This window comes from Phoenix dactylifera, chromosome 14 (assembly GCF_009389715.1).
Source record: "Phoenix dactylifera cultivar Barhee BC4 chromosome 14, palm_55x_up_171113_PBpolish2nd_filt_p, whole genome shotgun sequence".
Taxonomy (NCBI): domain Eukaryota; kingdom Viridiplantae; phylum Streptophyta; class Magnoliopsida; order Arecales; family Arecaceae; genus Phoenix; species Phoenix dactylifera.
Genome location: NC_052405.1, coordinates 4,230,853 through 4,302,941, shown reverse-complemented (window position 1 = coordinate 4,302,941; position 72,089 = coordinate 4,230,853). Strand labels below are relative to the sequence as shown.

At 38.5% G+C, this 72,089-nt stretch overlaps 3 protein-coding genes across 4 annotated transcripts; 2 read left to right on the top strand and 1 right to left on the bottom strand.

Moving 5' to 3' along the window:
* Positions 1–20,572: 20,572 nt before the first annotated feature.
* On the bottom strand, positions 20,573–40,028 carry LOC103721217 (probable DNA primase large subunit). The gene is made up of 20 exons (XM_039133374.1): positions 39,852–40,028; positions 39,612–39,673; positions 39,405–39,508; positions 39,233–39,314; positions 39,089–39,148; positions 38,905–38,959; positions 38,012–38,031; positions 37,829–37,912; positions 37,684–37,748; positions 34,229–34,277; positions 34,049–34,096; positions 33,863–33,952; positions 33,705–33,764; positions 24,973–25,032; positions 23,891–23,965; positions 23,725–23,810; positions 22,151–22,244; positions 21,939–22,046; positions 21,712–21,777; positions 20,573–20,920 (listed from the first exon to the last, which is right to left on the bottom strand). Exons 1-19 carry the CDS (start codon positions 39,979–39,981, stop codon positions 21,760–21,762), a joined length of 1,350 nt encoding a protein of 449 aa, XP_038989302.1. The 5' UTR covers positions 39,982–40,028; the 3' UTR covers positions 20,573–20,920; positions 21,712–21,759.
* A 1,008-nt stretch (positions 40,029–41,036) lies between these two features.
* Positions 41,037–55,709, top strand: LOC103721214 (SUMO-activating enzyme subunit 1B-1-like). 2 transcript variants are annotated; one of them, XM_008811330.4, is made up of 10 exons: positions 41,037–41,251; positions 41,365–41,416; positions 42,297–42,492; positions 43,507–43,586; positions 43,806–43,922; positions 45,211–45,261; positions 49,006–49,072; positions 50,945–51,048; positions 51,146–51,253; positions 55,329–55,709. In XM_008811330.4, the coding sequence occupies exons 1-10, from the start codon at positions 41,169–41,171 to the stop codon at positions 55,440–55,442; spliced, it is 972 nt and encodes a 323-aa protein (XP_008809552.1). In that variant the 5' UTR covers positions 41,037–41,168; the 3' UTR covers positions 55,443–55,709. The 2 variants fall into 2 exon arrangements, with proteins under 2 accessions (XP_008809552.1, XP_026665874.1); XM_026810073.2 differs by lacking the exon at positions 55,329–55,709 and adding an exon at positions 54,203–55,290 and having other exon boundaries at positions 41,056–41,251.
* Positions 55,710–63,423: 7,714 nt separating this feature from the next.
* Positions 63,424–64,821, top strand: LOC103721213 (translation initiation factor IF-2-like). Its single transcript, XM_017846206.3, has 2 exons — positions 63,424–63,535; positions 63,752–64,821. Exons 1-2 carry the CDS (start codon positions 63,525–63,527, stop codon positions 64,686–64,688), a joined length of 948 nt encoding a protein of 315 aa, XP_017701695.2. The 5' UTR covers positions 63,424–63,524; the 3' UTR covers positions 64,689–64,821.
* Positions 64,822–72,089: the final 7,268 nt, after the last annotated feature.

Below are 72,089 nucleotides of genomic sequence, written 5' to 3'. Positions count from 1 at the left end.
TCCAAGTGTCAGGTCAGTATAAAAAATGATGATAAAAAGAAGAAGAAATAAACAAGATGGGGACGATAAAATGAAGGAGGAGCAGTGCAACCGTCCTTACCCTCGGGGCGAACCAAGCTCAAGCCGACGTTCACCAGGGCCTCCTCGCTCAGGAGGTCGTTCAGAAGAATGTCTCCCCCGAGGCCATGAAGAGCGTTGAGGATCCGCTGCTCGTCCGCCGAAAGTTTGGGGAGCTTATTGATGGCCTTGAGCTGGGGCTGTGCCCACCTCGGGTCAACCCCCCCCCCCCCGAGCGCTTGGAGGAAAGAAAGAAAAATTTCTCCTTCCACTTATGGATGAAGGAAGGAGCACCTCGGAAGAAAGGCCTACTGCCCCGAAGGGCAAGGTAGAGTCATTCCCCATCCGCCAGGTTGGACTTCAGCATGAAGTACTGGCGGAAGACATTCACCGAGGTCGGTATCCCATGCGCAAGGCAAAGGGACAAGAACCCTATGATGGTCCTTCACGAGTTCGGAGCGAGCTGCGCTGGGACGAGCTGGTACACCACCAGGAGCTCGTTCACGAACTCGTGCAAGGGAAACCACAGGCTGGCCCAGAGTGTACCAGGAGCTGGTACATCCCGATCCAACCTGGAGGAGGTCTCGTCACCCGATCTTCTGACACCGCGGGCTTAAGGTGAAACCCGCGTTGAGGGAAAAACCGGGCACGAATCAGTTTCAACTCCTCCCGGTCAAGCTGGACCCAACTTCGTCCGAGCCGTAACCCATCCCCAAAGAAAAAATGAAAAGAAAAAGGAGAAAAATAGAAAAGCAAAAGCCCTCCGAGTGAACGAGGGTAGAAGACCTACTGCAGATTCCACTAGGGATGCCGACGGCCGAAAGAAAAAGACGGTCACCGGGAGTCGCCTTGGAACACCGCCGGGAGAGCTAAACAGCAGCTGGAAGAAGAAGGGGAGAAGAAATAGAAGAAGAAAAGAACAATAGTTGTGGCGGCCAAATAGAAACTTTTAGGGCCAGGTCCGAGTTTTATGTAGACCCCCCGACGGCCCAGATCGGCAGAGCCAAATCCCGTCTTCCGTCCAGATCGCACCACGTGTCAGCTCCGAAAATTGAAGCGGCGTATCAACCTGGATCGACGCTTTAAAAGCAGAATCAAGACGGCGTTCCATCGGATCCTGGAGCCTCATCATGAGCCGCGGCTCAAAAACACCTCAAAAAATGAAGAGACGTCACCTCGAGCCCTTGAGCCTTCATTAAAGATGCCCCGAAACACGCAGAATGGCGGAACAATTTAAAGCCACCTGGTCCCACCAACATAATGAGGACAGCTATTTCCTTCGCCCGAGCTCGCAAAAGGCTCGAACTCGGAAGTCGGAGGTCGTGTTGGGAGAAAAATGGATTGCCTCGAAGCACATGGATGCGTCGCTGGCACGCAACATCGGGCGTCAAGGCGCCTGACCTCAGGGTGCCCAACCCCAAGGCACCCGACCTCAAGGCGCCCGACCACGGCACCCCCGAACTTCAGCAGGCCGAGCCGAGTTCATGAAGGTCGAGCCGACCTCAGAAGGCCGACCTTGTCGTCCACATGCTGCGGCCACGTCCTGCAGCAGCCTCACCGCACCATGCTTCACTCGCCGACTGCGCCACAACATATCAACCAGGGACCATGCCCTGCTACGACTGTCAACTATTAAATGCGCATGATCTCTACGGACCTCCAGCCTATTCAAAATCTCAGGCCATCCACGGCAACTCATCGACTCACTCAACTACGTCCGGTCACCCACAACAACTCATTGGCTTCAGTCCAATCCTCTACGACAACACATTAATTCACACGATCACACTCAGTCATGATGGTAACTCATTTAATTCGTCCAGTCACATCATAGGTAATCCTGTATTCCTCCTATAAAAGGAGAACTTCTTCCTCTTTAAGGGGTGATTTTGCTTGATTCTGACTCGGAGACCCCCGCATGCAATATCTCTCTTTCTCCACTAAAGCCATTGGAACTTGTCCCAATGGCTATACCTCTTATCTTGCAACTAAAGATTTTACACTCCAAATTCTAAGAGTTGGATTGTTATAATGTAGATGGTTTCCCTTTTTCTCAGAATAAATACATACATACATATATATATATATATATATATATATATATATATATATATATATATATATTTGATAAAAAAAGTATCTATATCGATGATTTATAGAGCTTGACATCTTTCCATGATCTCCAAATTTATCTTTCTCCATAAGTAGAAATAGGCTTTTTGTAGAAACAAGTCGTGCGTGTAAATGCGAACTAATTAAAAATGTGAATGTAAATCTGGTTCTAAGTTTTGAACCATAGAAACCCTTTCTAATCTAAGTTTCCCATCGAAAAATAATTTTCATACAACCAACAATTCAAGTAATTCCATCTTTATTTCACACCGGTATTTCTACTTATTATAATGTTTTTTTTTTAATAATTGTATTGTTAGCCAATGATGTTTCATGGACCATTTTTTTATTAAATCGAACAAAAATTCAACTGTATTAATAATCCACGAATTATATTTGCAACTAAAGATAGCCGCTTCAATTATCTATCCTTCCATTGAAATTTAGAAGGATTTATCACTACTTCGATCTTATGGTGGTCTAGTTCATGCTATATAATCCATATGCTTGAGAACTTCTATATATCGCATGCTGTAATGCATATAAATGGATGAAATTTTTTACTTATGCATCAAAGACAACCAGAAGAACCCACCTTGATAAGTGCAAAGTCTCTAGCAAAATTTTCGAAGGTAGGCATTGTATTGTCTCCATTTTTTTTTCTTATACCAAAACACCATGTAATATGTTCTAATTTTTTTTGTCATGCATATGACGAAGTTAATCATGCACCTAGTTGTCATAGGAATTGCCATATTTAGAATGAGGGAGTTTAATTTGATATTGATTGCCCCTGCATTATCCATTTATCATTTTTAATACTTTCTTCTAGATTTGCTCACCAAACATTCAGAATCGATGATTTGGGTGTCCCTTGAAGGCTAATTTCATATTTCTAGCTAAGCTTTCTCGGTCAATAATATCAACATGGATTATAGTATGATGAGATCACGAGCTCTTGACTCGTCTCGATTCAAATAGAAAGAAAATGTGATGCGCCAACCACGATTAATCAAATCTTATCGAGACCCAAAACTTACGATTAAATTAAGCTTAGCTTGTCAGATCAGAATGTCGTATCCTATCTCATGGAACATATAATTGAGGATGATCCAAATCTTTTTCCATCAAAAATAATCTAGTCAAAGCTGTTTAATCATGACCAAGAAGCTTATGGTACTAATCATAGTTTTTTAATCAAGGAACCCCCTCCATCCATTATAAGGTACCAAACTTTAATCAACTCCAATCACCAAGTGGAACCTCCAATTTCCCAAACCAAAGGAGGGGAGGCAAAAAAATTTCTACCGGTGGAACTAAATATTCCCAGAATCCAACATGTGGTTATTTTAATCAACCCACTTACCAAATTTATTATTGCCGATTTGTCCTCACATGCTCGAAGTTCCACCATGGTCGTCTAAGTGGCAGTATGCCAATAATGGAACAGTCTGAACGGTCGGATCTTGGTGAAAATGACACGTGTCACAATCCGGAAACATAATTAGGGAAGGAATATTCTTCAAATTATGAGCCTTTCAACCGTCCGTATACTAATACCCACTAATTAGGATCCCCACACGTGTTCCCCAAGCCTCCGCCTTCTTTTTAAGGACTCCAGTTCAGGTGCCTCTTAGGTGCATTTTTGTTTAAACTGTCCCTGAGGAAGGGAATGTAAGAAGGTGGGTTTTAGTGCGTGATGGGCCCACATATCTTTTGTCTTATTGCTATAAGTCTATGTGGCTTCTCAAGTGAAACTCATCTATAAGAAAAATAATGGCAGGAGTATACCTTCTTTGGACAAATGGCTACCGTCACGCCAGCACCTTCGCAGAGCACGTGCGGCACCCAGTGTCTATGTGGAGGCCATATGAGGAGGAAATATGGAGCTCCCCTACCAGATATTATTTTCTACCCAAAACGCATCTACAGAATTTGGAGACACCCACATCATATGCACAAGCTCTGTAACGAGTCTTTCCGATGTGGGATTATTGAGCCTCGTACCCTTTCCACCATTGAACAAAAGTAGTCCTCGGCTCTGATACCAAATGTCACGCCCCCGCCTCCGCGGGGCATGCGCGGCACCTAGTGCCCACGTGGGGACCATATGAGGGAAGAACACGGAACTCTCATGCCAGATATTGTCCGGTTCTAGAGCCCGTATGCGCATGTCACGCACCGCTCAGACCCCTCTTCGTTTTTGTTTTCTATCCAAAATACGTCTGCAGGATTTGAAGACACCCATCTTATATGTCCAGGCTATGGAACGAGTATTTTCGATGTGGAACTATTTAGGGTAGGAAAAGCTTTGGCCTTCCCAAACTTGCTCAACTCATATTTCTTTTTTAACCGTCAAAGATAAAATTAAAATTTTAACCCTTAATAGATCAACTACTGTCATTTAGTAGTAATAGTCGGAGCTGCACAATATTACATAACTTAGATCGAAACCTGAATACCTTAATACAAGCCTGCCTTCACAACGATTTATGCATCATTATGCAATAAATCATTTCTAAGCACGCACACCGACTAAATTACCGGAGTCTATAACTTTCTTCACAATGATTTATGCATAATGATTCGCGCATCATTATGCATAAATTATTGCTTGATTCTTGGAAGAGTACTTAGTAAAGCACCAATTCTTGCTCATTTGCCATGGTAAAAATGGTATGATGGTTGATGCTAATTGCAAAATGGCATGACTATGATATCTACCTCTGCGATCCATTTACAATTCGATCTTTATCCTGCTCTTCCTTTTTTTCAATAAAAAGCTACTTTGCATGCAGTGACCAATCTGCATGAAGAAATTAAAAGCCCATCAGATTGTACCAAAGTGTTGTCTTATAAGAGAAAAATAGTCATCTTGTTTGGGGCCGAGATTTTCCATGTCATATTCGGAGATGTGTTAATTAACGTAAAAGATCCTGCAAAGAAGTAGGAGATATCCCTTGTACTTTCAACTTTATTAACAAGTATGGTTAGGAATTTAAATATAGGTGTATCTATCAAATGCGCTCACAAATAATCTTGATGGATGAGATCATAAAGTTCTTTCCACACACTTCTACCTCTTTGAATAGACCATCTATACTTCTCATTAACTGAAGACTTTTCCAACAAAATTGAGCTTGTAAGCCTGAGACCAAATCAAACCACCTATGCTTCTCTCCGCATGCATTAAATATCTCAAATTCTAGTTATCATAATTCATTTGCGGGAGAATTCTAAATACCTCGAATCGGAGCATGCCATTAATTAATCAAACCGAACCTTCTGAATCTTGGCACACTAAATGTTCCGATGGACTTTGGAGCCACATCTTTAATTTGCATGATGTGATGATTTTATGAAGCCTCGAGCCAAAGGGCTCTGGTCGTCGAGCTGTGATCCTCCGCAGTGCATGTTTTGAAATGCAGATGACTAGTTTAGAAGCAATATTCACCACATCCAAAACTCAATTGTAAAATAAAATTTTGTAAAGCCAATAATTTCCAGTTGGAAGGAATTACGTGATACAACCGGAAACAAAGTTGGTGTACGTAGAAGACGAAATTTAGCCTCCAAGACGAATTTTATCTCAATATAAATTTTTTTAGAAAACTTTTATTTGATGTAGATTCTAAAAGGATAATGGACCTTGCTAGCATAAATAGAGGTGCCACATATTTATAAACATTGATTGGAAAATGGTAAAAAAAAAAAAGAAACCCTACTTTCTATTTAATTTTGTTTTAAAAAATTTAACAGCGGAGCTCGACCGGAGACCGGTATAATGTAATTTTGGACTTTGAAACTAATGCTATTCTACATATGACAACCTAGCTAAAATTAAAGTATTAAAAACAAGATAGTGGACTCCTACTAAAACCTTTCTGTTGTCACCATGCATAGAAGTAACTCAGCTGAAGTAACTCAAGTAAACCATGGACACAAGTTGAAAACACTGTATCATGAGCTCCTTTCTCCGGGATGCCAGCTACCATTTCTCACCAACCAAAAGCAAAGAGAGATTTTTTTTTTTTTTTTTGTTGCAAAAATAAAGAAGTGAAAGGCATGGTAACGAAGGACACATGAAAGGCTGTTAAAAGGCAAGTAGGGAACCACCATATAAGATAATAAGACCATCCCTCTCCCCCTCCTCACGAGAAAGTTAAGCTCTGAAAAAGGGAAGGGATCTTGGCAAGAGCACAAGTCACCACTTGTGTCATTCATTCCATGTCTTTGGGGGAAAAGAGAGGTGGGGTAGATGCGGATTTCTAAATTAAAAAGCATGGTTTTGTAATTGGTGGATGAGAGAGCATCGCGGGTAGTAGTTTTGTTGCTTGAAAGGAACCGCCGGTACCCACCACAGATTGTGACATTAGCTTTAGCCAAAGAGGAGCCAAGGAGAGTGCAGCTCTAGTTTTCCAATATTCTTCTTTTTGATTAGAGTGAATCCTATGAAGACCTACTCAATGACCTAAGTAATCATCTTTAGACAAGATATTGCCACATGTTCTCCAGTGTGCAAAGCTAATCTAGGTTGCTTGCTTTTAGTTTGGGAGGACATCATAGAATTCGTTGGAAGTGGCACTTGATTGATTCTTGGTCTTAATTAAGGAAACTTGGACCTTATTCCATGAACTTATCAAGGAGAAACCTAATAAAAAAACCTAGCTAATTATAAGATCTTTGGGTAAAATAGTGCCCAAGAAACGTGCTTTGGAAGCTAAGTATACCTTCATAGGGACCCATACTTAGTCATCCCACCAGCTTGTGACAAGAGTAATCTTGCCTAGTGCTCCCATTTGGCTAGGATTAGTTATTTGTATTGAAGTAAGCCTTCTAGAAGCTTCGCAATTGCGTTTAATTTAGTATACAATCCTACAATGTTAAGTGGAGTTAGACTTATTGTTCCCCTAGGATAAAATAATCAAATAAAATAAATAATGCCGGCACATGAAGCACGAAAAATGGAAGTGGCACGAGTTTAATAATAGCATATTTATTATACAAAACCCTTTTTTATTATTTTTGTATGATGTGTTAAGTCTGATACGCATCGTTGATCCTTTTCTTACCAAGTAAAAGTTGCCTTATTTATTGATGGGACCAATTTTAAATATTTACTATATTTTCATTCCTTTCCCTAATTAATGATCTACAAGATTGATTAACACCACTAAGGTTGATTTCTTTTCCTCTATCAAGTCTTATAACCTTGGAGTTCTCTCTCCATTTTTTGCCCTTATTTCTTCCTTTGTCATCCATGAGAGAGTAATTTTTTGTTTTTATCTCAATTTCCATTGTCATCATCGCCTAATAAATGCCAAAGCGCATGCTTCTTGTTGTACACAAGAAGCAAAGATGGTCCCAGCATGGCCCTCTCAACTTGTTGGCCTTGTCCATTGATTAATGCTTCTTGGTTCCTTCCTAGAATTATCAACGCAGGAGCCCAACCTCAACTACCTCCAAAACATTCATGCCGTACGTAGGACGATATTAGATTGCGCCATATTTCTAATGAATAATGCTTTGGTTGGATCTAGCTTCACGATGAGGAAATTGCATCTTTTAAAGGCTGTAGATAGCTGTATATGCCTCTGTGAGGATCCGTGCGGGCGTGTGTTTATTTCTACATCGGTTGTTCGTTGGATAGATCTTGGGTACTTATACAGAATCAAGAAACCCAAATAATAACTTTCGGCTAACTATTTTAGGTGAGGTCCTAGGTTGTTACAAATGGTATCAGAACGGACCCGACCCATAACCTATATGGACTAGGAGATACTGCAGCACAGATCCATTAGGGCTGACCACGGGTCAATTATGGTGTTTATGATTAGATTTGAACCCTTAGCCTGACGAGGACGTTAGGGCTTGAATGGGGGGAGCATGTGAGGACCCGTGTGGGCGTGTGTTTAGTCCCACATCGGTTATTCGCTGGGTAGATCTTGGGTACTTATATAGGATCAAGGAACCCAAATAATAACTTCCGGCTAGCCATTTTGAATGAGGTCCTGGGTTGTTACAGCCTCCTTAGTCGCCGCTACAACCATTCCGCCACGTACAAGAAGAGCTATCAAGCATGGCATGGCATGTTGCATGCCAAATATGTTGTATCATGAAAATATTTTCGTTGTTTGATAGCTATTCATCTCCGCGATGGAATGATATGGTAATGATCGAGATCTATACTTATCCAATCCTACTTGAGGTGGTCAAATTGGTCCATGATGAGTCTATGATCCTCTCTAATTAGGACTCCTTCTGTTTAGATAATTTAACTCCTGTAAATTAAAATTGAGTATAGGGGAATTTTTGCTTTCTCATATAAATTTTGAGTGCTTGTAAATCGATTCTTTTCTCTGCTATCACGATCTTTAGACACAAGAGTACCAAGAGATAGAGCCAAAAGCATCAACCAAGTCACCGATTTTGATGAGTTATGCAACCTTCTATTTGAGTTGAACGAAACATTATTTCATATCATCATTTGGTGAGATAGAAGCCATTCTTGCCTTTTCCTTTCAATATACTTTAAACACTAAAAGTTTTTCTCCCATCTACTAATGGGGACATCAGAGCCCTTCATCCAGATGATCCTAAGCCCCCGGATTGAGCCAGACTCGTTTATTTGCATATTTATTTTATTATTTTATTTTTGGGCTTATTTGCATTCTAGGGTTTATTTGTGGTTTATTTTATTTCTGGGCTTATTTGCATTTTAGGGCTTATTTGTGTTATTTGTGGGTTCATTAGGATTTATTTCTGTGTAAGGGGGGTTTATGCAAGTTGTGTATTTGGGCCCTATATATAGGGAACTATTTTCATGATTAGGGTTTAATGAATGATTAAGAATTTCTTTTCCCCCCAGATCTTATTCTTCCTCCTCCTCCTCCCCTTCTCTTCTTCCTGTGTCTCTAGAACCTCTTCTTCCTTCTTCCTCTCTTGTTCTTCCTTCTCCTCCTCTTTTTCCGCATTTGTGCGGCATCAACTTGGTATCAGAGCTATCGGTTTTGCTTCTATTGCCAAAGCCGCGATCCATCAACAGTTTTTTTTTTCTTTCCCTCGGTTACCATCAACAACAAGAACAGGCCTCTTTCCCTCTGTCAGTCTGTTCAAAAAAAAAAAAAAAAAAAGGGGGTCACTGCCGAGTCTGTGAAGACCCAGATCGACAGCCACCCGCATCCAAACCTTCCTCTCTCTCGGTCTGTGTTTTCACCAGAGCAAAAAAAAAAAAAAAAAAAAAAAAAAACCTTATGTTTTTCCCTTTCTTCTTTCACGGTTCCCACATAGAAGCCCTGCGCCGGATCCTCCCGCCAGCAGTCGTCGCCACCGCCTCCACCACCTCACCCGCGCCCACCGCCGCCACCAGTCGCCGCCAGCAGAGCCGAGCCACCTTCGGACGTTCTCGCCGCCGCCGCTGCCCAGTGAAGGTCCGAGCCCGCCGTCGGAGGAGCCATATCCCCACGGAAACGTCGCCGCCCGGGTTCCCGTGCCTGTTGACGCCGCCCGTGGCCGCCGTCTGTCGCCAAAAGTCCGCAGCCGCCACCAGCCGGAGCTCGTGACCGGCCGCCGCCCGTGATTGCCGCCCCGCCTCGCGATCGCCGCCGCCGAGATCGGCGTATCCTCCCGAACCCATCGGGAGGTTGAAGAAAGGTTTAACGGGTAAGGCCTAAACCCGTTAAGCCGAATCCGGTAGCCCCAAAAAAAAAAAAAAAAAAAAAAAAAAAAAAAGCACGTGATTTCACGTGACAAACCCGTAACGGGCATAGGGTCGGGTCAAACCCGATAATCCGGATCCTAACGGATCCGAGTTAAAAAAAAAAAAAGAGAAGAAAAAAAAAAGAGAAAAAAAAAGAAAAAAAAAAAAGAAGAAGAGAGAGAGAAGCACCTGTTCATCTTCTCCCTTTCCGCCGCCACGATCCGCCCCTCTTCTCCACCGTCGCTTCTCCGCCACCGCCTACGCCGCCGCCACTTCACCGTCGCCACCTCCGTGCCGCTCAGTCTCCTCATCGTCGAAGCTGCCGCACCTCCCTGCCGGAGTTCGAGCCATCGCCGCCGCTCTCGCGGCCTCCATCACCGCCGCTGCTGCTGCTCTACCGCACCGCCTCCTCTTTCTCCGTCGGCCGCCGGTCCCAATCTCCCCATTATTTTCCCCCCTCCTCTCAGCCGTAACTCACCCGAGACACCCTTCCTTAACTCCACAGGCCACTACCATCGAAAACCCTCCCCTCTGTCACACGACACGCCCAGGACCCCAACCCAATTCACCCGCCCACTCCCATATTTGCACTCACCCGAGCCCCATCAAACCTCAACCCACCTGCAGCCCAGCTAACTCATCAGGCCCAAGCCATGCCCCTGAGGCCCATCATCAGACCCATCGAAGTTCTTTGATTAGGCCCCCAAGTTGCTGATATCAAGTCCACCAAGTTGCTGTGATTCGACTAGATTCGTGCCATCTGACGAGCCGACTCGCCGCACACCGATCGTCGCCCCAGTCCACGAGCACACGATTCTGGTCGACTACTTCACGACAGGTGATAGGTTTCTACTTTTTCTTGGACTTGTTCATTTAATTATGTTCTAGTTCTCTTGCATGATAGCCATATACTTGAAATTTTATATTGTTGTCAAAATTCAGAACATAGAACCCCTACTTTCAAACCCATCCTATTTGCCTTGTTAAAATCTAAATATTAAATTAGCACACCCTAACAACTGGATGCTTCTCAACATTCTTCGATCATATTGATTTAGGATCAGAACAACTGTACTACTTGATTGCAATCTAACTTCTTAAATTGAATAATCTTAATCCTTAATTCTGGATAACCGAAGTAAAAATCAGCAACATTTAAATTTTAAGTTATTATTGTGAAGACTTGCTGATTTCTGAAATCATAATAGATTGCATTAGTAGGTTGTCCTGCATCAAATTTGGTCCTACATTATAGTTATTAAGGTTTCATTAGTGACACTGCATTTCACATCATCACCCAGTATCATCATTGCATGCCAACCTGTAGTGATATGGAGTACTATCTCAGTCAACCTAAAAACCCTGTAGCTACCATGGATTCCGACATTTTGAGGTCTGTCTTAGAACAGATCGTTGCCATACGGGCTGGATACAAAGAATTCAGACAAGAGATCCGTGAGCTCGTGCAACATTCTAGGACCCCTAAATCGCCAACCCCTGTTACAGCCCAACCTAAAATCGGTTTGGTCGCACCACCTGTAGTCCTTCCCTACTCTCCTAGGCACCAAACCCAATACTCTAGGTGTCAACAATTCGGCTATATAGCGCCCCAATGTTCCACTAAGACCTACCCGATTACTGAACCAGAAGTTAGGAACCAAGAGGCCGAATATGTCGAAGAAGTCTATGAGCCAAATATAGAAGACTATGAAGAAGACTTTGAAGACGAACCTACAGAATTAGACTTTGTCCAAAATGATTCCCAAAGGGAGACTAGTGATCTAAGTACAACCAAGCCACTTCACATCACAACTGTGGAAGAGGTAGTGACAGATATTGAGAGCCAATCATCTGAATTGGCACTTGTAGCTAAAGTTACCCATGCGGAGTCCAACCTTGAACATTCCCCGGTAGTAGTTTCCCTTCTAGAGGAGTTTCCTGATGCACTCCCTGATGATCTTCCGGATGCACTTTCTCCAATGCATGATATCCAACGCGCAATCGATCTAGTTCCCGGAGCATCTCTGCCCAACCTTCTACATCATAGGCTCAGACCGAATGCATATGCTAGGACCTGGAATTTAATGTTACCGACAGTTGAGTTTGCATGTAATAGTTCGGTTAACAAGTCCATAGGTATGAGTCCATTCGAAGTAGTGCATGATTACAAACTTAGGCAACCCATAGACCTGTTTTTCATGTCTCATCAGTATAGAGTCTTTGAGTCTGCACAATCAATTGTATCACATCCACATTCATTGCATCGAGAAATCAGCAACTGTAGTCACTTTAATAACTTAAAATATAAATCCTTTGCTGATTTACACAGACGTTATAATGAGTTAAGTGAAAAAGATTACATCATGATAAGAATTAGGTTTGAACGACTTTCTTCGGAAACGTTTAAGAAATTGCAAATTTGTAGTGCAGAACAGTTCAAAATCTTAAAGAAAACCAGTTCGAATGCATATGTTGTGGATCTTCCTGATGACTATGGGATTAGTGCGACATTTAATATTGAAGATTTAGTCCAATACAAAAAGATAATATTCCTGCCTTCTGACCCCTTTATTGATATACCTGCCTATGTTGGATACCCTGCCCTATTACCTGCTGTTGAGCCACCACCTCCCAAATTTCATGCACGCAGAGAACAAATAGAACATATATTGGATGAGCAGGTTATTTCAAGCAGGAACGGTGGTTACCAACGTTACCTTGTTCGGTGGAAAGGTCGACCAAAGTCTGATGTGACGTGGATTTCCAAAGCACAGTTGCAGCGCATTGACCCCGATCTTCTGGAGCAGTACGACAGCCGGCCAGACCTGTACTCGACGGGGTCGAGTTTTTCTCACCCGGGAGGAGTTGATGGGGACATCAGAGCCCTTCATCCAGATGATCCTGAGCCCCCGGATTGAGCCAGACTCGTTTATTTGCATATTTATTTTATTATTTTATTTTTGGGCTTATTTGCATTCTAGGGTTTATTTGTGGTTTATTTTATTTCTGGGCTTATTTGCATTTTAGGGCTTATTTGTGTTATTTGTGGGTTCATTAGGATTTATTTCTGTGTAAGGGGGGTTTATGCAAGTTGTGTATTTGGGCCCTATATATAGGGAACTATTTTCATGATTAGGGTTTAATGAATGATTAAGAATTTCTTTTCCCCCCAGATCTTATTCTTCCTCCTCCTCCTCCCCTTCTCTTCTTCCTGTGTCTCTAGAACCTCTTCTTCCTTCTTCCTCTCTTGTTCTTCCTTCTCCTCCTCTTTTTCCGCATTTGTGCGGCATCATCTACTTATCCTGATAGTAGGTCTAGATTATAAACCAAGATTTAATTGATGAGAGGACCAAAGCTCCGATATCAATTTGATCCGATCCGAGAGGGAAGGAAGTAATTTCTTTAAACTGCTCCACTCGAATGACTAAAAAAAATAATAGAGAATATGATGCAGTCAAGAGACCTTGTACCTATCACACACCTGAACCAAGATAGGAATCTAAGACAACTCAAATACCTAGAAAGAGGTCTTCTAAAAAGTATAAAAAAAATATAAGACCGTCAAAGTTCGGAAGCATATAATGCCTACACTGAGAGTTATGTTGGAACAAGCTTGAAGGCCAATTCTTTAAGAATCATGATAAGAACTTTTGGTGGGATGAAATATGTACTCAAAAGCCACCAAATACGCACTGTGAATTTAGCTTCTAATTTTAAAACTTCTCTTCCAATTCTAATTTCTAGTTCTTTCATAATTTTTGCTTCTAGTTTAATCCTATTTGCTTGGAGTTTGTGCTTTAAGAGTCTGAATTTGATCAACATATTCAGTCTAGTAGAAGGAAGGGAGATACGTTCCGCCCGTTTTCTTCTACTCTAGCATCTACGGTTGGGGGTTGGTAGGGGCCAGGTGCTATGTTCAATTTTGTGTGAGCTAAAGATTCCATAATGTTCCTTATCTACATTAGAATACTAAGAACTTTGAAAACAGAGTTCTAAATCATTTAGTTTCTTTAGAGATCATTTATAAATTTTGAAAGCTTCTTACTTTCATTTTTTAAAATTCAACCTCCTCTTGTATTTCTCTTTTCTCAATCTCATTCAACCTATTATCAAGCTTTGGTTATCCCATAGAGAGTTTTCTAAATAAAGCTCAAAATTTTATATATATATATATATATATATGCTAAAGCTAGGTAAAAGAAATTATCAAGAAGTTTCTTTGTTGTGAAACTTAAGAACAAGATTTGTTATTATTGATAGAGCCATGGGAGCATCATTGTTTCTAAAGAATAAGACGTGTGGGCCAAAAGTCCACGGAATTCCAATCATGGGAGCATCAAGATCTCCATCTATCAAACCAAATCTAAGGACTTTGTCCTCTGACAGACAAGGCTGAGGGGCACTGGAATCCATAGTAGTGCTGCGCTCTCAGAGGGAGGTAAAGAGGAGATCCCCGGTACAACATGGGATTGCTTTAGAGACGAGAAGCTCGTTGGGTTCTTTTCTGACGGAAGGGGACAAGCGAGAAGTTGGCAACCACGAGGAACCTTACATGCAGAAATCTCAGCATGGGGTCCTTCCAGGATTCACCATAGATGTGATCTCTCTCCCTCTAAAAAGTTACACCAGTCAAAGAAAATGACCAATATATCCTTACAAAGTTTAAGTAATATGAAAGTCAAAATGAGGTTCTTGCTGCAGTACTCCAAAGATCTTTTACGTTTTTTTTACCTCAGCTTATCTCTGATTTAGTGTGGACGATTTGGATTTATCCATCGGCAACAAGTTCTAGTAAAACCTACAGACTGAATAGCAATTGTAATATCTTCCATCGAGGTAAAAAGTTATATGGCTTTTACCTGAAATGATCCCATACATGTGAATGGGTCTGATAATAACGAACATGGCTATGAAGTATTTTCTCCAAAAAAAACTTATATAATTGGAAGCTTTGTAATGAATGGTATTGTTTCCACCTACTAAGCCTTGAGCAGGGTTGTTAATCAGCAAACTTGGTGATTGTTTTTTGCTAGCATGCCTACTTGTGTTAACTAATGTCTTCTTCGAGAGGTTTTTTCTTCTTTGCATTAGAATATGTGTGTGATATTCAACTATTCAAGATGATAAAGAAAGCATATATGTATGTGTGTGTGTGTGTGTGTGTGTGTGTGTGTGTGTGTGTAAGCCGGTATATTATTATACAAAAAATGAGACAGAAGTACCTATGTGATGTTGATGCTCCAAATGGCGATTTACCAAAAAAAAAAAAAGGACCACCTTGTTTTCACCCATGAGAAAACAAACTGAATGTCTTAGAGAGAGAGAGATTTGAGATCCTGCACTGTCTTGGAATTTATAAAATAAAACAAAACAAGTTCATATGATATGTTTTATCGAGGTAAACTTTAAAGAGAAAAGGTTTTTTTACTGAAGTAAATCCATTGTGGATTGTGGAAGACCACTTTGATCAAGACGCTGTCACACCTGCAGCTTTGAGCTTTCTTGTGAGAAGGCTAGATTACATCCAACTTTACTCACTTGTAATAAAATTGTCAACTGGTAGAGGAGCAAATTTAGGCAAATTAACAAAAAATATGAGGCAGTTCCAAAGTTGTGACTGTTTATGATAGAGGCAGGGCTTGTTACTACTACTGTCATTGCCATCGGAATTAGCTTTAATGGTAATGGTGATGAAAACGATGGAGTGGATGGACTTGGCCTAGAAGGAGGGGATGATGGAGAACTTGCTGTGCTCCGGCAACCGTCGAGGAGGAGGAAGGTGTGCTTCGCCCAACAGGCGATCGACGATGGCCTGGGCGAAGCAGGCATGCGTGTTAAGGGTGGCAGGGTTTCTCCTGGTCATCGATGCGGCCGTCAAGGAGACGGAGAAAGGGCCGGCCGGCCTGGCCCCACGTCGTCCTCTTCGATGATGAGCTTGGCGTGGTGGCAGTTGCCAGTGCGGAGGGTAGCGATGCGGTCCCCGATGAGCAGGAGGATGGGCTCGTTCTGGGCAATGGTGGGCACCCCGTGGAGCTGGTCATCATCGGCCCGCACGGTGGAGACTTTAAGGGCCCGTTTAGTTCGCGGGAAAAGAAGAGGGAAAAGTATAGTTAATGGGAAAGTAATGAGTTGCCTCTTGTTTGGTTGGAGTTTTCAAAGGAGAGAGACGGAAAAGTTATATTTCCATGGGAATATGATTCCCACATTTCATGAGAAAATCTTTCCCATTAGAAACATGGGAAAGTTACTTTCCCATGAGGCGGGAATCACTTTATTTTTATTTTTTTCCAAAAAGGCCCTTCAACATTAAAGGAGCATTAAAGAGGCATTAAAGACTTAATTTTTATTAAGGACATAATAGGGATTATACATTACTTTCCTAGGAAAGTGGATGGCTAACCAAACATAAGCACTTTGAAAATTTGTCACTTTCCCATCGTCAACCAAACATGCCAAAAGTTCTTTTCTAGGCATCCTCTTTCTAGGAATTTGTTTTCCAAGAATCATATTCCTAGAAGAAAAAATGCTTTCCGCGAACCAAACGAGTTCTAAGGATCCATGAGATGCCAGTGATCAGCCCAAAGACGGAGATAGACACAGAGAGAGAGAGAGTAGAGAAACTTTCTCTGGATGCAGAAAAATCATCGCTAGAAAGAAGAAAATTACGTATAACTTGCAGTACTTTTTTTGGTGCCAAGCCTCCACCGAAAACAACTAGCAAGGATATTTTAGCCCTAAAATAAATTTTTAATTATCATCACCCAAGATCATATTAGAACCAATTAAAAATATTCAAAGCCAAGAGACCAAGTGCAAATCGATCAAAATGGAGGGTATTTTTATAATTTTTTCTAGAATCTAATATTTATTTACTTTACCAACTAGGAGTAGCAATATTATCCGTTACATAGGAAATTTGGCTTGATCCTAATGAGATGGGTTTTACCCGATCTATTTAGACTTGGCATCAGATATAGGTATTGAGATCAAAACCCATAGCAGATTCAGAACAGGTGCGGGTAATGGCAATGCTCGCTCGAACCTAACCTGATTATATATAAGCCATTAACCAATCTATCCTTCCTCAATTTGCTTCAGATTTGGATGATTTGAATCCTTAGTCGGTTGCTAGTCCACTCCCTTCCTAAACCCTAACCACATGCATGCTTACCAACCCCACCATCCTTGTCGCAAACTCTTGCCGAGCCCTGATCTTGTCATTGCGTGCTCTCAAGCCCACCAGGGGAAAACCACCAGTGCCTTTGAGGATGTCGTTATTATCGCCTTCCTTGATGCAGACAGCCATACGTCTCTCACTTAAGCATGGTTTGCCCGAACTCCTTTCTTTCCCCAATTTGATCTATTGATTTAGTTATTAAGTGAAAGACAGTGTTCTTTCAATTTTGAAAGCGTTGGATCCATGATATTTATTTTTGGTTTATAAGTTTCTTTCGTTCATAACTCTTCTATTACGATTTTTGATTTATAAGCTTCGGATCCTTGTTGATCTTTGAGAGCCATGTGAATATTTGATCTTTTTTTTTTTATTTTTGCGATAAACATAGCTGATCTTGGGTGGAAAGAAAAGTGTTACAATCGATCGTGAGAAAAATTAATTATATAAAAGGCTGCAAGATACGCGCTGATCCGTTAGTTTTTTAGTTGCATACTTTGCTCACTTTAAAGAACACTTGATTCTCTAAAAAAATATTTTTATTTGTTATTTTTATTATTATTGAAAATTTAGTTTGTTATGTTATATATCTTCTATTCTAAGTTTTTTTAATATTATATGAGTTACTAAAGTTTAATTTTACTTTTTTTATTTATTTAATTTGTATACCGAAATAATAGTTCGGTTGCATATTTATTTGTCCGTCCCATCCATTTCGTTTAACTCTACCAACCCTGCCCTACCCTAAGGTGGGTACCAGGTGGGTGCATGCATGCAGTTCTTCATGGTACATATAATGGCATACTTGCCCTGTATCCTGTTCAATTGCCAGCCCTGTTGCCTAACCAAGTGAATTGGCATCCTCTAAGACTGCTTCTATTTAAGCTAACCTTAATTTACGTGCGATTCAAGCGAACATTAGTTGAGAGATGAAATTTTCTTTGGAAGAAACATATTAAGCTAGGGCAGCAGCAACAAGAAGAATAAGAAGACGACAAGGGATATCAATGTTAAATGACCGGCTCAAAAGTAGCTTCCTTCCTGCTACGATGGTACAGTAGTAGTTGGCTACCAACAGCCTTATCAATGAAAGATAATCATGGAGCCACACTTGTTTAGCTGCTGTACAACTGCGTGTTGTTCACAATATAAACTGAAATTTTTTCTGACATCACCTATGATGAGACGAGGCCAAGATTGCCGATGTCATTCCTCTTTTTTTTTTATGAAGCAAATTTAAGGGATGACTTAAACATGTGAGAAGCGATGGATCGGCAGCAACCGCAGTCTCTGTCTCCTTTAATCGCTCTGCCTTGATCTAAATTCTCTTTTCAACCTCTCTACTGTCAAAATCCACGAGACGTATTAGAAGCTTTGGCTTCGTTTTGATGTCTCTTGCTCGATGGTAATAATTGTTTTTGTTTTAGATGAGTTTAAGATATGCATTGACATTTAAAAGTAAAGATTTATCATCATCTTCAACTGCCACCATCAGCACTGCGGTTATAGGTAGGACATAGACTGGAGAGAGAGAGAAGATCACTTGATCGACTCATAATTATTTTAATAAGATTTGTTATTCTTCAATTAATTTGAGTTTGGATCTACATGGCTGACATCAAAACAGTGACAAAAGGTAAGGACGACGTTTACCCCCAGAAAGAGAGAGAGAGAGCTCCATAAATTGTCTGGTTGACCTAAATGTCCAACTTCATCTTTTAGATTTTTCAACCAAGTTCAAGCTCAATCTAGGTCCTTTTCTTTTTGATAAAAATCTAAGTCTTTCCCAAACTGGCCCGTCTAAGATTTAGACTAACATAGGGTATCTGACCCATTCGACTGTTGGTCACGTCAAGTTGATATTTATGAAATGGACGTTTTGTTATCGTTAATTTTTGTGAAGTCCATGGGTTTGTATAGATATGATCCGATTTGGTGATTTATGTTGGATTCGTATCCGACAAAAGTGGACTTTGGGTCTCAGTTTTAGAACCATGCCCGACTCCGAATTCTTGGAGGATGGATCAGATTTAGTTCGAAATAACGGGTCTAACCTAGCCTTATCCCTATTAATGGGTCAGGTTTTGCTAACAGGGTGGTCGTTTTTGGTCAGACTTTCTGGTCCATCCAGATATTAGACAGGTCAATACAAGTTGGATATTTCATCTAACTCAGGTGCTTTATTATTTTAGTTTTAATTGTTCATTTCTCTCTCCTTTTTTTCTCTCTTATTATTATTAAAGGAACTTTTTTTTTTCCCTTGGAGATTCCAAGAATCAAATCCAACACCTCCAATTACTAAGGGGGTGGGACCACTGGAGCAAGTCCAAGTTTGCAATTGTTCGGTTCCTTCCAAAAGCACATAGTAGGCAAGGGTCAGGTTGGATTAGGTCAAATTAACCATGCATGGTAGGAAAAAATCCAGTTGGATCATGCAGAATACATACAGGTCTGTCATCTTGAAAGAATCAAGCCATGGACAAGTATGGGTTGAGGAGTCCTGCCCCATGTCCTTGAAGTCAGATATGATCAAACTTGGAACATACTTATTTTGAGCTTGACCAAAACTAAACCCGAACCTAACCTAGCCCATTGCCTCTCCTAATCTTTCTATGTATATAGATACTTGTACCACACAAACAACATAACCACAATTCAACGCCAAAGCTAGGGCTGCAAACCAAATTGTTCGTGATTCAGTATTAACTTGAAAGCTGACTAGATGCAGTTTGTTCTATTAGGGCATGAGCCAATCAAACATCATTTGAAATGAAACTCAACTTATGAACAAATTGAGCCTAAATATCCTGGACTGGGAAACAAACTTGGAAAAGAAAAATAAAACAAGTTCAAACATCAATACTTCGAAGAAATTTCAAAGTAAAATCAATTAACACGGGCCAGCTAATCAGTCTTGGAGAGAATCATGCTAATCAGCCACCAACAGAATCGTGATGTGGTATATACAGTAAACTACCTGATATTTTATTAATCAAAAAAATGCCTAATATTTTTACTAAACTGTCATAGACAATCATGATACCTTTTGTTTTAAAAATAAATATTTAAAATTTGTCATGTGTCACACTTTTGGATGCATAATCCTAAGAGATTTCCCAGTTTGCGTCAAGGTATTTTCAAGGATCAGCACCATTATTCTGTTCACAAACTATCAAGAAGTCCTATATTCAAATATTTTTCTTTCCTATAGATCCATTTACCATAAAATTACATATCGATGTAGCCTGAGTGTCATCATTGAGATAAGTTCATGATAACACAAGAATTGCAAATGAAGATATTAACAAAATTTATGTACTATTGTGGTTGCCGAAGCATCACAACTTTGACATTACTCAAATAATCTTCTGCTTTTAAAGCCCAAGTAAGTAACCAAATAAAAAAACCTGACACGTAACTTACAAATCATAACACATCTTCATCCACAATAGTTTCCATTACTGAACAAGACAAAACTACCAATCAAAATATTACAGAACATTCACTACAGAAAAATTCGTGAGAAGCGGTGATCAGATTAAAAGCTGATAAAATTATCTCGAAGCATAATAAATTTTTAAAAAAATTAAGTCCTAAACAAAGTATGCTGGGCAACCCCAAAAACAAAATAGACAATCAACTTTTAAACATTGTGATGTTTCTTGCAGAAAATAATGTATCTTACATTCTTTCAACAATATGCTAGAGCACAAGGAGCATATCAAATAAGCGACAAGCAGTGGTTAATTGCACGTACGATATCACACTCAGTTTGGTGTCTGTTGTACGATTAGCAGACAGATGGCATTTAAATCAGCATTTGAACCCAACAGAATGATCGGCAGGATGAAGTCCGTAGTTCTTCAAGATGCTGTGTACTGGAAAAACGAGGTGGAAAAAGTATATTGAAGCATCCATCTTCAGTTTAGTACATATACATGATAGATATGGAAGCAATTATACATGATGGGGGCACTGAGAACGGCTTTGTTTTCATTGACCGAGACGAGTGATAGAACTGGGACCAGTCTGAGCAGCCAAGACAGGTTGGTTTCCAAAGCATTTAAAGTAATTTATCAATGCAGCAGAAACTTAAGCAGACATATGCTACAGCCAACCAAGTCTGGTGGGGTAGTGAGAAAACGACAACATTTATTAGTACACAGAATCATGGGTCCCCTCAATGCACATTTATAAAGCTCAATATTATGGTGACCATCATTACACAGTGACCCAGTTCGAACAGAAGTCAGAGCCCACCACCCATGTGATGGAACAAACAGATGGCACCTCGCTGAGAGCAACTCATTAAAGCATTCATCAGCCTTTTGATGCATTTTATGAAGCCAGCTCTTGCAGCTAAGGATTTCACTCTGTTTCATCCACTTGCAGTAATTTTTAAAAATTACAAGGTCAACTGATTGGCCGTAAAATCCACTCAAGTGTCCACAGTTACTTGTGAAGATTTGAGTTCAAGAATGGATTGACTGATTTGGCAAATGGCCTTTGATGGAATGCGTGGCTTGCAAAACATGCGCTTGACATGTGCAGCAATAGGTTAACTAATTTGGCAAAACATTTACGAGGGAAAGCATGGATTGTACAACATGAGCCTGATATATGCATGCAGGAAGACTAGTAGCAAAAGGTTGAGGCCCAGAATTCGAACCTGGAATATTATGACATTTACTCTTCTTTTATACCTGCAAGAGATAAACTAGGTTGTGGGCTGGAACTGCAAAGCAAGGATTCAGAAACAAGAGGGAATAAGTTCAGCAGTTGTCAGCTTGTATTAAATATTTAAACAAACAGTGCCAGTGTGATGGGATGCACCACTGACTGCCTTGTAAACGTAACCACTAGAAGGTTGAGAATGTAAAGTTGCTCAGCACTTACCCTGGATTTCAGAATTTTTTGACTTTGGCTGAAGTACTGGTTTGGATGGTTAATCCCAGTATCACATGAGGCCGCATGAATAGCTTCAAAGGTCAATGTGCAAGCTAGCTGGCAATTTTCCCATTATAATTTGATGTGAGAGAATGGGAATAAAATGAAAACAAATAAAGCAACTTATAAAAAGAACATTACAAATATATGAACATTTCTACCTGGTAATGCCGATTCCTAACTTTATCCATTACATCATCCAATGCATGCCCGCCAACCCCCATTTTACCCAGAGCAGCTCTCAAATTTTCCTCGCTAACAAAAAATAGAACATAATAAGAGACACCAAATAGAAGAAAAAGGAAAGAGAAGCATCTTCAGTCTCTGACACTCGTCAGGCATCCATAAATCCATGGACATCAATGAAGTTGGGTGGAGAACTCCAAGAACTCAAACAAGTGAGTTTTGAATTGGACATTTTAGCTTTTTCAGACTATTCACATTTTCACACTCCAACCATACCATTCTCTCATACATGCAGAATACGTCTATATGCATGCAATCTACTCATTTCTACTCTCCATTTTCTTCTTTTTCTTCTCATTATTATTTCTTTTTAATTGTGATAGCTTTCCTCATTTCTGCCTATCAAGAAGATTTGATTGATAGTATATAACTGTTGTTTTCAGAAAACCAGTTATCCCTTCCATCTATATTCCATTGTAGTTATCCACTCGCCACTATGAAAAGAATAAGATATGCATTTAATTTTTCATTCTAGATCAGGTCTGCTGTAAAAAGCATTAATATGATGAAAAATTATATCAAGGACTTAGTGTGCCTTGAAATTCATTAATCTATCTTTCCAGCAGATTGTGAACTGTGCCATTGGCTGATGTTGAGTCCTTCACAATATATACCCACTTAATTAACCAAATGTCCTGCATTAAATAGTGAAATCTGCAAAGAAAATGGATAGGATGTAGTGACAAACTGTTGTTCAACTAACACTTGAAGCATAGCATATGAAGGATCAACAATATCATGCACAATGTCATTGTTGCTCAGAAACATATAGCACCAGAAATGATTTTCCACTAATGGAAAGCATTACATTTGACAACACAGACAGCAAATTCTCTAAACTATCTATTATAACATCCATCAACTTTAACTGTAATTGAATTTCAACTTAATCAATTTTCTGAAACAAATGGAACAATATCAGTCTAGAAAGTTAGAAAATTGAACACCTAAAAACTAGATTTTCACAACATGTATTGAGTATTCTTACTACCAAAATTCAACATATTAAAAACATGTAGTCAAGTTCCATAAAAGAAAAAGTAGTAAAGAAGATCGACAGTCCATTGTTACGGCTTATAAACTGTTTGTCTGACAAAGCATGTCATCCTTGATTGCCGATGAAAAAAAGAATGACTAAGCATCATCATTATCCAAACCAACAATATTTGAGGAGATACAGAAGTATTAACTCAAATGCCCCCCAGTGCACAAAGAAAATATAATCGTGCCATTAACACGGACATTGGGAATATAGATGATACAAGAAAAGACAAATAATTGATAACAGCAACCTTTTAAAGGAATTAAAGAGACAACAAAACCTACTTCACAAAATCAGAGATCATACTTTTCATAGTACTACTGATCATTATATTGTTCTCATATCCAATGATCAAAATTTCCATTACAAAACATATTTACGATGATGACATGAAGATATGTCAGCATGTTCTGTTAACAGATTAAACAAACTGAGCTTGAAATGAACCTGAAATGTCGATAAGGGCAGCCATGGTGATCACCAACACCAGGAGTTGAAGAAATAATCTTTTGACAGGAGTAGGGTATATAATCCTAGAAAGGCCAGGTTAAATGGCAGACAGATATTGCATTTAAACCACATATAGTAATACTTATTGAGCAAGGTGGCTTACAGTTCTCTTTCCTTCTTTTCCATAGTTATGGCGTATGTTATATGCATATTCTTTGTCGAAGCGCTCAGTGCCAATCTAAGCCACATTTTATCCAGTCATGATGAATGAATGGGAACAGAAGATGAACAAATATACAATCTGCTGAGCCTAACATCTACAAGTGCATAACTTGGCATAATTTAAAAACCATGTTGCAAATATATTCATGAGCAGATGGCTCCTCCATTATCCTTGCATGTTTGATCAGATAACAATGACTAAACAAAATGAAAGTTCACTTCCACACCATGCTTTTTCTAGTGTTTGTTAAGGCCTGACATGACCTCTTCCAAGTAGCTTAAGCTTTTGCATCTAGTAGTAAGTTAAGATGGTACTGGAGATCATGGGTTCAAATCCCCATTCAGATCAATTTTAATCTACTTCACCCATTTGATATCTTGAGCCTTTCTTGACTCATTCCTGGTTATTTTTTCGAGTAATTCTTGACTTGTTTATGCCTTCACATGCATGGTCTCACATCTTGGTTGGTGGGGGGGGGGGGGGGGGGGGGGGGCTAATATCCATCGTTGACCCCTACCCTGACAGCATACGGTTTTTGGGTCTAGTTAACAGTTCTCAACAGCATACGGTTTTTGGGTCTAGTTAACAGTTCTCATAGACAACAATCATGAGAAGGATTCATAATCCCAGTACTTGCAAGAGGTAATACTGTTTGTTTGATTTGCTAAACCCAGGGATTTTCCAACCCTGAGTAGCCAATTCTATACACTCTACAGTTATTTTTTTTTGTAGTCAGGAAGGACATGATAATAAGAGCATGCTGCCCTAATAACACCAGTCCAATTTATGGTTAATTTTTGAAAACAATCATTGCTAGAAATCTCATCTATCTAACTGAGTTTACATCCTTGTAAGTCTCATATCGCTATTCATATATAAACCCTTCTTTTTATCTCAAGGAGTCCACAAATTTTCGATGCATGTTGTTAAAAATGTGATAACCAGAGTTTCTGTACTTTAGGATTTTCATCATCATAAACAGAACAAATTGCATATTTCTAAGACAGTTAAATGCAACAAACCTTCTGAGAGAACTCCATTTTCCAGAGTGCAAGAGCATCATCTAATTTTAGTCCCACACCCTGCAAAGAATAACTGTTTTGTAAGAGAACAATTGAGATTAGAACAATAGACTTCCTGAAATCACATACTTCTTTTCAATGGATAAATAACAAATTGCAATGCCAAATATAGTTCCTACAATATGCAATACAATATCAAGGAAATAGTTAGCAAAATTCAGGGAAAAAAACTATAGCATCTCCTCTCCATTAACGAAACAGACCCTAATATACATGACTTGGGAAGAGTTCAGAAAGTGCTTATAGCTTAGCATATTTTTTATAATCAACCAATAAAATGTAAAAATACTAGGGAATAAAACACATGAATTTCATAAAAATATAAAAGCAAGCATAAATCAGGGGCCATAAGTTACTCTTGAATTTTAATCTAAAGGATTGCAAAGTTTTGTGGATATCCATCCAAAAGTAAGGCGTTGGTCAAATTTGATAGCAAGAGAAGTTAGGATGATTATATTCTTTATGTCCAGTGAGTTATGCAGAAACACTAAGATATTTATAAGCAGATTTCCCTTGGAATTAACATGGCATAATTCAAGTGAAAACATGGCATAGGAGTTAACATGTGAGTTGACATGGCATAATTCAAGTGAAAACTGGCATAGGAAGATTTGACATTTGATTAACCATGACTCTTTTTAATCGTGTGCTATTGGCATAGGAAGATTTGATACTGGCTAAAACCTCATAACATGTGATTAACCAATGGCTATCAGATTATTCTAGGATGTATTGACATTTGTTATACTTAGAAGTAGCCTAAAAAAATGTGGACAAAGGCAATATTAGTATATTATCTTAGATAATCTCCTGTGATTTAAATTTTGATGGCTTTCAATAATTCGACATATTCTCATTTTCCTTTTACATTCATTAATGGTAAGCCTAAGACTAATGTTTTAAATCACAGTACTAGAGGCAGTACAAGTACTTTGACAGTATGGGTTGGTATGGAAGGGTAGGTCCCTGTACTGATGAATGGCATGTTCTTGGAGTCAGCAACACCCATAACTTACATTGGTACAGGGGTGTACTGAACTCCCATACTGTACCGGCATCAAACCAGATTGGTATGGCATACTCCTTACTGGCTAATACGGGTTGGTACTCAGTTTATCTTTCCTTATATGAATATTAACTTACATACAACCAGTTCTATTCATTTTGAATAACTAAACTATCAAAAAAGATTTGCGTTATGGAGGCCGGTATCATAAATTGGAGCCAAAAATAATTATTTATCCAAGTCAAAAGCAATAAAAGATTTTAGCCACTAAGAGTTTCTCTGCAGAAGATTTGCAATTTCAAAATGAGCACAAATGTGTTTAATGATGACCCTTTTTAATATAAACTTTGAATGTCACCTCATATCCACATGGGTGGCACATGGAAGTGCAATAAACAAAATGAACCGAGCCAAGTGAAGAAAAATAGAAAAAAAATCCAGCAATAAATACAACAGACTAAAGATTGTCAGTTTAGCCTTTAATTTCTTTGTAAATTTATGGCCGTAGTTTATTTCTTTTACCCACCTGTTACCAACTAAGACAGCAATTAAATTCAACTTGCCTAAGGCATCCAAACGGTTGAGTACAAGTCCATATGACAATATTCAACTGCAAATTGCTCTTGGACCCAGGATTTGGACCAGGTCTCAACCCATTTACCTATTAGTTCTTGCAAGTTGAAATTAAGTCTAAATTACAAGTATCAAACTTGACTAGCTGAAGTATCTAGCATTGACTTCAGTAGGTTTGGGCTTTTTCAATCAACTTTGTTTTCGCATTGGCTAGGCCAAACCGACCATGTTGGATGAATGAAGCTAGTATTAAGAACCATGTCCAACTAGCTGGTCCGGATTCCATGATCCAAGTCTTTAGATTCCATGATCCAAGTCTTTACCAACCTAATTACATGGTAAACTAAATTATTTGATCAAATTGCAAATTTTAATGATTTTGTTCAACAAGAGACCAAACATTAGAAAGTAGGTTTGCCGTACCAGAACATACTGCCCCTTACCAAAAGTACCAACCATACTAGTAACGAATAGATACTCAATACGGGAGTGTATCGAGTGTCGATGCTATGAACTGTGTTAGAAACACAATATCTCTAAAGTATCATGTTAGCAACTAGCATAGAAAAAACAAAAACAAAAACAAAACAAAACAAAACACCCACAGTTACCATTTACATGCTATGAACGCAAACCTCCCTGAAAGCATTTTCTAATAACAAAGATAACAACCATGCAGAAAAAGAATTCAAGAAAAATTGCAGATTTCCAATGGCATTCCAAGATAAACGTCAAGGTATGAATTGGTCATAACCCCATGTAATATGTTCCTCACTCAATCATTGCAACATCATAAAAGTTTGACTGGGATGAAAGATCAAGAATATAAGCATCCAGCGCAGGGTAGATTATGGAGGGAGAGGGAGAGGGAGAGGGAGAGGGGGAGGGGTTGGAAGAGAGAAAGAGAGAGAGAGAGAGAGAGAGAGAGGAACAAAAAAGAAAGTAACTTTGTGAGGGTATAACGGGCCATGACATCCAAAACCCTAATAAACTTGTGCAGTTGTGCAACAAGCTAAGAGGTCACATTATGTTAAGGCCTGATATACATTGTTGGCCCTTTTCTAACAGCTTAAGCTCTTAAGTCTAGTGGCTAATTAACATATTCTATAATTTAAGACATGGAACTCAAGAGAATAACCATGGAGTGGTTCAAACAGTGATAAATAAAGAATAAGTTTTCTTAACGAGAAAAGTAAGAAGTCCTTAAATGTAGGATTTAGCAACTTGGAATCCAACACCCTAAGAAATTAGATCACCTTCAGTTGCATATCTATTCCCTATATTTTTTAAAGAATAACTGATACCAAAAGTTTTTGCTACCACGTCATTCTTCTCACACTCCTAATTCTTATTAGGAAATTGCCCAAATGAATTGCATAGATGGTGAAATAACAACCACTCAACAATAATGTTGGGCCCATACAATCTTAAGTTTAGGATAACTCAAAGTTAAAAATCAAGTGTTCAAATCTCAATGCTAGGTCCATTCATGATTTGCTCTTGGGATAATAATATACCGACACAGGACTGCAAAGACAGACAGGCTGAAACAATCAATCACAAAAAAAGGGGGAAAATAGAAAAAGAATTACATCCTAGTCCATCTGGACCATTCCAATGCATCCCAAATGTCATGATGCAATCAGGACAGTGAGAACAAACAGAGACAATCGAGAAATCCTAGTTCAAAAGAAAATCGATGTCTTGCAACTCAGTCCCCTCTTCCTGTTGGAAGTGGTATAGTACCAAGGATATCATCCTGCTCCGGCAAGGCCTAAATCTTTGATTAAAATAAACTTCCAAGTTTGTGAATTTCATTCTTCTATGATGTATATTGACATGAAATTATAAGCAGGGCTCAAGAAATAGCAAAACTGAATGCCACAGCAGGCTTGAGAACACCTGCTTGGGTGAATTATGGAGATGCTTCATCACAATGCAAAACTACATTCAAACTGTTCAAATCTAGAAAAGCACTTGATATATTTTGTCCTGAAAGCAAAATGAGGAATTAATGCATGTCTTTGATATTTGTTTATCTAGATTAATTGTTTAATTACAATCCCTTTCTTGTACCCACAAACTTCCCATGTTAGTGCTTATAAGGCAAAATTATTATTTATGTTAATGGCCTGATTTGATGTCGATTTCTATTTTTGAAAAAAAACAAGTGATTAACCAGGGAACATCAGGTTGGTCAAATTTTCAGCTAGATTAACATAGTATCAAATGCGAGCTTTAAATTTCTGATAGTTAGCATTGCCTGTAGGTCACTTATTCAAAATATGTGTTTTGTCTTTTACAAATAGCACTTACAGAAGATCTAGTAACAAATCAAAAATGTGAGCTGCCTTTTCAAAGGCACGCCCAAGATAAATAGGCAAATGCCCCTTCAAAGCCAACTTTGATACCCCAAGCTTCTATCTAATTGGTTATATTTGATGTAGTTATTATAAATTCCGAAACTTAGATGATGGTTGAGCTCTACTACTGTCTAGGTTCATATAGTAGCAGTTTCCTTGGGGTTGCTTTCTACGTAGCTTGTTGGACAAGTAAAGCAATGATTCTAGAATTTATACAAGTGGCATAATTAGTTGGAAGAATGTCTTTTACATGAGCATGGCCTTCTAGAGTTCAATATAGACCCATCTCTTGGCCAAAGTTGCCTTGCCAAGAACTAAAGACTAGTTCAAATGATTAATATCAAATTGACAATTGGTTAAGAAAAAAATTCTCTAATCTTGATGGTTGTCACCTTGGCCAATCAGACCAACCCCAAGCCAATGGCAAAAGATTGCTATAAAGGCTGAGTATGATAGTATAGGTCAAGGTTTGCTATACTAGTTGGTACTGGGACGTACCGACCATACCATATTAGTACTGAACTGGCGCACAATATAGGCAGCATATCGGCAGTCGATACGCCTTTCCAGCCCTCCTATCAGGCATACCGATATTGTACTAGGATGGTACATGTACGGGGTTGGACTTCAAGTGCATGATATGAGGGTATTTGGCATAGGATCTAGAGTCTAAACCATGTCAAATCAATTTAGCACTGAGAATAAGGCATCATACATCAGGCACCCAATCCATAGGTGTCCACGACCTCAAATTTTATACTATTAGCAGGGGAGCACTCATCAAAGGTCAATTTTCCTTCATATAGCCTGCCTTCATGGATGTTAGCCCTAAAGATGGATTCACCAGGATCAGCATAGTTAGGAATTTGTGACCAGACCATGCCTATTGCATCCGGCATCAAGTTAAATTTCCAATAAATCTTAAATCACCTCCATCATAGGTCAAATGAGGATGTTATGGCCCCAGTGTCAAAGTTATACCAGCGCTGTTGAAGCTACAAAATCTGATGACTGGAACCTAGCTATCTGATTCAAATTGATGGCAGAAAACTTGCTGTCAATTTTCCAGGATCTACATTCTAAATCAATTTAAGTATTGGAGTAGATTGAAGATATATATATTGCCACTAAAAACATTGGACAGTGGTTTAGGTGTTATCAGCTTCAGATTATAGCTAGGAAACTCATTGTTTTTTTAGTTCTATTAACTGAGTCAAACTCTATAGGCATCTACTAGTCCAATGCAAGGAACCTCACAACACTACAAATAGCCCCGGTACTTCATTTTTAATTCAGCATACGAAATGTTGAATATAATATTATTGAGGTTATCTTCATCAATTCATCTATATTATTTGTGGTGCTGACCTACTATAACAACCCAGGACCTCACCTACAAAGGCTAGCCAAAAGATATTATTTAAGTTCCTTAGCTCTAAGTACCCAAGATCTACCTAGTGCGTAGCTATTATGGGACTAAACACATTCATACATGTCCTTACATACTCCTCCCATTTAAGCTCGAACGTTTTCGCTAGGCTAAGGGTCCAAATCCATTTAAATCTAATCACAAACACCACGATCGGCCGGTGGTCAGCTCTAATGGACCCGTGCTACAGTATCCCCTAGTCTACATAGGCCATGAGCTGAGTCCGCTATGATACCATTAGTAACAAACCCAATACCTCACCCAAAAAAATAGTAGGAAGGTATTATTTGGGTTCCTTGGCCCTATCCATACCCAAGATTTACCTAGTGCATAGCCAATGTAGGACTAAACACACATTTGCACAGCTCCTCACACCTACAATGCTAAATCACAACCTGTGAAAAAAGAACCTATTGTTGATTTAAAGCAAGGATTGAGCTATGGAGACAATGTTGGGAATTGTGTCCCAAAGCTAATTTTTTAATTGTAAGAAAATGGATGTGTATGTTTTATTAAAATAAATAAAAATTTATTCCGCCATTTTTCTATTCATCACAAGTGTTACATCTTCAAATTAAACTTCTGTGTATTGTGATGAAGTCCTTAGGACTAATTTAGTAGATAAAGGAGGTTTTATCATTTAGTCCTTAAACCAGTTCGCGACCAAATGATGAGCTGTCAATTGGACGATAGCTATATCAGGTATAGGTCGTTGTGTGCCATTTAGTTGGTTGTCCTCTTAAATCAAGGAGTGTGGAGACACTGTATGCCATACAGGTGAGATGTAGGAGTACATTGTCACTGAACAGTGACTCACCTGCGTAGTACTCTACTGTCGGAAGTTAGCTCGTAAAGCGTATGGGCATAAGTACCCCTTAGACCTGAGACTGTCACGGTGACTTGCAAGCAACTCACTGTACTTAGGCACTGGACGACCTGAATTTCTAATTCAGGGATCGGAAGGATGCTGGGTGCAGTCAAGTACTCGCGAAGTCTGTGTATGAGTCAAGATGGGATTGACCACTCTAGATTTTAGGAGTTGATGTCTCGCTGTATTTCAATTCAGTAAAACTTTGGACAAGGTAAACCAAGTGATAGGTCACTTGATTTGATTGATTGAAATACACTATGGATGACCGAACCTAGAGTTCGACAGTCCACTCTGAGGTCATCCTGAGCATCGATGGTCATAGGGATGAATTATGCAATAACCATATGTCTAGGTTCTTGAATGTTGCTTTGCATATTCGACCTATTCGGACGTCGGATATCATTGCTAGATGGTCACCTCGATTAGTACAAGAAGTAGTCCATGTTCTACCGGCTTAGTTTTCGAACCTATCAGAGTCACGTACATTAGTCAAGCTAAGTAGGAAGGTCTTGACCCAATTTGATTAAGAATTAAATTATGAGTCATTTGGAATTTGGTTCTGTCTATGTTCAGCTAGCACTGAGCATGAGATATATGCTAAATTTCATGGATGAACAACTAATTAAGTCTGTATTCCGGGTCGATCAAGTTTCAATTAATGTAATTGAACTTGATCAGGACTCAATTGTTGAGATTGGGTTTGATTGAGTCTCAATTAGTGTAATTGGGCTCGATCACGATTTAATTGGGATTTAATTTCGTATTTGTTCTGATCTAAGTCGGACTTGGATCGAGCCGAAACTAGACCCAATTGAATCTCCCATGAGTCGGACTCGTGTGGAATTTTTCGGGTCAAAAAATTCATTCAAATGGGCTGTCAATTTGGTGTAGAACCAAATAGGCTAGCTTATGATCAAATGGGCTGACCCATTTGAATCAGAAGCTGACTTTTCCCATTTAAATTGGCTACTGACCGTTGTTATTACCCATGGACCCGTGGACCATCCCCCCTATGGACTATTAATGATTTTCCTGTGAGCCACGACTCTCACCTGGGACGCATGAAACAGAGAAGCTCTGTTTCACGCGTCCGCGGCCCTTTGGACCGGCGATTGCGCGGCCGACCGGCCTCCGGCCAGACGGCCGACTGGACTGGAATGTGTGGTTTTGAACCGCCAACATTCCGATTCAGTTTGATTTTTGAAATCCGACAGTAATTAGCATTAATCGCTATTTTTTTTCCACGATTGTTTTTGAAACAATCGTTATCAAATTCATTCATATTAGATAATGAATGATTCAATAACGCTCGGTCATTTACGCCTTTAAACTCCTCTCACCGTTGGCCTATTTGTAGGCCACCGTTTCCTCTCGAAAAAAAGAAGAAGAGAGAGAATTTTTCTTGGGAAGAAAATGTCAGACAAAGAGAGGTAGATTCAGTGAAGAAGAGAGAGGAAGAAGTTCTCTTTCTCTAGTGGTACGGAGTCAGGCCCAGATCTGACGCTCTCTCCTGCCTTCCCTCTTCCTCTGTGATCGGGATCAAACTCAGGCGTCACTACTCTCGGGCGTGCCGTGAAGAAACGGGAGAGAAATGAAAAGAAACAGTGATTTGCTGTTAAAGGAAAAGGAAAAAGAAAGAGAAGAAAAGAAAAGAGAATTTCTTATCTTCTAGGGTCCCTTTTGCAAAAGGTATTTTGCACGAATATCAAAGTCATCCTACCTCCCTACGAAGCTCGACGTGCGCGCGAAGTAAAGGGCCTGCAAATCCAGGCCTCGCGGAGCAACTTTCAAAGATCCAGATCCAGATCCCTTTCGCTGCGGGATCGAGGTATACTTTATATAATTGTTATGTTTAAAATATTTATAATTGTTATAAATAAAAATTTTTAAAACTGATTTTCATGCCTGGCGTCCGATTTATCGGACAACTCAGAAAATTTTTCCTTCAGACACAGCTACAAGGTTCTGATTCTCCTAAGTGATTCTCTAGTATCCTTTTTTTCGTTTTATTGTTTAGGCTTCTGCAAATCCATTTCTTTGACATCACCTCCATCTATTTTATCTCCTGCACCTATTGCCTACATTAATAGGGTTGACAACTTGAGACACCCTAGAAATTCATTTCCTATTTTAGTAAGTAACATTTTTTATGGTGTTTTTAAAATAATAGTGTAGAATACTTAATTATCAAGTTCTCTCTTTATGCTAATTTGATAAATGATCCACTAGTCTTGAAGGTCCTACTACCCTTTTTGAACTCCAAAAGTGCGGTGGCAACAAAAGAAAAAAAAATAATTAAATTAGGCAGATCATCACTAGATAGCAACTGCAGAAATTTCAGATGATATATGCAACAGACTGTTTTTCATCAATGTGCAGATGGAAGTACTAATAAACAAAAATTCACACTAGCATATTTAGAAAAAGTACCTTAAGGAAGAGACCAAGTTGCATCCTTCCTCCATGCTTCAAATGGTGGTCTTCTCTTAACTACATACTCAGATGACAACAAAAGCCCATGTGATTGTAAATATTTATGTAAAATTAAGATAAAAGGAAACATAAACAAATTTGTGGAATGCTTTTACCTTCCCAAATAAATGGCGCATGCAAAGAGGAAAAGAATTACTAGCCAGTTGATCAATGTCCTTCAAACATATCTCAGCAAATTCCTTTGGCTGCAAGAAGTAGTCCAGCGATCAGAAAAAAGAAAGACAATAAATTTATGGAAGTTGAACTAGAGGAATCAGAGAAAAAGTAAATCAAATTGATACCTGAGAGTAATCAGGCCCCAAATAACTGTTGCTTAGTGCTTCGACAATCTGAAATAAAAAAAAAGAGATTAAGAAGCATGAAACAAGCTTTTGCTTTTCCTCACAAACTTACAGCTAAACGTACAAAATAAAAATAAATAAATAAAGAAATTTTAAAAAAGAAAGAACTAGTAGACTCACAGGAGTCAACCTCTCCTTCTCTTGCTCCCTAATGGTAGATGTCCATTTTCTGCTTAGAGAGGTCATATCATGATTAAACTAAAAATCAGAACATTTTCTCTATGGTCAAACTGGAAACAATAAGATCTAACTGTTGGTACAGAATATAGACTTAAAGTCGTCAATGATAACAGAACTCTCACTGTAGTAATTAGAATTAGAGTGGTATACCATGACTATTGAAAAAACATTTTTCTATGTACCCTAATTGGAAACAATTAAACCTAATTGCCATTCACTGTATCTAGACTTTAGACTATCACTGAAACATTGAACCACATTTGCAGAAACAAATGAATAGATTGTATTTGGCATGACTGCAAATACCGGAAACTGGAAAGTGATATATAATAAATCTTTCAAAATGTCGCTATTTGCAGCATTGAAATCATATATATTTATAACATTAACAGCCTTTGATAGATTGATTGTTAGACCATGAAACCACAAAGGCCTTATGGCATCCTATGGAAATGATCCTGATGGTTGTCAAAACCTTTTTTGAACTTTTGCTTGCCCCCATAGTGGGCAAGAGAATACAGCTCAGATAGCAGCAGACACCCTAAAACAGTGACAAATTCAAGACTGGGAAAAGAGCTAAAACCGAAGAGCTGGACATCACTGGATGCACATAAAAGAGTTTACACCCAAAGAGAAAAAAAAAGAAAATCCTAGAACCAAAGGGAAAATGTCTACAGGTAAGGTATCACTTCAGGTACATGAGCAAATAAGAAGTACCAAAGACCAGAAGGTGGACTGATTTAACTTGAACGATCAATGTTGCAGCACGGTTATACTGATGTTGAGCAGGATAGGTCCCATGAAGCAACAGTTGGATGCACAGGAACCTGTGAACCTACTTAAAAAACTGGCCATTCATCTATATATGGTGAACTAGATTATGTGGAAGGGCAATGGGCTTTGATTAATGCTCATAATGCAGCTAATGTGCATGACAAAAATGAGCAAGGTGATGGACCCCACAGGATGACCTTGTACATGCATAAAAACAAAAACCGACCTGTGTTTTACAGAAATCTAGGAAAACATTTAAAACACTGATACCGTAATACGCTGCACATGTTAACTAAGCCCCACATAAGATCATTGACACACACAGAGACAACAATTAAAACTAATACAAAAGGAGGCTTAAAAGTTATGAGAGTGAGACTGCATTTTAAAGTCTTGACTGCAGATAATCAGAGTTGAGAAGTGTCAGATTACAGTTAGTGAGGACCGAATTTTTTGTGTGCAATGCACTTCTTATAAACACTATGTTACACGTGCTAACAGCTGAGCAAGCCACACATAAGGTCATCCACACGCACGCACATACGCATGCGTACGCACATGCGGAAGCACTGAAAACTAATGCAAAAGGAGCCTTAAAAGTTATGACTGAACTACATTTTAAAGTCCTGACTGTAGGCCAATCGGAGTTTAGAAGTGTCATATTACAGTTAGTGGGGGGTTAAATTTTTCATGTGCAATACACTGCTTATGAACACTAAAACCGCCAAGCCAAACTTGGAGTCCAGACACCCATGATCCTTAAAAAAGTCGAAGTTATAGGATTCAAGAAGCCTCACTAAAGCAACAAAGAACACACAGAGCTATTTTCTAAATCTTCTAGGACCCATCAAGTTTGACCGAGTCTGGTTGCAATTTGAACAGGCCACAGAATTTGCAAGAGCAGGACATCGGAATACATATAGAAGGTTTAGTGGTGCAGTTCAACCCACACAAAGTTTATCCACCCATAAAATATAGGGGCATACTAATGATTAGCATGAGAAAAAGTGTCGGTCAGTATACTCAAGATACATGTAACTTGCCAGTGACTTACCAGAATACAGAAGTAGCATGGTACTGGTCACAAATCAATGCTTGGCATCCTGCCATGCAAGTGCATGCCAAGAACTGGCATAGCAAAGTACATACCATGCCAATTGCCAGGTCAGCACAGCATAGCATTCACCATAGCAATACCATGCCAGCATGGCACCAGCACACTATATTTTAATTCTCGACATTTAGCATCTTTGAGAAGCATGCCAAGCCCTGGCATAGCAAAGTAATACCATGACAATGCCAGGTCAGAAAAGCATAGCATTCACTGTGGCAATACCAGTCCAGCATGGCACGAGCACACTATATTTCAATCCTCAACAATTAGTGTCTTTGAGCAGTTTCTATCAATAGAAAAATCTACTTGTTCTGATAGCAGTTTGTTGAACAAATTATTCTAATGGCTACCCGTATCAAGAGATAATAAAACCCAAAGGCTTTAGCTAATCAGACAAAATTGCCTTTGGCTAGCTCGCAATAGAATATCAGAATCCAGCAACAATCTGGTTGGCTTCTATCAACAAAGACGTGATGCTATTTGGATTGTCATCCTAATTCAGTCCATGCTAATGAAGATTGGATCTCTTATAGATCATATCTATAATCCCGAGATGATCCAGTCTGAGAAGTTAAGCGGTGCAAGCTTTGATACCATGGAACTTTAGAAGCAAGTATAGCTGTGTAAGAAGGAACATTTCTTCAGGGAATGAAACAAATATAATCATTTACATGACTTTGTAGCGATCAAAGCCAGACACCAGATAAGGGTAGCAAACTTGCAATGCACGTGTACCAACCATAGACAGACTCATGCAAAAATTTAAAGAATAGATGCAGTTGTAAGACACCAATCATTATGCACGGAAATGAATCAGTACAACAGTAGACATATATAGTAACCATCTGAAACAAATTCAGAACAGAAAATTCTCCAACTCAACCTTGGTGTAGGATGATTTTGACACAATTAAAAGCAATAATAACAAAATAACTTGTACAACAGAGAAAAAACCACAAATCACAAAAAGATAAATCATCAATTTTGCAAATGTATATGTATACATGAATACATGAACACATGCCCAAGGTGCTATAATCACAAAAGCTATACCATGTATCAAAGAAACATTTACACAAGTATAGAAATTTATTTACAAAAGCACGAACAATGGCCAGTCAAAAAAAGACTTGACATAACAAAAGAATAGAAGGAAAGAAAACTAATGCTTTCCTACAAAAAAGCTAAGGTAGCATATTGTGAATTGTGAAACTAAAAGGATGCAATCTAGGGAGAGTTTACCAATATCATATAAATGCATTGCATGGAACCACCATAGCTGAATCATTAAATGAATAGTAATATTTGACAGAGCAGCAGTAGATGTCATTTAGCAGTGGCAGCCAGTAGAAAACAGATGGAACCCCATTAAAGCCATAAAAACACAACTAGCATATGATTCTTGTCTTTTTTTGAGAATAATACAATTCTTGAAATTTAAAATTATATCTTGTGCCACTTCTTAGGACAACAGCTGGACAGGAAACCCAAGATAATCAATGAGTACCTGTTTGTTAAAACAAGTGCCTTGGAAAGGTTGCTGCGGAATTGAGTGACAACAAGTGACACCACCTAACAAAAGAGTAAAAGAATTTTAGAATAGCACTGGCAGCCATTTCTAGCCTAGGTTAATGATGAGGTTTAGGATGCACCTGATTCATAGCAACATATGCATAACCTTTAAGCAGGAATACTCTACGGCTGGCAACAAGTTCTGGAACTTCTTCAAAAGGTACCTTCATACATAAGATTCAGATAAGGTACAATCAAAATACCTCATAGTGCAAGAAATTTTTGAAAACACAATGACAACAGAACATCTATGGGTTATATACCTTGAAGAAGATCGTTTCAGCTGCAAAATAACCAACCAACATGTCAATCATTTTGGAAAACAGATGAACCTTTAAAAATTAACATGGCTCAACCATTGAATGATGCAATTGGGCCACAGGAAAAGGATCAAGCTCAATTGACCTTTAGGATGTTCTCTAAGCTCCTACTCAAACTTTGGATCTGAAAGCTACTAGAAGGAATTTGGATAAGGACCATAATCTATCTCAGTTTCCCTTTAAAAAAAGAAACAGAAAGATCTGAATGTAGTCATGATAAGCCGAGACCGACCTTGACATAAACAAAAAGAAAAAAGAAAAAATAAGCAATCTAGGAAATATTTTCTAAATAAGTAAAGTTATGACTTTTAACTTAAGCAGTTAAACTAGGTGATATTGTTCCTGGGAAGCTCTGGGATGTTTTGTCTCATGATGTATCAGGTGCTTGTGATGTAAGGATGTAACTGTGGCCTCATGGCTGTTTTCTTTTTTTTTATAGTATATAAAAAAAACAAAAATTTAAGCAGTTAAACCTTGACAACCAACTGAACTCTCTAAGCCTTGATCAACATCAAAGGGGAGAGAGAGAAGAAGGGGGAGGGGCACTAGTCTTGATAAAAGATAGCCCTGATAATAGTTCCAGAAATGTGGCATACAGGATAACAGGCAAACAATACAAGAAAAAATAGCATTCCCATTACCATCTAATAACAGGCTATCAAGGACTGTAGGTAGATTCGACATTCATTACCACCACAGAATAAATCAATTATATATATATTTGAAAGAACATGCATAATGCAACATATGATTTCAGATAGCAATTATTAAATTTATCAATTATCAGACCTACTAGCCATAGAATACCACAGACTTAATGACTAATCCGGTCATACCATTTGAAGGCTGGCCGATGGAGCGTGCAACCTGGCCTAACTTATCTTTCACGCTCTATTCAAGAAAAAGTGATACAAAAAGAAATAGTCATTTGACAAAGAACAGAAAACATCACATACGCATGATTTACCTTTGAAAACACAAACGCTTATATTCTGTCAGCTACATGATATGAAAATATACCTCAAACTCTGCATTACTGAGTGCTTTGTATGGAAGCTGAAACTCAGCCATGAGCATCCTCTGCAAAGTAAGAACCAATCAGATCATAATTGAGTAAATGGGTCTTTAACTATGTACTACTTCTCACCGGACAGAATCACCCACCTGAGATTCCGGGCTTTCAAGGCGGAAACGGTAGCGGAAAAGTGTGGTCTCCATGGAAAGAAACCACTTCCTCAAATCCTCCCTGAATTTTTATCAAAAAAGAAAAAATCAGAACCATTTCAAAAAAATATTCCAAACCGCTGAAGCAAACAGGCAATGCCAGGAAACATACGTTCTACAGTAAACAAGACGAAGCACAAAGTGCGAGATTATATCCTTATTCATCACCTCTGACGCATCTTGATGCCTCATGTTTGCCCTCCACAGCTCACTGACCTGATCACTCACGAAGATAAATTTACAACCCTCAGATCCAACCAATAAACATAAATGGCATCAACAAATTGCCGAATTCAGCTCAGACAATATTGTAAATTACCATTTTTTCCATCTCCTCGGGTTTCTTCCCACGGGATAAACCATCTGAGATCCCTTTTAGGACTACAACAAAAGATTCAAGAAGTGATCAATTTCACGGCAGACCCTAGTGAAGATGGAAGCACAAACAGAGCTGGTGACCAAAACAAAAAGAACAAACGATTGGATCTCCACGCCAACAAAACCCTGGAAACCCTAATCGGAAACGAATTAGGGAGAGAAGGATGAGGTGACAGGGTACCACGGAGGCGATCGATGGCGTAGAGCTCGAAATCTTCGAGCCGGACCTCGAGAGGGGGGGCGGAGCGGTAGAGAGAGAGGTTCGGGGGGCCGTCGGCGACGGGCTTCCTCTGAGATCGAACGATCTCCATGGCCTTGGAACTTGGAGAGCACGGAAGCAAGAATAGGGCTCCGAAACTCGGGCAGCGCGGTTATAGCGCGCGGTTCGGAGACTTTACGGCTGAAGGGGAGGTTTGGCGGGAAACGCTTCGAAACGGGTCCACTCTGAACGATACGTAAAATGGTGTGGGCTGAGTCGGTTCGAAGTCCTGGTTAACCCAGTCCCGACAAAACTTGGCTTCGCTTGTGTGAGATTTCCGTGTGGGTTCCGTCGGTTTGGCCAAATTAGGTTTCCACCCAGGGAGCTTCTTCGAGAATTATATATATATATTCTCTCAAAATTAATATTTGCATGCATATTTTTTTAAAACACTTATTTTACCATTATATCATTTTTTTATTCTTATTTTTTCATATGTATTCATGCCACCGAACACCATTAAAAAAATAACGGTTTCAAATTAAAATAACTAAAATATTCTTAATTGATAGATGTGTAAAAAAAAGTGTAAGGTGATCGCGATGAAGGATAAAAAGATAATTTCAAATTTTTATTTTATTTTTAATTAAAATTAATATGATTTTTATTAATGGTGTTAGGAGAACCGTTATATTAGAAAAATTTATAAAAAACAGTGTTTTATGAAGATACAAAAATAAATATCAATTTTAAGAAGTTATTTATGTTAAAAATAAAAAATAATAAAAAAATAACTTTTTTTCTTTCAATTCCATTTTAGTTGATGGAAATTTAGCTTATTTTAAAGTTTAATTATCCAGTTATACCCTTCAAGAAACAAAGAAAATAAAGAAAATAAAATTTGTGCAAATCCTAAAAATTACATACCTCAATTAGAATTCTTGGTTCGCACACTCACAAGCGTCAAGCTTTCCTCTCAGTGCAGCACACACGTGCTAAATGTGGTCAAAAGAGTTAGATTGGGCCAGCTTTCGGATGACATGGGCTCAGTTCGGCCAGGCCCAGGTTGGGGCCGTGCAGCTCCACCCCCGGCCCGAATTGTTTTCTTGACCGGACTTTAACACGCACTATTAAATACACCTTGTTGTTTCAATCCTAATCGAAGGGGCAAAAGTACTGCGTGGTTAGCTTACCGGAGGTGGCTGGAATTTCGAGAAGGAGAACCAGGGCGAAAACCCTGTTTCCCCCCTTGTCTTCCCCTTGTTCTTGGACTTCCTAGGGTTTCGAAAGCGGATTGAGATGGACGGAGAGGAGCTAACGGAAGAGGAAACAGCTCTCTACGATCGCCAGATTCGAGTGTGGGGCGTCGATGCGCAGAAGAGGTAATCTCTTGGACCCCTTTCTTGTTGCTCCGAATGATTTCGATTTCCTTGTTGTCCTGAACTCGAGGTTTTGTCCTTTGAATGATTCAATTATGGGTGCCTTCTTTGTTTAGGTTAAGCAAGGCTCATATACTGGTCAGTGGGTTGAATGGCACGGCAGTTGAGGTAATTTCGGTTTTTTACCTAGTTTTTAGGTCCATTGCTTCACTTGATTATAATGGAATTGTGAGTTCTTAATTTTCTTACATGATGATAAAGAGAAAAAGTAGAGAAAACCTTGCTGTTTGTTCTTGCGCGTACAATCGATCACTAGGTTCAAGTGTTCGTACGTGGCAGTTGCAGCGGCTCTTGAGATTCTACTAATTTTTTAGATTTTCGATGGTGTATTAGGAATTCAATAAGAAAAGGCAACCGGGGAATACAAAATGAAGTGGTAAAAGTAACACAAGTGGGAAAAATGTATTAGAAATGTACGTAAGGGAAAGTTAGTTTGTGTAGTGTTTTTTCCGCATGTAAAGGACAATACTTAATCCCTACAATAGGAGCAGTTTGTATTCAAAGTTGTGGAATTTTGTCTCTTGGGACTATCATTTGAATTCTTGCTTTTATTACAATAAGAGCAGTTTGTATTTTGATTCACATTCCCTTTTGATAATCATGTGATTTTATTATATTATAAATCTGCTGTTGCTTTTCAACTTGAAGAAGTGCTACTGTAAAATTGAATCTCATGCAAAGGAGTAAAACAGCTTTGTGGCACTTTGCTATTGGTCTGTTAAGACTGACCGAGTGAAAGCTGCCAACAGAAAGGAGCAACAAGAAAGTTCCACATCACTCTGTGACTGTTGCTAAACTTTTTCTGTTCGATTGCCATCTCTTAGTTACCTTTTCTCCCGTATAAAGATGTAATAATATGTGGATTTCAAAGGATATTTTCCATATATTGTTCGAATATATGTCAAATTTTGTAAGTAGTTCTTGATGGAGATTTAGTTGGAAGCAGCCATCTAAATTTCTCATAAAAATTCTTTTGTTCTTTTGGTAGTTTTGCAAAAATATGGTTCTAGCAGGAGTTGGGAATTTGACGCTGATGGATGATCGTCCAGTCACAGAGGATGTTCTTCAATCAAACTTCCTGATTCCTCCTGATGAAGCTTACTATAGTGGCAGATCCCTGGATGAACTTTGTTGCGAGTCTTTAAAAGATTTCAATCCAATGGTCCGTGTTTCAATAGAAAAAGGTGAGTCTCACTTCAGATAGTTTTGTATTTCTTTGCAGTAATTTGCTTGGGGCAATTTCATAGCATTTTCCATGGCAATTTCTGTCCCCTTGTAAATCATGAAAAATCACTTGCATTGCGCACCAAAACCTGCTTATTTAAGTGTGCTGACCTGCTTTTAGTCTATTGTAAATGTTGCTGGTTGTTGACTTCATACTTTATAGTATGTTGGCTAATTGGTTGTTTTATGTTGGCAAAGTTGTGAGTTTATAAATGTGGCTAAGACAGAGAGTGTTCTTCAAATTTAATGCATTTTTATCAACTTACACTGTAAAAGCAACTATTTAAATACATTTATTTTATGGAAGATTGTTTCCGCAAAGTTTCGTCTGGCCTTTTTGGGCTTAATTTTGTTGATGTACAATATGCTATGATTGTATATGTATGATAACTTGTTCTGCTGTAGTTTGACATTACTGTTTGCATGAGGTATAAAACAAATTCAGAAGGTTGTTTGTGAAAAAAGAGTTGTCGTAGGCTTTGAAAATGGAGGATACTTGCCATTGTTGAGTCCCTAGTCATACTGGACCATGTCAAAATTGCCCATTATCGTTATTATTTGTCATATATAAGTGGATTTTTGATATGTGAAGGAGCTTTTGCATTGTTTATCAAATGTTTGATGATTTGAGTGCCATGAGAGTAGGGGTAGCCTTTGACATGGAATTTGTCAAGCTATAATCGAGAAGCACAGAGATTGAAGGTGCAATGCTATTGGAACTACAGAGGATAATGATGCTCAATACATATTGTTGATATAGTGATACATATCTGGATCCTTAATGCAAAAGAACAAGGTAATATATGAAGATGTCTTTATGTAATTAGAGCATTAATGGTAAAGCAGAGGAGGGGCATCCAAACTCTTGAATGCATCATTTGGCTTTTGGAAGCTTTGCGTGTGACTGTTTCTGCAACTTTGAGTTTGTCAAAAATTGATTGTCATAACTAACGAATTTCCGTTGTTTTTTGCAGGTGATTTGTCACAGTTTGATGGAGAGTTTTTTGACAAGTTTGATGCTGTGGTTGTCAGCTGTTGCTCTCTTAAAATTAAGGTACGGCATGTCTCTTATTATTGAACCAATCAAATCAGGACTGGTCTTCTGACAGTTTAATTAATGTTCACTTTCTCAATGTTCACCTTCAGTTTAATCAATTATTTATATAACACCTGAAAATGTAACGTAATTGAGCTTATTTGCGTACAAGTTGTATGCTTATAGTTATTCATATGGCATTTTGATCTCTGATTTGTTTGAGTGCAACTCCCACAGAAAGCAATCAATGAAAAGTGTCGAAGGAGACCAAGGCGTGTTGCACTTTATGCAATCGAGTGTAGAGGTTCATGTGGTGAAATTTTTATTGATCTACAGAACTACACCTACATCCAGGTGCTGTATGATTATCTTCTTGATGACTATTTTTAATTATTGGCTTTGATCATGGGAAGTTGACTGAAAAATTCAATGTCATTCTGGTTGTGTCCTGCCATATAACAAAATTTGTTCTATTCCCCATTCACTTAAGTCCTTTGTTCAAGCAGGGACTAGTGTGGAATTATGCTTAATAAGCCATGACACTGCATGACTATTTTTAGTCTTATCATATTAGTCTGCATGACTTACTCAGTAAATAAACCACAGCATACCTGCTTGCTCTTTATATATTGTTTTATATGTGCCATTTGTCAGTTAATTTTCAAGGTGTTTCATTCCTCTGATTCTTTTTATTAGCAGTGCCCAAGCTAATTTACAAACATGCATAGCCGGCTTTTATGAACCAATTTGTTGGCTCCTGCAAGATAACATGTCCAATTTTTGCCTCAAATATCTCCTTGCTCATATCCAACCTAAGGAATCAAGATCCTTTATGATTATATTTGGTTTAAAAAAAATCCTTACTTCCATGTCTGTAATTGTAATGTCCTAAATTTATTCACTACACCTTTCAGCTTTGACATGATATGCTTTGCTGTTTGCAGTTTTGATGTGCTACCTGCTAAGTAGTTTGTTTGTCAACTTGTAGCCTTGCAGTTTTCTCTTACTGATTGGATCTATCGTGTCACTTTTTCTTTGAACCAATTGCTCGAACTGTTGAATGTGAACATTTTTAGTTCCTTGCAGTTCCTTCATAATCAGGTTATTGTTTGAGCCTGTATATAAGATAATTGCCTGTTAAGATTGCTTTTTGATTATCTATTTTCAGATAATATTTTAGGTTTTAAAGTTTCTGTAATTACTGTTGTTGATGTGTCAAAGGAAATCAAAAAAAAAAAGTTTAGTATGTACTATGATGAAGAAAGCGAGCTGTTTCAAACAAGTAGCGCTTTATAATTGTCTTCTCAATAGGGATTTCTATTCTGTGAACCATTTCTATGTTGCATATATACCTTGTTTTAAACATCCTTTTCACTAATGGTATTTCCTCTAGATGTTTCTGTCAAATCTCCCTTTGATCTGAAAAGGAGCTGTTTGCATTGTTTCTGTCACATTTTGGTGGAGCATGTATCACATTTTGTTTATTTATTTTGCTCATAGTTGTTGAATCTTATGCTTTGCTTGGTGAACCTAAATTCTTTGCATGGTGAACCTATTATGTGGATAAACTTATTTTGTAGTCTTTCTTAGCATAAAGAAATGCATGTAAAGTAATTAATCTCCATCATTATTGTTTTGGCAGAAAAAGTCTGATGGTACTGCTGAATGCCAACTAAAGTATCCAAGTCTCGAGGTATATCTGTTAAATGGTCATATTTGATTTTACTGCCCGCTGTTCAAAATTTTTTATGCCAATTGTCCAATACCACCCTTTTTTCAGATTTTTGGTACTTAAAATGGTGCTTATTGCTTCTGTTAGTTGTTCAATGGCTCTTCTATTTTTCCCTTCTCAATTAATATCCTCTGAACTAGTAAGTAATGCTCTCAAGTGTGATACAGTTTGGTGCTAAATATTCATGTAGCATATTCATAGGCTCTTTTCGTTCCGGAAACTACAAATAAACTCAACTTTTGGAACTGATTGGGCTCAAGGTATTGTGCTTCTGATATGGCTTGCGTTAAATGAGGCATCCTTCCTTGAGCAAATGAAAAACAGTGCGAAATTTCGATTCCCATGTAAGCCAGCTTTCGCTAGGCTATTGAACTCTTTGAATGATTTCAAATGCCTTACAATTGGGATCATATCTGTTAATATGTTTTCCCCTTTCGCATCATTCTGGATCCATCTTGTTCTGGGGTTGATGAAAAGGCTCCAAGGACCACTGTGTTAGATGTATGCCCTAGAAGCCAATCTGGCTGACATATTATTAATTTTAGGGACATAATTTTGTACTTGACTATTTATTATTGAATAAATAAAAGGCATCTTTTTATTCATATTATTTATGTGTCTATGAATCGTCCAAAAATTAAGAATTTGAGCCATGTATCATTGGTGATTAATTTCTAAATGCTCCTGATCAATGGATCATCACGAGGACGGTGATCAATCCGATCAGTGCACAGATCACTTTCTTCTAGGATGGACGAGACTTGAGTCCATAGTGTAGGGACACTGAAGTGATAGTGCAGGTACTTGTTAGAGAACAAGGGTACTGAGCGTGACCAAGACAAGAAGTCACTTGGATGTCTATCCACTCGTCAATGACTTGCTTGATGTTGCAGTAGTATGACTGGTCCTTTGACCTGCGGTGCTTCAGCTACTCACAGTGAGGTTATTGTAGTTTGACTACACGTATACATGGTCTCTAGTCATATGGGTCCTTGTAGTGTAGATTGGCTGCATTAAGTTCACTGTAGGAGTAGGGTATGCACTTACATGGAATCTATCGACCTTGATAGAAGAGGAGTGATCCTATGTGATTTGTTAGACTGAGTTCTAAGACCTTGGCCAGGGCAGTAATATAAAGTGGAGAAAGAGTTTTCCACTAACGAACTCGAGTCGAATAAATCTTGACATATGACAGACGAAGTGGTTTGACGAGTTATCCATGACCTCCGTCCTGTAGGGATCCACGATAGTAGGATTGTATCACATGATAACTGCACCTAGAGGTTCATCATTCTATTCTACTGGGTAGCCACTACATGCTGCTAGGTGTCACTGTTGGATGGTGGGACTCACAGGGATTATCTCGATGATCGATAAACTCTAATGAGTAGAGTTGGAATCGTTCCAATCCATTGAAAGGAGTTTTCAATGATATTGTGATAGAGATCATGATATATCTCACTACCAGTCAGAGTAGAACCTATGGGGTCACACACACTAGAAGTATTGACCGATCTGATGGTTGAATCGTGATTAGGAATCACAAGTAATCAATTCGATTGATAATAAGTTGAAGAAGGAACAAAGGGAATTAATTAATTGGACTTAAACACAAATCCTACTTCGAGTAGCATTCCTAGAGTCCTAATTGGATTAGGACTGGGAATCCTAGTTGGAGTAGGACTGGGATTCCTACTTGGAATAGGATTCCTACAATCCTAATTAGATTAGGAGTTTTGAATTAAAATTGGATTCCTACTTGAAGTAGGATTTCTAGAGTCCTAATCGGATTAGGACTTCGGATTCAAATTAGAGTCCTAATTAGATTAGGACTAAAATTAAATAAGTCCTAATTGGATTAGGATTTCTTAAGTCCTAATTAATTATTAATCCAATGAATCAACATGACTCCTAATTGGGTTAGGATTGAAGAGTTCAATTGAGTCATGGTTCATTCAAGTTCTAATTGGATTAGGACTAATAAAGATTGAACCCGATTGATTCATGATTTGGTTAAACCCTAATTAGATTAGGGCTAAACCATGAGAGGGAAACCTCCCCAAGCAAGAGGGGCATCAGCCCCTCTCCTTTTTGATGGGTGCGGCAACACAAGAGGGGCCGGCGCCCCTCTTGGAAAAAGGTCTAGGGCTCCTAACTTGTAGGAGCCCTAGATGCTTTATAAGGAGGTGAAAGGGGGCTGACGCCCTAATGTATGTGAAGCCCTCTTCCTTTGTGCCGTGGCCACCCTCTCCCTTTCCTTGGTTCAGCCGCAAGCAAGAGCAAAAGAAGAAGAAGGGTGGCGGCCTCCTCCTCTCTTCCTCCTTCCAACGCAGGGAGAATAAAAGAAGGCTGCAGGCTTTGTTCCGCTTCTCTCTATTCCTCCTTCTTCTTCCTCCTCTCAAGCACAATCAAGGGTTGATTGAAAGAGAGGAAATCAGCCATCCAAAGTTGTCTCTGCAAGGGAGCTAGCACCCCGGGGAGACAAGGAAGCTTTGATCGGTTTCTGCTTCGTGTGGATACCTGTAGAGGCCGGGCACTTGAACGGCTTCAAGCGAACCTTCATCCTAAACCACGAACTTTAGTTTGCGGTGATCATCTACCCGCACAAGGTGAAGATCTGATCTTCTAAAGGTTTTAAAAATTTTTAATCCTTATCTATCTACGAACGGTTTTTGAACAACGTTCATGTGATGAACGGTTGATCCCGCACATGCCTCTTCCGCTGCATCTGAATTTTTTAAAATTTCAGCGGCATGATCGGGGTTTTCTAACACACTGCTCTATAGTCTATACACTTAATGACTGAATCTTGTGGAGGCAAATATTATGATATTTTTAGTGATTTCGTTGTTTGTGCTGTTTGAATACTTGTGGCATTTCAACGTCGCATGCTTTTACCATCCATTCATTTAGAATTTAGCATAATTAAGGTTTTTTTTATTTTCACAATTGCACATAATATCATGAAGGTATATATAAAGTTTTTGAAATGGTCTGTTGTAAATGCTTTGACTGAAGTTGCGCTGCTACTGTATGAACCTAACTTTTTAACCCGCTAGTCTTCCTGGTCAAACCTTTTTGCAGTCAAGTCCTGGTTGTATTCTTAGTCTTATCACTTGCCAAGGAAGTCCCAGTTAGCAATTAAATGTTTTTGCACTTAGTGATCCATGAGTTTAGCTCCCATTTTGATCTTCTCATCGTATTTATAGATCAAGTCAAGGCACTCTTTTATACTTCTTAAAACATGCCATCGACGGGAAGCAAATCTTGAAGGAGTTCCAGTGTAGTAATTCTCACGATTGCTTGCATTGAATGTAAGGTTGTCAACATATTGGAAATGGTTTGTTGTCTGATCCCCTGTTGACCTTTGAATCCTTAGCTCCACAACTTTGCCCTGACAATTAATTTATTGAAGATCTGCTTCTGCTTCGCTGAGCTTTGCAGAAGTGGGAGATGAGTTTTCCCTTCCAATGGCTTTTACTAAATTCAGAAAATTTTCAGGGGACTAGTTAGCTGATATCAAATTTGTCGTAATGTGATATCCAGCTAACATATTACCAACCAAAATCTCTTCATTAAAGATCTTCATTAGTGTTGTACTCAATTGCAGGAAAGTATGATTCAGATTTATTTAATACATCCGCTTTGAGCATAAAAGTTGGCCATAATGTAAATTTCCGTAATAATTTTCATTCGCCCTTGCAGGAAGCAATTTCAATACCCTGGAGGGATCTTCCAAGGAAAGTGAGCAAAGTGTACTTTGCCATGAGAGGTCTGTATATGTCTTATTGCAGCATTTGTGAATTGCAACGCCATTGTAGCACATTCCTAACTCTAGTAGTGTTTAAAGAGAACTAGAAACTTGTGAAAATCTATCTTTCCTTGAAATCTTATACTTCGCACAGTTTTTGCTTGCCTCTTCCAGTATCTTCTAGTAAGCTAATACTGAAGGCTTACTCACTCTTAAGAAGCAAGTTGAAACACCAAATGCTCATTTTATTGTACAAGCTGTAGCTCATAAGTTGTTTTGCTCAAGAAATAGTGATGCCATAGGAATTTGTTGTGGTACCCAGCAGCTTGTGTCACACTGCACTATCTCTGTGCTAATGCTCTACAAGCTATCACCAGGCAGTGTTAATGCTCTAGCATGTGAAGTTTAGTGCAAATTTGAATTGCAGTTCTTTTGTTGGAATTTTCTATTAATTCTGATTATTTGGGTATTGTCCGTTCCTGTGCATGGTGTACCACAACTTGTCATTGGAACTTAAAAAAGAAAATTTAAAGTGTCTTGCTGTCATTACATAATTAATTAATTTCATCATTAGGTAGTTCATCTGGGTTCCAGTTTACTAATCAGCAACACCAGACACTTTAAGATGGGGAATTGAGGTCCTTAGGATGTTGTTCTTCGTGTGGAACAACAGTTACAATGCCAGACTGAGATTTGATGCATACATGGTAGGGTGATCTAATGGGAAAATATCACTGCCTATATCAATATTTCCTTTAAAAAAATCTATTGGAGAGTAGTGTGGCCTATGAAATTTGAAACTTGCCTTGTAGTTTATCTGATAGTATCATTAACATTACAACAAGCCTTATCCCCTTTTTGAGCAAGACACCTCATATACCATATGTCTGTGTCTGCATGCATCTGTGCATGCATATACCTTATGCCTCCTGTCAGAGTTTAGAAACTTCAGTTCCTTATTTGGCACTTGATATGATTAAGATTTGTAGTGTCAATTGTTGCAATAGATTATCTTTCAATAGGACAAGCCAAAAGTCTAGGCTGATTGTTTATCCTCCAGTGTGAATGGGACTATAAAGTGCCAAGGACCTTATGTCATGATGTCTCATTCGCATGTCTTAAAGTGCAGGCACTTTGAGAGAACCTGAATGTCCAACTGTCACAAGGTTCTAAGTTCATCTTCCACCATTTTTATCCTACTACATAATATTAATACTCAAATTCATTGTCGTATCTTTTATCTTGAAGGTGATCGGATTATGAATGTTGGACAATTTTTATTCTTTCTCAGTGATGATTTTTAGCTAACACACCTATTTTTTTAAGTGGGTTGTGGTGAGTGTTGATAAATAAAGTGACCAAATGAAGGCTTGTATGCTAGGAAAAATGGAAGAGATCTAAATGCTTGAGGTGAAGTGACATCCTAAACCCTGATGTAAATCCTACCTCTGTGTATAAGACTCCATACGAGTCCTCCACCCCCTTCTATCAATGTTCATTTTTTGCAAGAATGGCATGTCATGGGTATTAAAATTTCTTTATAATGGCCAGTGACACCTCTAATATTGTTTGCAAAACTCTGGTGATTGTCCAAGTGGATGCCACTCTCACTTTGTCAAGGTTAGGGAGAGCCACCTTTGGTGAAGGAACCTTTTCAGCTAAGTCCCTAAATTCCTTCTTTTATGTGTTACTTGACAACTTTAGATCATCCATTGTTGTATATGACTACTCGTTTATGAGTATCAAAATCAACACTGCAAGTAAATTGGGGGTAGCAACCATATAGATGCCCTCTGTTAGTGCTGACGCCTGGCGTTATTTAATCTGTTTCATGTTACATGAGGTTGAGCGGCAATAAGAGGTCAATGAATGCTGCTATATGTTTTCATGCAGTGATTGAAAGGTTTGAATTGTCTGAAGGACGCAAACCTGGAGAAACTTCTATTTCTGATCTTCCTTTAATTTTGAGGCTGAGGAAGGAACTGTGTGATGCTCAGGTAACATGGTTGTATTTTCCCTTTTTTAAAAAAAAATATAGATAGTGTATCAAACAGCACTAGATAATTTTGACATCAAACTGCTAATCGTTGACAGTCTTTGAGTGAGTCTCATGTCCCAGTCAGCCTTCTGGAACGAATGCTAGCAGCTGGAGGAAAAGAGCATCCTCCTGTTTGTGCAACTTTGGGGGGAGTTCTTGGCCAGGTGTGGTTGAATTCTTTTTTTGCAGTACTTTTATTTTTGTCTATAATCTCTTTGTTTGTGGTTGTCCCTGAAACGGAATACATATCATTGTTCTTGGTTAACAATACTAGCATGTTAGATCTGTTCTGTTTACACTATTTCTATACTTTGTAGCCTTGTTAGTTATTTCCTGCCAATATAGGGGATCTCCATGGGTGCCTGCATGTAATTTTCCAAATTAGGGATCGTATATTATTTGTAATTGTGGTCAAGTCACCCAAGATATAGATTTGATGGGATCTGACCATGAAACCCAGCAAAAACTTCCAAACTAGCAGTTCCTTGCTAGGGTCAACTTTTAACCTTTCACCTATTTGAAACCTGGCTAACTTTGTTTTGTTCTCCATCAATAAAGTTGCTAGATGTTTCAAAAAAAAATTTAGTTAATTAAAAATGTCTGTCAATTGGCAGTTATGATGTGACTGGGCCATCAGACATTTGCTTGACATCTCTTTTACTAACATAACCTATTACACCATTTTCTTCCACTTTTTCTGTTCTGATTTTGACCAGTACGACCACATTATCCTTTTGGTCTTTTTGTTCAGATAATGAAACTTGAATCTGCTTTGGACGTACCTTTCCACCGTCCAACCTTTTTCCGGTCTTACTTAGATTTTGAACTTAGGAAGACTTTCCTACATATATTATCTTCCCTCTGTTTGTCACACATCTAGTGCTTGTCTGTTGGCATTATGTATGTGCATAAACTTCTTGGAAAGTGTATAACTTTCTAGTTTTGTAGTCCTTGTGTCATGATAAAATTTTACAAGCAAATGTTCACATTGAACCAAATATCCTATTTGTTAAAAGTCTCTTATTGATATATCTAGATTTCTCTAGTGATTCATAGGGCACGATCATCTAAAAATAGATTTGCTAGTGTAACTCTAGATTTGCAATAATTAGAGTGCTTAATTTGATGATAATGGATCTGAATAGCCTTTTCAGCTCAACTATATTGTTTTGATGGGAATACTCTTGTTGATTCTGAATCTACTGAATATTTACTTTATATAATTAATCATCAAATTGAAAAATTGGCAGGCACTTTGCTTGAAATTTCTATGGGAAGATAGACTTTCTGCTGCATTTTGAGTGTAAACACATTATCTATTTTTGCCATGCTCACTTGTGGTTGTGTCCATGTTAACCATGCTATAAATTATGAGATTTATGTAAATTTAACCTTCATGTGCGTTAATAAATCCAAACTCAAAATTCTGCAGAGATAGTTTTCTTTAAGATTCAGTCCTTCGTTAAGGATTGGAAGGTTTTTGTGAAGAAGGGGTTGTAATTTTTGTTGGGGTTGGAGGTTGCAGTCTCCCATGTTTTTCCTTTTGTAATAGCAACCCTCCTCTTACTTCTTTTCTTCTCTCTTTGAAATTCTTTCTTTTGCCCTCAATAAATTCGGTGGGCTCCTGCCAACCCCCACCATGCCCCCCCAAAAAAAAAGAAAAGGAAAAAATAAAAAAGCAATGGTTGATCTCTACTAATTTAAGCAGGTCATAACCAAGGGAGTGTTGAAGTTATGACCAAGTTGTGATAACCCATTTTTATTTTAGTGCCAAAAGCTATAAGGGACTGGACTTTGTTGATCTTTTCATATATGCTGATGAGGTAAATCTTGAAAAAGAGGGATGTCCAGGCTATGATTTATCTGGTTATCAAAACAATATAGTATGTGTGTATTAAAGCATCATGGTTATATTAAGAGACCATAATCCATATATCAGCATAACAAAATTTCAGATAATTTCTTCATCAATAGAAGGTCAACATTCATGAAAAAAGAAAGAAAGCCCTTTCCCTCATTCCTAGATTCATCTTGGAAGTATCTAATGTACATCTGCAAAGTATCCTAGGCATATCCAGGAAGTATCCAAAGCTTTTTAAATATATATATATTAAATGATAGGATACTTAAACAAAGTAGCTGACACATATTCTAGAAATATTCAATAAATATCGGTAATTGATATGTATTATATGTAGACACGGCATGCAATTTGAAGTAGCTATGCTTCCATGGCGCCTGATGAATGGGGCTAGTTGCTGGCCCTACCTGAAAATCAATTATGCAGAGGCAAAGATCAACAAGATCAATCAAGTGGAAGGGTAATTGGTACAAGGAATTTTTTTGGGAGAATTTGTACAATTATCAAATATTCTCTCATGCTAGCAGGTTTCAAATTTTTTACTTGATAGTCAAGTAAATTATTTTCTTGATTTTTTCCACTGAACTGATATTTAAGTTCCAAAGCAATGGTTTAGAATAAAAATGTAATAATTTGTCCTTTTCCTTACAGCCTTGTATTTCCCACTTTAATATGCATCAGTTAAAAAGAAAGCATATATTTAAACAAAATTTGGATGCCCATCATGCCCATCCACCAAATGTTAGCTGCTGTCGCTCTGAATTTTTTAAGAAAAAACAATTTGTTAATGAACTTCATGAAATGCTAACTGCGAGTAAGCTATGCTTAAGGATCTGAGCTTCACAGCCTCACAGACATTGCATATGCAAATCAGCCTGCGTAAGAATGTTCTTTTATTTTATTCTAACATTGGGTGGCCATGTCACAGTCTCAAAGAGTTTGTGTATTCTAGTAGAAATATCTTGCTTATAAAGTGGTTATATGAATGATTTTTGTTGCTTTTTCTGATGAAAGAAAAGCAGAAGAAAGATTCTAGTTGCCATATCTGTTGCACATTTTTAAACTGAAATGCTTGTGCAACATCTTTTTATTTATCTACTGCAACATCCATTCCCCAATTGAATTTTGAACATCTTAGTTCATTTATCAATTTGTTTTTGTTGGCAAAAAGCAACTTTTGATAAAGCTGTTTGCATCGTCATCTCTTATAGACTATGGTCATCCAGTTATTGAAATATAGCCCATGTGACAGGTGAGCCATTTATTTATTGGCTTGCAAGTGGCCTCTACACAAAATAGTTGGCGAAAGGAAAGGCTTACTGAAACCTGTTCCTGTTTATCTTCATCGGCCTAGTTCTTTATTTTCCTTTGTAACGCTTTGAATCTTTCGAACCAACAAGTTCAAAGTAGCAAGGAAACACTTTCCTCAAACTGTACACCTAGAGTTATAAAATATCATAATGATAATATTGGATTGGAGATGAGGAATTATAGAGGGTAGGGAACCAGGAGATTAGGAGATTGAAGCTAGCATGGTGATTGATAATTGGATTACTGAGAAGATAGATAGTGGTCTAGAAACTATTGGTATAAGATTCCCTTGGAAGTAAAAGGTTAGCATTCATAAGTAAGTCAACTCGCATTTACTCTAAGGCCTTGCTTGGCTTGTCATTTAAGCAAAACTTGGAATAAGTTCTATTCCTTTCTGTTCTTCTATATTCTGTTTTATCATGTTTTTGTAATAAATCTGAATCTTTTGTTTAATTATGAATTTGAATCAAAGTGGAATGGTTGCAAATGCTGTTTGATTGGATAGAATACTTGATATAGGATGACCTTTTGAAAATTGAGATGAGTGAAGCCTCTCCAATGATGGGAATAGAGTTATTCGGCTGCCCCCTGCCAAATAGTTTTGTTCGGGTTATGATAGTTATGTACTCATTGACTTAATAAAACTGTTGGCTGAATAAAAATATTTTGTTGTCGTTTGGCTGAATAAACCCCTTATTCAGCACTTATGTCAAGTTTAATCACAAACCAAACAGAGCCTAATAGCATGGAGCTAGCTTGTGAATTGTGCAGATGCTCTGTCGTATGATATTAGAGCTTATGTGCACCCTTCTGCAAAACTGTCCTGGCACCATGCCTGTATGAAATTGCAAACCACCTGCAAGTCTTGGCTGGCATTCTAATTTACCCTCATTGTCGCCATGCCATTAGCAAGGGTATGGTGTGACCCTTGATCTGGATTCACCTTATAGTCAGTATAGTTGCACAGAGATACAGTTTCTTGTAACATTGTCAGTTGTCTATCATATGCATATCTGTTCATTCTTACGTTGCTTGTAAACTGAATAGTTGCTGATGGAATTTATTAGGAAGTGATTAAAGCAATCTCCGGTAAGGGCGACCCGCTGAAGAACTTTTTCTTCTTTGATACTGCTGATGGAAAAGGCATAATAGAGGATATCTCCAACTCTTCTACAAGCTGATTTCTTTAGTGTGATGAGGCGACATCAACACATGCTTGTCTAGCTGAATGTCTAAATTATATTAGCAATCAACTATTAATTCAGCACTAATTTCTGGAGCGGATTACTTATTTTCATAATTGTAGCAACCATTTTCAAATGTTATTGCCTACCTTAGTTATATATACCCAGCTGCTTATGATATATTCTGCATCTTGGAATGGGAAGTGCTGTTACCTCTTAATTGACAAGTTATTGAATTGGAACTTTTATATTGATCTACTGAAATCTGAACTGCAATTGTTGACTGTGTTTCCAACAAAGCTAGTGTTCTTAATGCAATGACCATGAGCTGCTGAAAATTGAAAAAATTAAGTCCCCATGTTGAAATGTGTTCTTCAAGACAAAAACATAGAATAGAATGATTTGTGGTGGCTTCATGTAGGAACCTTGTGATTGGTACTATGTTTCTTGTTAATTATGATGAGTTTTTTGTGAATATATCTGCCTTTTTTGGCTGTCTCAAACAGTAATTACAATTGAGATTATTCACTTGAGCATTTATTGGAACAGCATAAGCTCAATTGTTCCACTTGAATTGTCTTGTTGCACCACATACTATCACATAAGATAATGTTCAGCAAGGACAATCTCACATAAATTTAAACACAACCCTCAACAAAGAAAGCGGAAGGAACTCCAGGCCCAGCCTATTTCCATGAGGCAAATTAAAAGAGAATTTATATTTTTCCAGAATTTTTTTTTTTTTGAATCTCCTCATTTTTGTTGTTCTCCGTGATGATCCTTGAATAACCATCCAATCAAAACGTACAAGATTTATTTGTAACTTCCTGTGAAACAGAAAATTCAGGATATATCCACGAACCATCATGCATCCGAAAGGCATGGAAGAAGCTCCAAAGCCTCGTAACTGAAACAAAACAAACCAATCCAAAGGAGATCCCGCCAAGCCCACCATTTTAAACTTCGAACGTGGGTTAACGGTTAGTTTCAGGCGTCCACTATTTCATCCCACCTCACCATTCAATACCTCGCCTTCCCTCCCTGCAGACAAAACACTCCCAAAAAAACCAAAGCCATGACAAGATCGCAAGGGGAAGAAGAGGCAGAGGGACTCAAAAAGAAGTTCCAAAACCTCGAGGATGACTGGAATTCCTACAAGCAGTCCATCCCCGGCCATCGCCGCAGCTGTTCGATGACCGACGTCGCCTCGGCTGTCAGCTCTGATTTATTTAAACTCCTCCATGACTCGCCTAAGAAGCTGGTCTCATCCCTCCAGCGAAGCCAGCCTTCTTCAGAGGTTTCACAGCCCACACTCGGTGATCGGCATACCGAGGACATCGTGACCGAGAGGCGAGCAGGTATGATGAGTGGCAAGCTAAGAGGGAGGAAGCTGTTAGAAGCTTTGGAAGGTGCAAGGGAGGAGGCGATCACTGGCTTGCATGGAAGGGAGGAGATATGCAGTGTTTGCTCTTCTGTGCTGATCCAAGGTTGTGACGCCAACTCTTCGTGTTCTTGCTCTTCCTCGTTGCCCGGCATGCATGGATACAACTATGGGAAGGTTTATCTTTCTTCATCTTCTTCTTCTGCAGCAACTTCTTTTTCTATGGAGAATGTGGAGAAGGAGAGGGAGGTTGGTGCTGCAAAAATGGATGGGTTTTTTGGGGGTGGTGGGGAGAGGTGGATGTGGAGGATGTGTTGGCTTTCCATTGTTCCTGTGTTCTTGGCTTGGGGTCTCATCGCATGGAGGGAGTTTGGTATGGAAGAGCATGATCAGTACATGATTCCAACATGAAATTTTGAGGTCTTTGAACTGTTCCTTTGTTAGCTTTGATGATTTTAGAGATATGGCCATGCAACGGAGAACCCTACACCACGTAGCAGCGCACCATGCCAATCATACGCCTCGGTTCCTGTGGGCTTCATTCATTATGCTCTCGGTCTCGGATTGCTGCCTTACGTATCTTATCTTGGTTTGTTCCTGTGATGCACTGCTGATATGTCAATAAAGCTAGTTTTTTTTTCCTATTTTTCTTCTTTGGTCTTGATGATTGTTGCATTTGTATATAATTGAATCAAATGGTGTGATAAATCCGAAGAAAATAATTTGTTGCTTAATATTACATGTTAAAAGTAAATCAAACTTTTTCTTTTTCTTGTTTGGATATGAAACCTTTTCTTTCTGGGGTTGGCATTTATGTGCATGTAATAATTCATCAACCAGTCTGAACGCAAAGAATATACAAGCCAACCACCACCCCAAAGTCTTACATCTTATTCTCCTCATGCCCAAGAACGAAAGGGACGGCTCGTGTTCACTTCCCCTGCATCCCTCCTACCTATCAATGCGTGGACTCCGCCCAAAAAATTTCTTAATCGTTCCCTTAAATGAGTTGATGTGACTCAGAAAGGAAGGGGCCTAGCTACTCTTACATAATTACAAAAGCTTTAACTAATTGGATTCTCTAAGAATCTTATGATAGGCTTCCAAAACTTGTTCCAGGCTGTTGGACGACCTCATTTTAAGGTGTTGGGAGCACACTGTAGGTTTTAGGGTTAGCTTTGAGAGCATCTGCATCAACTACTGCCATGGTTCATTTATGGGGATTACGAGCCTTTTATTCTCCTTGGAGGCAAGAATACCCCACCTTGTGGAAATTTGGAGATGTTCAAAAAGGATCCAGCCTATTAGCATTCCTACATCCAATTAGATTTTGGTTAAATTAATCAATGATCAGTGGCCTATTCAACTCTGTTGAAGGGATAGGTTCGGGTTGATCAAATCGATCTAACTCTAAAATTTTAAATTGATAGAAAAAGGTTCGACAGCTTGAACCATACACATAGACGGATAACTTAACAAACAATTGGAAATAGTTAAAGAAATAATTGAATAATTGAATTGGAGGGATTCGAACTTGCAACCTCTAACAAAAACTTAAGCTGATAGGAAAAGGGTCGATAATATTTCAGGCTTAACATAGATAAACATAGTCCAACTTTAATTTTGCTAGACCATCTACTAGCAATTAGGACGAAGAACAATGCACATGAGACTAGCAAACTTTTAAACGATTAGCATGTCCTGTAAGATTTAATGGATATTGTGAATATAAATAGGAGATGTGAGGGGCATTTACATGTGTGGTTATCGTATATGTGAAATATCTTGTATAGGAAAACAGATGCATTTGCAGTGATATGCTTCTAAAGCATTGGCTATGACCCAGGTCTACTGTCTTGTATGAAGTAAGATATGATGCATGAGGAACTTCAATATTCTTTTTTTTTCAAATAAAGCATGAATTTTAATATTAAAATTTGGTGGAAGATCATTTTGAATATGGTAGCCGATATGGATCCTTCTTTGCAGCATCCACTGAATACAATCTCAAAGCTTGTTTTGCAACAAATCATGCATGGCTGATTTTGAATTTGGTGGATCATTCTGAATGCTTGGATCATTGTGAATTTGGTGGATGATCTTAAAGTTCTTCATGGTATATGATGCATGAACAACTTTAATATTTTTGGGGGGATAAAATATGATATTCAAATTTGGTGGATGATCACTTTGAATATGAATTAAACAACATGGATCCTTGTTTGCGCCATCCATCCACTAAATACATTCTCGAAGTTTGTCATGCACCACATCAAACCTCCATGGAAACCTCTTGTTTCCAGTATAAACTGGCCCTTAGCTGCACCATATTGAGTTGGTAGTCAATTCAAAGCTGGTGGATGATCACTTTGAATAAGGATTAACCAACATGGATCCTTCTTTGCACCATCCACATCCTTCTTTGCATCAAATCGAAGTTTGGCTATTTACCTGAGACGAAGAGAAAGGTCTATCTATTTTCTTTAGTCGGATCAGCTACGTCTTGGTGAACAAGAATGAAAGCAGCGCCGAGAGAACCCTCATGGACTAAATAGAAGGACCTGCGGGGCGTGCCAGTAGCAAACTTCTCAAATCGATCAATTCCGTGTTACGCTCAAGGGAAGGCAAGGACCCGCTTCCTAGAAGAAAGCGACTGGTTCAGTTTATTAAGTTTTCAGGTGTACACTGAGCCTTAGCTGCACCACATTGAGTTGGTAATCTCTAACAAAATCCATAAGTAAGAAATGCAATTCATTGAACTTTGAGTTTTAGAAATCTTTCTAATGGTATGCTAGCCAATTAACTCATCTCAAAAGCTTTACGTGAGAGGGAAAAGATCGATCATATATGCGAGGCTTAGCGCTAAGTACTTACGCTTTAGTTCTAGATAAATAGAGACATCAAATTATACTTCTCACCATGAATGGGAAATTATATGAAATCAGCTAGTAACTGTAGATTGATCCAAAAATTCATTGGTCATTGGATAAGTTCCATTGAGAAGATAAACATCCAATTTGGCAACAGCTATCAGCCCTCCATATGGTTAGTGCATTTTAAAACCAGCATAAAAAAAAAAAAAAACTTCTTATGATATCCAATAGGAATAGTGCCACCAATGTTTGGTTATAGAAGACTTAATTATGAGTGAGCCGGGGCTTGTCCCAGAGGTCACACCCCTCTACTTAGCAACTAAAAGGTTTGATTTCAATCCTTCGATGGTGTACGCCGAAAAATAAGGACCTTGATGATTGTGGTGCGTGTAGGTCTCCTTCCCTTTCTCTCAAAGAGAAGGCTGAACCATCAGCAAATTTTTTTCAGTACCTAGTCTTATGAACATACAGCTCAAAACATGTAGAAATATCATTTAAAGTTGTTCAACGAGTGCTAGTTTGACTTGATCTTTTGAATGCTCTTGTAGACTGCCTTTAGGATTTTATTCTGTGTTTTCTTTTATTCCCCTGTTTCAACTCATGGCAAACTAGATTTGTTGTTTTTTATGCTACTCTTCTTTGTTATCCTCGGTGCATTGTATCTTTTCTACGCAACTAGCGTACCATGTTCTCTGCTTGCACCATTCTCTATTTTGTGTCTGGTTTGCGCGTGCGCATGCATATGGTAAAATTTTTAGCTAGGCCAAATTGACCGCTAAGCTGGTGGACCAGTCTAACCATGAAGCAACATGAACAAATGAGTATGTATCGCACTCTTTTTCTCTTTTTTTTGTTCATATTTACGCATGTTGCTTCATGGTTAGACTGGTCGACTAGAAATCTGGTCCAACCAATAATTTCTCGTGTGTGTATGTGTGTGCGCGTGTGTGAGAGAGAGAGAGAGAGAGAGAAAGCGACGTACATTGGGAGTGTTGAGCGAATGCTGCATGCTTTTTGAGATCAAATGTTAGAACCTTATAAAGAAACATTTGTAAAGAAGAGAGGATGGTGATTGATGACAACCGCATGCCATGTAAAGCTAACATTTGAGCAGTCCCTTGCGAGGATGGATGCTTTACCTTTATGGATAGGCTTTCTAAAAGAAAAAAAAAACACCTAATAAAAGCCACAAGAGGATTTGGAAAATCTTGTGTACCTCTAATGATAAAGGAAGGTAGCAAAGGATTCAAAGATCCCAAAAGGCCCCTGGTAAGTTGGGATATTTGAGTATCTAATGTGAATTGGATGTAAGTCATAAGGGAAACTATAAATTCCATTTTTGCTCTGATAAAGATCATATGGATGGACACCCTTCTCTTTACAATGATTTTGTCTAGGCCATGCATCTTTTCCAAAACTTTAAATGGACCTGACTTTGTTGAGTCAAATAGGATGTCTCCATGGGTCAATACAAGTGTGATACTTTGTTCGAACTTAAGTTTGATGGCTTGAGTGGCATGCACGATATATGAGCTAGCTCAGCTTGATGTAGTTCATCACTTATTAGTAGGCATGGATCATAATAAAAGTCTTGAGGTTAGAATGCTTGAGTCAAAACTCTTCTCTATGAAAACCACTTGAGAGTCATGGTTATGCCTACATCAGAATTCCTTTTTCTCACAAACCCGAGATTGACAATTCAATATTTGACATAGTAATGCTAGTTTGTTAAGTAACAACATTTTTCATATATTACACCGATTCTTGTGAGTCACACAAATTTCTTACTGGTTTTAACCTATCTTGATGGTATGTGTTTCTGATAATACTGAAGTGAGAAATTTCTTTAACACGCTCAAATTAAATCTCTTAAAAAAAATATTAATTAAGAAAAAAGATAAAAAGTATTATCTACATCTTTTGTCTTTAATTTATTGGTGATGATTAAAATGAGTTATAAGAGCGCCCTTTATCCAAGTGACATGTATCCTTACAATCCCGGTCAAATCCCTCTTCTAGTTAAAAGAAAGAACTTTTCTTAAGTAAGAAAAATAATTATGAAAAGCTAAAATATTATAAGAGATAAATTTTGACTTTTATATTAATTTTATATTGTTTCACTTAATTCTTTCTGAACTGAGAGATATATCCAGTCAAATTCTTCTTCTTCAAAAAAAAAAATTACTTTGACTAGTTTGCAAGATCCAAATAGTGGAATTTGACCCTCATCACTATGCATGCCCGACGTTTTAAAGGTTAGCATAATATTTTAAAACTCGAAAAGATGCTTTTTCTTTTTGAAAAAAAAGCTCCTCGGCCGAATGATATACAGACAAGTGAGAGCCTTAGAAGTTTCGGTGCATGATTCAGGTTTTTTATATAGTAAATCTTGCCTTTGAATCCTACCTACAACTATGTATAATGGCAAGAGTAGTCCATATTGAACTGATAGCCTTGTCAGTTGAGATATAAGCCTGATAAGTTGGGTAATCTATGTGAGGCATGTTGTATAGCTCGAAAAATTATGTAGTTAAGAAAGAAAAAAAATCTCAATTGAACAACATACATGGATAGGCGAATATGCAATTTAGCTTTCAATCTCGCTCTCCATCTCTATCTAAGCCTACATGTAGCAACTGTAATGATTCACATCAAATATAGCGATCCATCTCATGAAATACTTTTGAGCCATATGGCAAACAGAAGCAATGGAATCCTATATATCAAAGCCTATATATCAAATCCAACCAAAAGCAATGGAATCCAATGGAACTCATGGCCATCCTCACAATCTCTCTTTTTTTAGCTAGCTATCCCAACCAAATCCAGACCTTAGTTGGAGATGCCCGGTCTGTCCGAAGGAACGATGCATGCAATGCAAGCTAGCTAGAACCAATCCATAGGTATCAGTACATATATAGCCACATATACGTACACTCCATAAAGAAAAGAAATGTATTAACTGATAAAGCTAGCCTTCCATCATAATAAGCTGACAAAGCTAAAGCCATAGCGCGTGGTAAGAAAGAAACAGGGTAAGCATGGGAACTATAAGCAAAAGACCAATGCGAGGTGTCAACGCCACGTTGGACAGCCCCATAAGACATCCAGCTTGATATGACTTCACCTCGCCTCCCCTTTTTTTTTTTTTTTCTCCATTCTCTCTCTCCTCTCCATCTCTTCTATGATCTCCAAATCTCCACCCCATATGTCTCATTCCTACCACCTTTCGCCCCATTCCTACTATCTTTTCATTCGCCACCTTTGCAAAGCTGGGATATTCGGTAGTTTAAAGCCAACCACCACCCAAACTAGTCTCTCTTCTCAATTCCCTTCAATTTAAAGAATTTAAAACTACTTTTTTTTTTTGATAAAAATGATATTTTATATGGCTCTAATATAAATATAATTTGTTAAATCAAAAAATAAAAAAAATATATATATCTGCTACAGATAAATTTTTTAAAATATTAAGCAATAAAAAAGATAATTCAGTCTGCAATTTTATTTACCTTTCAATATACATGTGATGCCTCAAAAAAGTCAACTTTTTAATAAGTCTACAAATTTTATGAAGCAATCGGTAATTATTTTTGTGTCGATTCGCTCTTCGTATTGAATTGATATATAAATTTTAAGATCTAAGCAAAGCAACTCTCTCTCTCTCTCTCTAAACTCTCCATGCTTCTCTCTCTAAAGCCCTTTTTCCCTTCTCCATCCTTTTATTTATTGCCTCCTCTTTATTGTAGGTGGGCCTCTTTCCCATGTGCTCCCCTCAAGTGATGATGAGAATTGATAGAGAGAGAGAGAGAAGATATAGATGTCATGTTTTTTGGGTAAATGTTTTATTATGTTTTGTGAGCTTTCAAGTACTAACATTCACCTCCACCACCACCACCACTCCATCTCCCACCAAAACTTTCTCTGGGCATCTCTCCTCTGTCTCTTATCCTTCTCTTCCTCTGTCTCTTATCCCTCTCTTCCTCTTATTCCCATTGTTGTTATTCCTCTATATTTCTCTTTTATTCTCATTGCCGTTATTCGTGGAATAGGATGGATTTATCCTTGGAGCCTCCGAAGAGGAGGAGCGCCGACTCGTCGCCGGAGTTCGAGTTCTGGATGGTTGGCAATCCTTCTTATCCGCAGCCGGAATTACTTACCGCCGACGAGCTCTTCGTCGACGGCGTCCTACGCCCCCTCCACCTCCTTTCCGTCGTCCACTCCGAAGCGGACCCGGAGCCCGAGCTAGCTGAGCCCCCGCCTGACCCCTCGCCGCCGCTGCCGCCCCCGCTGGAGCCGTCGCCGGCGTCGATCACGTCGTCGATCTCGTCGTCGCCGTCGTCCGGGTCGAAGCGGTGGAGGGATATATTCAAGGTCGGGGAGAAGAAGGGGAACGAGAAGGAGCGGCCGCGGAGGGAGAGCAAGGGCAGCGGCGGCAGCGCCGCCGAGCTCAACATCAACATCTGGCCCTTCTCCCGGAGTCGCTCCGCCGGCAACGGCGCCGTCACTGCCGGCCGGTCCCGGGCATTCTCCATGGCCGGGCGGAAAGCCAGCAGCGCCCCCTGCTCCCGGAGCAACTCCCGCGGCGAATCCTCCAAACCCTCCGCCGCCGGCGCCGGAACGACGAGGAGGTGGGCGGCGAGCCCCGGCCGGGCCGGGCTCAGCGGGGGGGTTCATCTGGGCCGGACAAGCCCGGTCTGGCAGATCCGGAGGGGCGAGAAGCGAACCGAGCCGGCGGCCTGCCGGGGGCTGGAGAGGGCGAACCAGAGGGATAAGGTCACCGGATGTAAGAAGGCGACTGGCTTTGGAGGTAGCGTTAGAGTTCTTAATTTGAACGTGAACACTTGCATCGGGTATCGGAACCAGGTGAGCTGTAGGGGTAACGGCAAGGATGGGGTGACCGGCGGTGGCCGGACTGCCACTGAGGGGAGTGGAGGCAATGGGAGCCTCTTTAGTTTGAGATCCTTCTTCTCCAAGAAGGTCTACTGATGATGTAGAGAGACCTTTTCCCCCATTTTTTGGATGGGTTTTGTTTTATTTTGTTTTCCTTTTGGTTAATCATGCTTACTTGTAATTAACCACTCTTTTTAAGCAATCTACTTTTGTCTATTTTAAACTCTAAGTAGCATTACTTGTTTGATTTGATGAGTGCCTATAGAGTGTGTTCTTGCTTGGACACTACTAGAATGACAACCTCCAATAAATGGAACAAGTGACTATCATTGTTACTAATGCTTGTGATGATTAAAGTTCTTGATGAAACCCTAAAATTTGATTGATGATAGTTTGGGTTGATAACTCTCTCCTAACTCTATATACAAAATATATGGTTTTTTAAATAGCTCTGCTATGGGACTCAAGTGGCAAGATGATTGGCTAAACTAAGAAAGTAATTTTTTATATAGTGTAATAAGCTATTGCCACTCCAAATATCTCTCTTCTTGTTGATGGCTTGAGTTTTGGGGAAGGTTTTAGGCCAAACAAAATCTTGGGCTAGAGTAGTCAGCTTCATTTGATATTCTGCAAAACTAAGATCTTGTAATCTTGTGAAAATGATGGCAATAGTTGTCCATGGCTTATTGGTCAACATGAGCTTGATGGCAAAGAATTACTTGGGCCTCAGTGTTTGAGCATGTGTTGCATTGTTGAGCTACGAAGAATCCCTTGTATCCAAGTGTTCCAAATGTTGAGGTACCTTACTCAAAAGAGGCTAATTTACCTCAAGTGAGTTGTGTGGTTGATAAATGCTAGCCTTGGGGGTTGTCGCAATAACACTTGTTATCACATCATTATTGCACAAAGTTGCCAGCTTGGTTTGATGTTGAAGTCTTTTTCAATGGCTAGAGATTGATATTTGAATCATTTATTAGGGTTTTGGTATGTATTGGGCAAAGGTTAAGTTCCAACTTAAGAAACAAAGCCAAGTTAAAAAAAAAAAAAGAAAAAAGGATGAGGGGTTGCCACATGTTCCATTTAAATTGTCTTGTTTCTAGGAGAAGACTAATCTTGCCCTCTGTTCAATGCAACACAATTCACATATGCCAATGAACAGCCTTGAGACTGTGACACTAGTCAACTCTTTCAATTACAAATCTTGGGGGGGGGCACATATTGGTGACAAGTGGCTAGAAAAGTGTCCAACTATTACTAGTGGTGGATCAACTATGAGATGTGATGACTAACATTGAGACTTTTCAAGCTAGTTTATGGCACACTTTTGTGAGTCATGAGATGGGTCTCACTAACTATGATTTAGGTGGCAATTACATAAAGAAGACACATGGGAAGGCTATAGTTAGTGAATGGGAATAATAAAAGGAGGCTATGTTTCTCCAAGTACTACAACAAAGGTGATCACAGATCAGTCTCCATGTGCACAAGGATCTGGCCAACCAAATTGAACAGGCCACCTAATAGACTGGGCCTCTCTTGGAATTTTGTGGGACTTGGTATTCATTAGCTCTATCAGAATTTACAAGGGCAGGGTTCTAATAGAACCACTAGATCAAAATGTGCATTCTATGGCATTGAGAAAATATTCAATGTTCCACTTTTGATGGTCGAAATGAACCACTGGATGTTAAGAGTTTCCCAAGTGAATTACAGTAGTTCACAATCTTTTAGGTCAGAGTGTCAGCAACCAATGCAGGATGCTGACCCTCTGCTTGTTTGATCCCTGCTCACTTCCTGATCCCTAGTCAAAAGTTCTAGTATGTGTTAAAGTTTGGTGAGGCCATGGAGAAAAAAATGTTCACACCCAACTATTTTTATATTAGTGTGCATGACGCAAGTGAGCAGCCATTTTTTACCAAATGAATCAATATCTTTGACAAGAGAAGTAATATCCAACGATTATATCTATCCGCTCGTTTCTATAGCAATGCACCGAGATAAGCGCTTCATGAATAGGGCTTGTAGAAACAAGTGGCTATCATCGGCGGCCGGCATGCATGGCTAGGTGGTGCATGCAGTGTAGGATATAATTTTTCTTTTGATAAAGATTTAAAGCATCAAGTTGTTGTAGACAAAAACAAAAAAAAAAAAAAATCCAAAAACTAGCTTTTTAAAAGCAATATTTTATAAAATCCAGTGAGAAGAACAAACGACTGGCTCTGCAGCAACTGAGACTGTGGACCCATTGTTCTATTCTTTTGTCTTGAGGCAATTATTAGGCTTTTTGAGGCATTGGAGCAGCTTAATTTTATGGGGAGCCAGGGAGCAGAGCTCTTGTTCCCTGAGCCTATATAAATGTGGGGGTCACGAATATCATGGGACTGGCCACATCGATTACAAGATTGAGGCCCCACATTACGAGACCATCTAAAGTTTCATGTGTCCTCAAAGAAAGACTCCATTAAATCTGTCCATTAATTCATGCTCTTATGATTTTATATTATCTAGATTAATTCAATTGATTACTATGCCGTGAATTAGGGCCTTCCTTATTGGTAACACAGTAATAACTATATTTCTATTTTTTTTGGTTTTTTTGTACAACGACGGCTAACACACAATATGGGTGTGAGTGCAACCCATAAAATCAAAAAGAATAAAAAAATACAAAAGAAACGGAATCGAGATATGGCTGTCCCAAATAAAACCTCCAAAATATTGTGCTGCAAAGAATGCCATCCAGTCCGCCGCACTGTTTGTCTTTCTGTAGGCATGAATGGCCCGATGAAAGGCGCACTCACTCAAAAGTCTGCGGATATTGTGAATCAACCACATCCCACTAGCCCCACGACCCGGCTCCTGGATCCACTCGATTACCGTGGCGGAGTCTCCCTTAAGAATGATGCAATACGCGCCCAGTACTCGCCTCGCATAGGAGACTCTCTCCCATTTTTCTTAGCAACTCGAGATTATAGGTTCATTTTGTCCACGGCACATTTCCAAGTATTTGGATCTAGATAATTATAGTGTAGACGGCTCTCCTTTTCTTTTCCTCAGAAATTATTACATGATCCATCCTTTGTTGCTTGAAACTAAGCTTTTAAAGAAGAGAAAGATTTTAGCCTTTTAGGAGGCATAGGGTTGAATTGGAGAGTTCTAACTTTACAATCCTTATTAATTTATCACATGTGCAAGAGCTCTTGTTGCTTGAAGTTAAGCTATTAAAGCAGGTTACAATAGAATGAAAGGAAACCATTTGGGTTTGGATCCCTTTAGTTTAAGGTTGAAGTGGAATGGTCTAATCTTGCAATTATAATCATTCCTGCATTGCAAGTGCACTATATCTCTAATTGTATGAACCCCAGAATTAATATCATGCAATATATATTATTCCATGTATCATGTCAGACCCATGTAATTAGGTCCATCATGTGATATATAGACAGTTATCTTCAACTTTAGTGTGGATAGGAACTAGACTCGAATCAATCTTACCCTAAGAGGGTTCTTCCATTTTCAACCTAGAAAGGCTATAATAAGGAAGGTGTTTTATGAGAAAATAGCTCATAATTGATTAGAGAGGTTTAGAAGACCAAATAATTGATTCATTTATATCATCTTAGTATCTAGCAAGAGGAATGCTAGGTCTGCATACAAGTATAAGATGAAAGTTGCATTCTTATTTGAATCGATCAAATACCCTAGATTAAGAATGATCATCATAAAGGCATGAATCCAAAAATGGATGGCAAGTGTACATTTGGAGAACAAATATTTCTATTGCAGGAGATAGTTTGAAAAGTCTTGTTCAAAAGTTACCATCATTATTATGAGAACAAAGCATGTGCATGAATGATTGTGTTCAAGAGTCTTCGAGCGAGATGAAAACATAGATGAAATGGGAATTGGTTAGGTACAAGCACTTGTTGCCAAGTATAGTTGAATAAGAAATAATCATGCATGCGACGATCGATGTGCGACATTTGCCATACCTATTCTATTTGAGAGCTAGGAATCGGAGGTTAGCTAGCTAGTAGAGAGTACGAAGATGTGTTAGGAATTTAACCTGCCATGAGTCCAACATTTGATTTGGTGATAGTAGCATAATACTATTATTGTCTATCAAAAAAAATTGTCGAAAAGAGCAAACCCTATCTCCATCATCATCACGCGTATTCATTTAACCCTAGATTTTAGCATGTTTTAAATATGTGATCATTCTTGCGATATCCTCAATCAGCAAGTTAAGCCGATAGGAGCATTATGGAGGGGGAGGCATTTCCAGGTTCTGCTTATACGATAGAGTAGAAAGTTTGGGATGTGGATATTGGAAGGCTGGCTTCTTTTTTTATTTTTATTTTTTTGGGTACATCGGCGACTCATACACAACTAGTATAAGTGTAGCCTATAAAATCAGAAAGAAATAGAAAATGCAAAGAAGATGAGACAGAGTCGTCTCTCTCCTAGATAACATTTTTAGAGTGTTGGGCTGCATAAGATGCTACCCCGTTTACAGTACTATTGATCTTTTTGTACACATAAAAAGCCTGTAAGGATGGTTTCTCACTGTTCATTCAGCAATAAGCTATTCTTCTCCTGTTTGACCTCCACTGCTCTCTCCAAACTCCAAGGCTCCTTCTGCTACTGTATGACCCTTTTGACCACCTCCTCCAAATCCTATGCAGAGGAGAAAACTATTTCCAGATCTGAACTCCAGGAAAGAGGCAGTAGAAGGTAAACATATGGGTCCATGGATAGGCTCAGGCTCCTCACTGGTCAGAGAAAAAGGACATCCTACGAGTACAAAACGAAGGGAAATTTCAAACATGACAGGTAGGTGTCGGGAGTCGCGCAGTTTTGGCAGGTTTGTGTTCTGTGCTAAGCTTTAGTAATTTCCAAAGTCTTTGATCGCCATGCCCGACCGCATTACTATAAGATAATTATGCCCCCACGCCCTCCAAGAGTTACACTTACTTCACCCCCCACCCTCACCCTCCCTCATGAGAAGAAAAAAAAAAAAAAAAGCTGCACTCTAAGGTTTGCTTGTACTCCTGGTATACTTCTTTTTCAAAGTTTATGTTATTATAATTTATAAACAAGGTTTAGAATAATGGCAATGTTGCAACAGTCGTAGTAGCAATTTATGGATCCATTTCTCATTAATTTTCTTTTTCAAATACAAGAAGCCCATTTTTAATTATAATTTTTGTTAAATATAGGTCTCAGCACTATGTATGTGGATAAAGATACAAGAGATTTAAGAGAGAGAAAAAAAAAAAGCTTTGGACAGCTCGCTGAGTTCAAATATAAATTTTTTTTGAACCTAATAAAATTAGCCTGACAATTTAGTATTGAATTATTTTCATATATTATGTTAATTTTTATGAATAATACCAATTCCTTTGGGACACAAAAAAATTTTATGTGCATGAAATCATGCGTCTCTTTTCATTGCTCATTTGGTAATTAGATTCAAAGTTTTGATCATGATCATACTTTCTTTTCATATATACGTAGAACAACGCTGTCTGATGTAGATTAAATATGCCAGCCTAAGATTCAGAATAAATATCAATTAAATAAGTAGAAATAGTTAAAAAATAGAAGAAAAAATAAATTTATTTAAAAAATAAATACTGAAATAATGAGTTTGGCTTTTCTCATAAAAACACTTCTTCTTAGAAAAAAAAAATTTCTTCCAACTCACATAACTCTCCTCTTTTTAATAAAACCATAATCTTTTTCTCATTACAAACTAAAACCATGACTTACTAAAACACAAAAATCCCACTTCAACTAAAAAACATACTCAAAAATATTGATCCTAAAACTCAACCTAATTTAATGTAGACCTAAATTCAAAAATTATTAGAACTAATAATCAGTAAAAAAATTCTAATAAAATTAGAACCGCATGCCAGAATCGAAGGTTAGAGCAGCCTAGGGGTTAAAACCCATTGAATACCGCTTCGTGAACAGAAATTCTGATCTGAGGACACGTTATCTGAGTGGAGTTCCCTGAAGAGATGTGAGCTGACAAAACAAAAAGCTTCTGAACTGACAAAACATTATATCAATGTATCACATTGAACTTTTAAGAAATTTATTTAAATTTTGATTTTACTAATAACTTGAAAGGCAGCCTGTAGATGATAAGACAAATAAATTGTGGAATCTTTCATCAGACTTCCTGCTGTTGGTATTTATCTTTTATATTATTTTGTTTATCCTAATTTATCTTAATCTTCTAGTTTCTTATCTTTAATAGCTTCCAATGGTTTTTCTAGCACATTTTCGGACAAATGGTTACTATGAATTTACAAATCATTATCTACGAAAGATTTGGAAGAAGTAGATATTATATTAGGAATTAAAGTTACGAAACATAGTGGGAAGATGTGCATTATGCCAATGATATCCTATAGAAAACATAATTTCAAAATTGAAACATCGTTCATTAGTTATTTTATAATGTATTTCTAGCTATATTCGAAAAACATACCGATGTTAGTTGGATTGTGAGCGCAAATGATGGATATGGATTAGTTTTTTGTCCTTGAAGGTGGAGCAATTTCTCGGACATCTAAGAAGTAGTCTTGCATAATGCATTTTCAATGTAATCCGAGTTCATTGTTTTAGCCATGCTACTAGAGAAATAGAATGTTTAAAAGGTCTCAATCTACGCCATCTACATCTATTCATCACGATAGTTTACCTACATCATCAACATTTTATAGTAAAATATATAATGGTAAGTCTAGACATATAAGGCTAAGAGGCAATTATGCAATACAATTAATTGAAGATGGAATTATGACCATTAAATATATATGAAGTAAAGTACATATTTAGCAAATCTCTACACCAAGTGACTCTCCAAAGAGTTGGTGGAAAAAAAAATCATGTAATATGGGAGTAAAACCCTTTACTAAATAGTCAACAATAACGGAAACCTAATCTATGACTAGTTTTGGATTTAATTGCTAAGAACAAGTAGCTGTAAGTGGTCGATGTAGCACTGATATTTTTTATAATTTGCGTCTAAAGTTAGTCATTGCTAACTATTATGGAAATGAGATCGAGCAATGCTCTTAATCAATTCAAGAAGTATCTATATATATTGGGGATATATTTAGAACTTCACTTGTACGAACGTGGAAGTGATGCTGCTTCTCATAAGAGTTTAGGTGATGCAGTCTGAAGACGTTCGACTTTATGTTTTATTGACTTTGAACCCTCTTACATCAAACTCCATGATCAAGGGCTTCAAGATATTCTAAAGTTGTGTTAGAATATTGACCTGTTAAGTTCACACCTCGCATTTTCATAAGGCCACTGACTACAGGATGTATCCAAAACTAGAGTGATGAAGTACATAAGGCAACACTTGATTCACCAAGTACTTAATAAGCATAAATTTTGTAAAATTTTGAAGCACTAGATTAAGTTGAAATGTTAATTTCATTTTATGCGTGTTAGTTTAAAAAATACCTTCTC

Coding starts and splice junctions, on each gene's coding strand:
- LOC103721217 (XM_039133374.1), bottom strand. CDS start 39,981: ATGGAGATCGTTCGATCTCAGAGGAAGCCCGTCGCCGACGGCCCCCCG. Junction 34,278..37,683: donor GCACTTGTTTTAACAAACAG/GTACTCATTGAT, acceptor CTCTCTAAGCAG/AAAATGGACATCTACCATTA. Junction 33,953..34,048: donor TGGGGCCTGATTACTCTCAG/GTATCAATTTGA, acceptor TACTTCTTGCAG/CCAAAGGAATTTGCTGAGAT.
- LOC103721214 (XM_008811330.4), top strand. CDS start 41,169: ATGGACGGAGAGGAGCTAACGGAAGAGGAAACAGCTCTCTACGATCGC. Junction 41,417..42,296: donor TGAATGGCACGGCAGTTGAG/GTAATTTCGGTT, acceptor TTCTTTTGGTAG/TTTTGCAAAAATATGGTTCT. Junction 51,049..51,145: donor AGGAACTGTGTGATGCTCAG/GTAACATGGTTG, acceptor AATCGTTGACAG/TCTTTGAGTGAGTCTCATGT.